This window comes from Clarias gariepinus, chromosome 25 (assembly GCF_024256425.1).
Source record: "Clarias gariepinus isolate MV-2021 ecotype Netherlands chromosome 25, CGAR_prim_01v2, whole genome shotgun sequence".
Classification (NCBI taxonomy): Eukaryota; Metazoa; Chordata; class Actinopteri; order Siluriformes; family Clariidae; genus Clarias; species Clarias gariepinus.
Window position 1 is genome coordinate 13,680,960 of NC_071124.1, and position 72,089 is coordinate 13,753,048.

Here is a 72,089-nt window from a genome sequence, read left to right on the forward strand (position 1 = left end):
AAGCAATCTTGTATAAATCAGTGTGCAGTAATAGCACACTGATTTATACAAGATTGCTTCCATAAGGGTAAGAGACAGCTTGATTGGGAGGTATTCGCATTCGCGTTTTAAGCAGAATTCTGCCAATGACCTTCCAGGTTCAGAGTTGTCAAGTAACAAAGTACAAATACTTCGTTACCTTACTTAAGTGGAAATTTTGTGTACTGTATCTATACTTTACTGGAGTAATTATTTTTCAGCCGACTTTTTACTTCTACTCCTTACATTTTTACGCAATTATCTGTACTTTCTACTCCTTACATTTTAAAAATAGCCTCGTTACTCCTATTTTATTTCAGCTTGTCATTTAAAAAACAAACAAACAAACAAACCAAAAACATCAGGATAAATCGTGCCATCTGGATGGAGCGAATTTAATTGTGGTTGGATAAGAAGTATAAACATACCATTCCGACACCCTATTGGTTGGTGATTCCACACCTGCACATGACGTCACGTCACACACTCCAGCAAGGACGTTTGAATAAAATATAATTTTCGGTTAATAAGGTTGTAATAAGTAGACGAAGATGTCCGTGATAGAGACTCAAGATTCGAGCGAAATGTCACAACCAAGTACCAGCGAGGAAGGTAACAGCACTTATATATATAATTTTTTTGGATTAATCACTTGGATTAATCATTCATTCTGACAGCACTAATGTTTATTGTAGACAACCATACAAGGGTAATTGTTACTATGCCTGGGTACACTAACTTTCTTGTATGTTGCCCTCACAGATTCCTGCAGCTAAGCTTGGATGTACATTTACATTCCAATAAAGGTTACTGATGACATGCCTCTGAAGTTTGACTTTTTGCAACACCATTAGAATACTTATAGGCAACTAGTTATCATATCTTCTTCTCCATAAAACAGTATCCCAAATCACTATGAGGTCACTTTTTTATGAGGTGTTAGTGCAGTATATAGGCCCGTGGCACAGCCTAAGCTTTGATCCTTAATACTTTTTTCCCCCTCATGTTACTTTTACTTTTATACTTTAAGTAGTTTTGAAACCAGTACATTTACACTTTTACTTGAGTAAAAAGCTTGAGTTGATACTTCAACTTCTAAAGAAGTCTTTTTAAACCCTAACATCTATACTTCTACTCAAGTAATAAATGTAAATACTTTTGACATCACTGTCCAGGTTTTACAACTACTAAAGTCATGCCTAATAAAAGAGACTTTCACTATTGTTCCTAATGTACACCGTCTTCAAAGGTCCAGATGTGGAGGGTGGCAGCTGTGCAATCTGTTAAATGAACACAACAATGTTAATAAATATTTTGTGTTCCTTACAATTTAACATAAAAAATTACGTTATACCAACACGTTATTTAAACCCTTACTCTTAGGGTTTCCGTAGTAAGGCATTTATGTGTATAAATTAGGAGAACATTTGGGTGTGTCTACCTGTTATGGCAATTTTTTTTTTCAGCATGTAATATTCATACAAATCTTTTGAAATGTTATCTTGCATATTACTTATATGCAAGTATGCAATATATTCAGAATGAATGTAGTATAGTGCTGCGCAATTATGGCTTTTTCTGGACGCTACTGTAAGTCACACTTTTCTTTTTTAAATTCACATATATTCAGTATGTGGGAATTTAATGTAATTTTGTCACTGGATGGCATGCTTGTTACTCGTGACTGTATCTATATAAATAAAAGTAAGGGTCTTTTAATATATATTTTTCGTTTTATTTTATGTTTTCAGTTTTAACATCTACCACAGAAAAGGTGTTTTTACATTCTGTAGAGTCTTTTTCACATATTCATATATTATACATCAGTGCAATCCTTACACCCTCATCTTCAAGAATATAAACATAAAAAAATTAAAGTAAATAGATTAAACTTTAAATTTTTAATAAACCAAAATATATATATATATATATATATATATATATATATATATATATATATTTATTATTATTTTTTTTCCTAAAACAAAATCTAAATCAATGCAAAAAAATGCTTTAAAAAGCCACTCAATTAATTTGGTTCACCTACATCAATAAGTTTGTAAGAGACACTAATTTTATTAGTGCATTATTATTTATATACATATATTTATTTCACCACTAAACAAACAAAGAACAAGCGAACACACAGCGAATGATAAAGCAGAAGTAAAAAAGTCCATGTCAGGATATTCTCAATGTACATTGTTCTCAATCTACATGCTTTCCTTGGGTAACATCATTAGAAAACATGGGATTAGTTTCCATTGTTATGCTGATGATACCCAATTATATATCTCAACAAAACCAGACGAAATACCTAAGTTGTCTAGATTAACCGAGTGTGTCCAGGACATAAAAGATTGGATGACTAATAACTTTCTTTTACTTAATTCAGACAAGACAGGGATATTACTCATCGGGCCATAAAGTAGCACACAACAGCTTTCACAATTTAGGCTGCGTTTAGAAGGATGTACTGTTACTACTAGCTCAACAGTAAAAGACCTGGGCGTAATATTAGACAGTAACTTGTCCTTTGAAAAGCATATTTCCAATATCACATAAACAGCCTTTTTACATCTTAGAAATATTGCCAAACTTAGGAGCATCTTATCCGTATCGCATGCAGAAAAGCTAGTTCATGCATTCATGACCTCCAGACTGGACTATTGTAATGCATTACTAGGTGGTTGTCCTGCATCCTTAATAAACAAGCTTCAGTTATTCCAAAATGCAGCCGCCAGGGTTCTCACTGGATCCAGAAAATATGATCATATAACCCCGATATTATCATTCCTGCACTGGCTACCTGTTCAGTTTAAAATTAATTACAAAATTGTCAGGACGATGATCACGGAAGGGCGTGATGTCCGTCGGTGCGTAGAGGCGGGTCCAGACGCAGGGATACGTGAAAAGTGGGGTGAATCCGTCGCATGGACGAGGGGAGAAGAAGTCGGACCGTGCATGGGTTGATTATCCTGGTTATCGTAAAAGGACCGACGAAACGGGGGGAGAGTTTGCGTGAGAGAGTCTTCAAGGGGATGTCCTTTGTGGCGAGCATGACTCGGTCTCCCACACGGTACTTGGGGGCTTTGATGCGGTGGCGGTCCGCCTGTTTCTTGTAAGAGGAGATGGCATGTAGTAAGGTTCGTCTACGCCGCGGTAGCCACGTTTGCCTGCAGCGGCGGACGAAGTGTTGGGCTTACGGGGTCTCCACCTCTATTTCTTGGACTGGGAAGAGTGGAGGTTGGTAGCCTAAGCAGCACTGGAACGGGGACAAGCCTGTCGAAGCGGAGGGCAGAGAGTTGTGGGCATATTCGACCCAAGGGAGAAACTTGCTCCAAGTGAGTCCCAGGTCGTCATGCAGCGGAGAGAGACCTCTAACACTTGGTTCATACGCTCAGTCTGTCCGTTGGACTGGGGATGGAAACCTGACGATAGGCTGGGAGTAGCTCCGACGAGCCTGCAGAACACACCTCTAAACCGCGAGGTGAACTGAGGGCCCCGGTCTGACACGATGTCTGTGGGGAGGCCATGAAGCTGAAATACATGGGGGACGAGTAGTTCTGCGGTCTCCTTGGCAGATGGCAACTTCGGAAGGGGCACGAGGTGCACCGATTTGGAGAAGCGGTCCACGATGGTCATGATACAGTTGTGCCCGTCGGAAGAGGGTAGGCTGGTGACAAAATCCACCGCAATGTGGGACCAAGGACGTCGGGGAGCTGGTAGAGTCGGCCGTTTGTCCTTCTTACAGCGGGCGCAGATGTCACAGGCTGCCACGAATCTGGGCACGTCCCTCAACGTGGACCACCAGAATCGTTGCTGGACGATGTAGAGAGTTCGAGCAGCGCTTGGATGACACGATAGCTTGGATCCGTGGGCCCACTCCAGAACTTGTGAGCGCAGGCAAGGGGGAACGAAGAGACGGTTGGGTGGGACATCACTAGGTCCAGGCTCCTGGGTCAGGGCCTGCCGAACCTTGCTCTCTATGTCCAGTTCCATGGCGTCGACGAGGCAGTGGGACGGGAGGATAGTATCCTCCGACGTGGGTTCCTGGGAGGGTGAAAACTGGCGTGAGAGGGCGTCTGGCTTGGAATTCCTTGAGCCTGGCCGGTAGGACAGGGTGAAATTAAACCTGGAGAAAAATAGTGACCATCTGGCTTGGCGAGCATTGAGTCTCTTGGCTGTGCGTAGATACTCTAGGTTTTTATGGTCGGTCCACACTAGTAATGGGAGCTCAGTCCCCTCTAGCCAGTGTCTCCACTCCTCCAGGGCTAGCTTGATGGCCAAGAGTTCTCGGTCTCCCACATCATAGTTTTTCTCAGCTGGGGTTAGCCGACGGGAGTAGAATGTGCATGGGTGCATCTTGTTATCTTGAGTGGACCTTTGGGAGTGGATCCTACCAACCCCAGTATTGGAGGCGTCAACCTCCACCACAAACTGAAGAGATGGGTCAGGGATAGTGAGGATGGGAGCAGAGGTGAATCTTTGCTTGAGCCTAGCAAAGGCTTGATCAGCTTCCTTATCCCAGCGGAACCGGGTCTTTGTGGAGGTTAGCGAGGTCAGGCGAGTGGCGATGGTGCTGAAACCTCGTATGAAGCGGCGGTAGAAGTTGGCAAACCTCAGGAACCGTAGGAGGTCTCGCCGTGAGGTTGGTGTGGGCCAGCTAGTGACAGCCTGGACCTTGGCTGGCTCCATCTCCAACATGGACGGGGAGATGACGAACCCCAGGAAGGTGGTGGAGGATGTGTGGAACTCACCCTTCTCCACTTTGACATAGAGGTTGTTCTCTAAGAGTCTCTGGAGGACCTGGCGAACGTGGTGACGATCCAGTCCTTGGGAGAAAATTAAAATGTCATCCAGGTAAACAAATACAAAGGAGTTGAGGAAGTCGCGAAGAACATCATTAATGAGAGATTGGAAGACGGCGGGAGCGTTAGTGAGGCCGAAGGGGACCACCAGATATTCATAATGTCCCGTAGGGGTGTTAAAGGCTGTCTTCCACTCGTCTCAATCACGGATACGGACAAGGTGGTAAGCATTTCGTAGGTCAAGTTTCGTAAACGTGTCGGCCCCCTGGAGCAGTTCGAAGGCGGTCGCCATGAGTGGAAGTGAATAGCGGTTCCTGACGGTAATTTCGTTGAGGCCCCTGTAATCTATGCATGGACAAAGGGACCCGTCTTTTTTTTTCACGAAGAAAAAGCCTGCCCCCGCAGGAGAGGAGGATGGGCGGATGATTCCGGCAGCGAGGGCCTCTGTGATGTAGGTGTTCATGGATTCTCTCTCTTGGCGAGACAAGGAGTACAGTCGGTCTTTGGGCGGAGAGGTGCCGGGGAGAAGGTCGATGGGGCAGTCGTACGGGTGATGAGGAGGAAGCGACATGGCTCGGGTCTTGCTGAAGACCTGCTGGAGGTCGTGATAATGAGCAGGGACGTTGGCGATATCTGTGGTGTACTCGTCCCTGGCGGTGGTAGGGAGTGTAGGGAGTGCAGAGTGAAGACATGACGTGGCGCAAGAGGGGCCCCAACCCGTGATCACATGTTTGATCCAGTCAATCTGGGGGCTGTGAAGAGCTAGCCACGGAAGACTGAGAACTAAGGCGGCGTGTGATTTGTTAATAACGAAGAAGGAGATCTTCTCAGAGTGGTTCCCAGATGTTCTTAGGGTGAGTGGAAGGGTTCTGTGAGTGATGGCTGGGAGGGAGCTTCCATCTAGAGCTTGGACGGACAGGGGATGATCCAGCGGCATGCAGGGGACCCGTAACGCCTTGGTCGTCGCAGAGCTGATCAAATTCCGATCAGAGCCGGAGTCGATGAGCGCCTGGATGGGATGAGTCTGGCCGCTGATGACTAGGGTTACCGAGAGCAGTGGGCGTGGTTCTGGGAGTTTATGGGGAGGAGCGCCCTCTAGGGCTCCCAGTCTGACTAGAGGGCGCCTCCTTTTAACGGACAGTCCCTCAGCATGTAACCTGAGCCCCTGCAGTAGAAGCAGGCTCTTTCTAGGCGGCGGCGACGTCTTTCCTCATCTGAGATGTGGGTTCTGCCCAGCTGCATAGGCTCCTCCTGATTAATCTACGCGCGAGGAGAGGAGGGACGGGGCGCCCTGGGGGGCGAAGGTCTTCTGGTGGGTGGCGACCTCCGGGTTGGCCGCCTTGAGCGAAGGCGCGAGTCAATCCTCCCAGCGAGATCCATGAGGTCGTGGAGGTCAGAAGGAAGTTGACGAGAAACTAACTCATCCGACAGACCATTCCCGGGCCCTACCTGTGAGAAGAGTGATCACGTAGGCAACCCTGGATCTCTCCGAAGAGAAGGTGGAGGACTGTAGTTCAAAAATCAGAGAACATTGTGACAGGAAGGACCTGCATGTACCTGGCTCTCCGCCATCCGGGGCGGAGCGGGGGCGTGGAAGTGACATGACAGCGTGGGAAAACAAGGGTGCGTGATGAGGGGCTTGACAGCGTGGGAAAGGAAATGTCAACTGACAGGAGCGGTCTTAGATCAGCGCGGAGCGCTAAGAGCATGACAAAAATAGTATTACTTACGAATAAGGCTTTAAATGGTTTAGCTCCCACATACCTAACCAGTCTTCTGATACGCTACCATCTACCATGTTCCTTAAGATCACAAAACTCTGGACTTCTAGTAGTTCCCAGAATTTCAAAATCTAGCGTTTTCAAATTTAGCTCCAAAGCTTTGGAATAGCCTTCCAGACAGTGTTCGGGGCTCAGACACAGTTTTCCAGTTTAAAAGTTGACTCAAGATGCATCTCTTTAATCTGGCATACAGTATGCGAAACTCATCCCATAAGTTCATACTCCAGTACATCTATCCTGAATGGCAACTACGCTAATTCTCTACGTCTCTTCTGTATTTTTCTACCCAAGCCGAGACATCTGGAGATTGTGCAAGCTTCAGTAGACAAGGGCCAACCCTGCGAGGATCCTGAGGCATCCAGAGAAGGACCAGCTCAAGCTGGATTCTGCTTCATGATGGTTGGAGCTATACATACTGCTCCTGTGCTTCCAGTGATACAGACCCCATCTGCCCTTTGCACCTGCTGACTCATCCCTATGCTGAACTGGACATGTTAATTTAAAGAATTTCTGTTATATTGAACTTTCAGCTGCATAACACACATGATGTTATATAATCTGTATCTGTTATCATCCAGATGAGGATGGGTTCTCTGTTAAGTCTGGTTCCTCTTAAGGTTTCTTCCTATTGCCATCTCAGGGAGTTTTTCCTTGCTACTGTCGCTGTCACCCTTGGCTTGCTCATCAGAGACATTTTATTCATCATTCATTCATTCATCTCATTATTATCTAGACACATTTTTCTCACACATACACAATTTATTTGTTTATTTATTTTTTCATTGAAATTGAAAAAAATTAATTTCTTTCATTTTTGTAAAGCTGCTTTGAGACAATGACCATTGTTAAAAGCGCTATATAAATAAAATTTAATTTAATTTAATATTCTCATAAATAATGTTTATTATAAGGATTTAGGACCACATCGAGGTTTAAAATTATTTTCCTAAACTGGTTCTGCTGGCCTTAAAACAGCACAAAGCTATAAATCTAATTGATATTTAACATAAGGTGCGGTGTGCAACTTCCTCACATAATTATACAGTGAGGTCCCAGAGCACAGAACCGCTGCTGATCAGGTGGGTCAGTGTAAGAGAAAAAAAAAAATAGGTACCATGAAGTGGATAACTGAACCAATATACCACTGTATCAGTCATACCACAAGTATAACTGATACAGGTTATTCTGAACTTATCTAATGTAGTCATGTTGCTGTTGTACCCTGTGTTATATTAATCTTGTGCAGAGACATGTTTCCTTCCTTGATAAAAAAAAAATTTAAATTGGAGAATTTCAGTTTAAAATCTCGAAAATTTTCTGTTTTTTATTTCCTCTTATTTTTTTGATTACTTTTTTTTTTGTAAATGTTCGACTTACAAATGGAAAATTCCATTTCGAGTTTTAAACTCGGAAATTCACCGCTCCACTTTTTTTTTAAGTAGGGATAACTGCAGGCTGGAGCAATAGGCATGCCGAAAGGTAGGGAGTGTGTCGAAAGGTAGGAGGCGTGTCAAAAGGTAGGGGGCGTGCCGAAAGGTAGGGGGGTGTTGAAAGGTTTCTCATCAGTGAATGGAGCTTCTGCATTGGCCAATCAGCTTGCCGAAAGGTAGGGGGCGTGATCCAATAGGTATAACAATTTATTTCATTGTTAGTTTCCAGTCTGGGCTATATATATATATATATATATATATATATATATATACTTTTTAGCCACGACCATGACTCAAACGCACGAGGATGAAGTCAGTAACCTGTGGCAACGCAGTAGAATGTTTAGAAAGGAATATTTGTAATATTGATATTTTACAGGAAAAGAATGGAATTTTAATATAGAGGATTATGTTGGCTGCATTACTTAAACGCATTAGAAAGAACAATAGCGTTTAATATTAGCCTTTAAACAGGCAATTTGCACAACCAATCATCAAGACTTTTCGGCACGCCCCCTACCTTTCGGCACGCCCCAACCTTTCGACACACCCATTACTCTGATCTGCAGCTACCCCTGTCTCCTTTTTAAATCTATATCGACCCTAATACGCATTTGTAAAAAACAACGCATTTGTAGATCACAAACTCAAGTAAAAATACAAAAATAAGAAATTTCTTTAATAGAATTTTAAAATAATTGTTTTATGTTTGTATTCATATAAAGCCGCACCGATCAATCAGAAGCAAGCAGAGGCAGGATCCTGAGGGTGGTCACTTGCTGACCAATCAGATTGCTTACCTGTGTTGCTGCACGTTACTTCAAGGCAACGAATTATTTAAAATTTTGAATATAAGCTGGTTATCGCTTCAGCTTGATTAAAACTGTCTTCTGAGAGTCACAAATCGGTTGTGTCGATTTACTGTCGCCCTGAGGCTTCAATAAAAGTTCCTGATTTTATTAATAAAGAAACCAACGAGATGTCCAGCGCTCAGTTTTCGGGCAGCGGTGTTGGAGCTGCATGGGGCAATTGCTCCCCTCAGCGTCCGCACAGGAGCGTGTGTAGGAGTCTTTTCGGACCTGTCGATCACGACAAGCTTTAATGGAGAAGCTGCACGAGGTCTCCGAAAGGAATGAGCACCAGTGGAATTTTATCCTCGCCTCCGGGACGCCGCTGGTCGCCGACTACAAGTGGGAGGGAGCGGCAGTGGAGGTGACGCCGGTGTTTTATCAAGAGGCGGTCCGAGGAGGGAAAAAGGGGTCTAATGCTCAGCAAGTTAAGCCGCACACAGAGGCTCCGAACCGGGAGAACTGCGCTCGGAGCGATGCTGCAAAACACGCGCACAGGAGGAAAGCCAGGCTGCCCGAGGATGAAGTAAGCAAGCGCACAGTTTACTACATCTCCATGCTGTGTTACAGGTGGGAGAGAAGTTAAGCAGTTTAGAAGTTTATAAAAATAATAACCTGTCGTGGCATGGTTAACATATCTAACCGTATTGTTTCCCTTTTGCAGGATTTTCTGTCAAACAAAGAAAGAAACTCAGACCTTAGAGCGTGTCTCAAAAACCCCTCAGCTCTCTCTTCTCCGAGCAAACGCCGCGGACACGACTCCGGTGAAAGTACACAAGCAGATCATAAAAATAACTTATTGTTTATTTTAATTACCTTTTAGAGACCAGCTCTTTGCCTCCTGCTGCCAATACCGCCTATAGTCACATGTCCAAATGTAGTTGTTTATTCGACCAAAATTACAAGGAAGATATACATATACAAGGTGTTGTTATTAAGCACACACTTATAGCGTCTATGGGAGTCACTTGTCAAAAGAATGAATGACTCGGGACTCGAAGACCTACCCACTAGCACAATCGTTCAATACTGTTTCCTGTGTACTGCACTGCATAGCGTCCATGGGAGTCATGTGTCAAAAGAACGAACGACTCGAGACTTGAAGACTTATTGCTGAGAATCGTTCAATACTGTTTCCTGTATATAACATACAGAGGTTTTGCAAGCAGGATTGGAGACCAGTACACTGCTTCCACCACTTGGCTATGGAAACATCCTGCTTCCTCTGCCTCCTGGGTCTGTGGACTTTCTGTTTGCTCAGTCTTTTGAGTTCACAGACTTATGACAGATCGTTTTTGCTCTGCCCATGTTTGAAGACTTTTGAGTTGTTGTTTTTTTTTGTTGTTGTTGTTGCATTTTTGTGTATTGGGTCATTGCTTGGATTTTTTTTAGTTCTTGGTTCTTTTGTTTGTTTATTACTAAGTAAATTCTTAGCATGTAAATTGATGCCGTATCTGCACTACTCTATCTATCTACAAAGGAATGTATCTGCATATGGACTGCACATTATACTGTGTCTCTGACATGTGTGTTAATATTGTTTACATTACAGCCTGGATATCTTTTCATGTCTTTGTGCTGTTTAGTTGCACCACTGACCTGGATATAATTTGGATAGTCTGTCCTGGACACCTTAGGCAGTTGGACATCATGAATTCTATTACCTTTATGCTGGCATTGTAGCCTGTAGCAAATCCATGACGGCTTGCTGCATTCATATTTAACAGCAGTGCATTATTTCTTATTTACAAGATGTTCCTTACTGTATGTGTAAGTGCACATTTCACTGATGTTTATTTAAACAGCTAGACCAGTGTACACTTTAAAACTGGTTTGATTTATTCATTTATTTATTTATTCATTTATTTATTTATTTTTGATGGTACATTAATTTTATTTAATAAATAAAAAAAATGTTATAGATGGAGATGAACTAGACTATTATTTACCAAATAATTGTGCTACATTTTAACTGAGGTAAATTCATACTGGACTATGTGTTAACAAAATGCTATACTTGGTTGGTTTAAACTATACCCTTTGCTGCAGGAGTATTTTAATTTAGGTCAATATGTTTAATTACATTAAATTATAACAAAGCAACAGTATACACATTTAACATTTTAATCAAATGTTTGTTTGGCAAATTTAACAAGACCGGAAGTCTAAACTCAATCTAGTAATAAATTACATACATTACAAGGTCATAAAAACAGTGAGCTGAATTCAACTTATTATTACTTATTAAACGGTTTCTCAAACAATAAATTTGCCAGAAACATTATACAGTTAATATGCGGAAAAAAGCAGTTTGTATTAGGATCTAGTAAGTTATAAATTTTACATCTGAAAGTTTGCACACCTTTCCTGCAAATTGTAGGATCTATGCAAATAAGCAATGACTAAGTCTAGTCCAAATGAAGAGAGGATATACATAACAAGTGGGCATCCATTTTTGCTTGGAACACAGTTACAAATGAATTGATTTAACGTTCACACCTGTGATTGTAGATACAGTAGCCTTGAATTGACAGCACTGATAAGACAGTGGGCTCTACAAAAGTTTTAATATAACCAGAGAGAAAATTATTTTTGACTCACTCTTGTATTATCATAGAAATTTAAATGCGCAGCGCCAGCCTCCGCCCCGAGATCCAGCGCCGGGATTTTCTGCTTCCCGCTCCGCGTTGGTTGACGTGGTGTGCTCGCGCTAGCTCCGCCAGGAAAGCGCTTCTTCTGCGCGAGTAGTCGCTCCGCTACTCGGCGGCCCGCTTGGATTTTTAGAAGGTCCTCCTTTGTGCGCTCGAACCCGTTATTCTCCATCCCACTTCTGACACCAATGTAGCGTTTTTACGCCGGAAAGGATGGTGGAGAGACGAGTGAGCTTATTTGCTACCCAATGCAATGGCTGGGAGTACTTTATTAAGCACACAGCATGTAAGGCATGAGCAGCACCTTCACTCAGGAGCCTACATCCAATTCAGCACTAGCTTGAACTGGAGCACATTTCACACGTCACACCCACCTCACACACAACAGGGCCTAAGCCACTAACCAGAACACCTTTCCCCAACATGGTGAACACACACCGACATCCCCGCAAGGCATGCTGGTCGTCAGCTGCCGCCCCGCCCACGCCACAATATGTTTCTGATTAATTGTAAGGGATCACCCAACTGAGTATGTGTGTTTTTGTAGTTTTATGTTTTTTTGACTCAGTTTCCCAGAATGCACCTCGGTCTGGTGACGAGCGCGCTCACCTGAACGGAGGCAGCTCATTACTGTAGTTTCTTTATACTGTAAATAGTTGTTTGTTCTGGAAAACTGGGTCGAGTAGTAGTAATGTTATATGGTGTGGGGACTTCAATGCACATAATACATTGTGGGGAAGTAAAAAAAAGTGGATATTAATGGGAAAGTCATAGAAGAGTTATTAGAGGAAAAAAATTAAGTATGTTTATATGATGGAACTAAAACAAGAATAGAGGTAGTACTGGAAGGGAGTCTGCTCTAAATCTTACGTTGATGTCTAACAGTGTGGCAGCAATGTGTAATTGGAAGATGTATAAGGAAGGAACAGTAGGAAGTGATCACTATCCAGTTTTGTGTAAAATCAATAAAAATGTGTCACAAGTTATTGAAGAAAGAGGAGGAAGACGGGTATTTGAAAAAGCTGACTGGGATAAATTTCAGAACGAAAGTGACAAATATTTAAATCAGATTAAATATGATGGTGATATAGAAATGCTTGAAAATAAAGTAAGGCAGGGCATGATAACAGCAGCGCTAGAATCTGTCCCAAATGCTAAAGTCTGAAATGCTGGTAAATACATTTGCTCAAGTTCACAGCTCAAATAATTTATCTGAAGAAGGGAAGAGGGGTAGAGAGAAAACTAGTACTAAAAATCTGGAGGCACTGAAGGCAATGTAAAGTGATAAAGGTGAACAAAATATAGAAGAGTTAAACAAAGCACTGGCAAAAATAATATATAATGATAAAGCATCTGAGTGATGAGGGGAAAAAGTTACTGGTATTATACAATAAAGTATGGGAAGAAGGAAGATTGCCAAAAAGTTGGAAGGAAGCCATTATTATACCAATGGGGCTTCAAATTCTCTGTTGAAAAAACTAAAGTGATGTTTTTTATTAGAAAGAAATTTCCTGAGGGGATTAACTTAAAATTATATGGAAATAGTTTGGAATAGGTTAATAAATTTTGCTTTTTGGGAGTACATTTTGACCCATGGTTAACCTGGGTAGAACATATAAGGAAGGTGGAGAATAAATGCAAAAAAGTAATAAACATAATGCAGTGTTTAACAGTACTGAAATGGGGTGCAAACTATCAATCACTAAAATACATATATGTAAGTTTAATAAGATTAAGAATTAATCATGGGAGTATGGTTACGGATCAGCAGCCAAATCTGTATTTACAAGGCTTGATAAAATACAGACTAGAGCTTTGAGGTTATGCTTAGGTGCAGTAAAAACATCTCCAGTATGTGCGCTTCAGGTGGAAGCGGGAGAAATGCAATTAAATATTTGACGTAAGCAACTGCTGGTATTATTGGATTAATTTGAAGGGACATATGGATGGATTATCCCAGCAAGGCAGAAGTGCTCACTATCACACATTTAGACTGATTTGTGAACAATGTTTGAGAGAAATGTTAATATTGTGTATCTGGAATGAATTTTAGATCTTTAAGTCCATCTCATGAAAAATCGGAGCAAAAACAAAGGTGTTGCGTTTATATTTTTGTTGAGTATGTGTGGAAATAAATCAGATATAAATCAGATATGTGCTGATGTGATTGTCGTGTAAACAGACAAATCGGATTTCCTGAGTCATTGTGTTCTGTACGTTATTAAAACTGCGACTTCTTCTAGGTTTAATGAAGTAATGTTATTCTCCAGTGGAAGCGCGTGTGGAATTATAACACCGCAGGTGACATGGAAAAGGAAAAGCACCCAGCCCTCCCTTTTTTAATGTTTATTAGGGCTAAATAACATTAAGAAATCAGTATTTGGTGAATGAAGCATATGCACCGGCTGCAATAATGCCGTTTTAAAATCATGGTGATGTTTCGCGAACTTTGCATATATCGCAGAGCGTCAAGCATTCACCTTCGTCTCTCTTGGCTAGTGTGTAGCGCAAGAACCTCCCTTTAAGTATGCGCGATGTTTCAGATGGCATTACAAGTGTCAACACGTGTATCGGATATGAGTCGTAGTTGAAAGTAAACAGACGGTCAAAAAAAAAAAATCAGATATAGGCAACAAATCAGAATTGGGCATCGAGACCTACAGTGTAAACGTAGCCTAAGATGTGAAAGAAATAATCTAAAAATAGTGTAAAGAAACCTCAAAGAAAAATCAACCAGAAGATGGCGGTAGTGCAACACTTATGGATGCAAGCCTCCGTAAAACTCCAAAATAATAATAAGAAACTGGGTTGAGCATTGGATGGTTGACCCTCTGTTTACACGTTCTTTCACACGCATACTTAAAGGGAGGTTCTTGCGCTAAACACTAGCCAAGATAGACGAAGGTGAAGTATGCTTAACGCTCTGCGATATAGTTTTAAAACGGAGGAGGAAAAAAAAAACTGCAAAATTGCAGCCTGCGCATATGCTTCATTCACCAAATACTGATTTCTTCATTTTTTTTTTAGCGCTAATAAGCATTAAAAAAGGGGGGGCGGCTGGGTGCTTTTCCTTTTTTGTGTCACCTGCGATGTTATAATTTCACACGCGCTTTCACCTGAGAATAACATTACGTCATTAAACTGCGAAGAAGTCGCAGTTTTAATGACGTACAGAATGCAATGACTCAGGAAATCTGTCTGTTTACACGACAATCACATTAGCACATATCTGATTTATATCTGATTTATTTCCACATATGAAGGAGGCCTGAAATCGATCTCGAAATATCAGAATGCATGCGTTTTTTTTCCTGTTTACACGGACATAGAACATATCGGAATTGGGTCACATTTACCTGACAGTGTAAACGTAGCCGTAAAGTGGGCATTTAATTTGTATTGTTTTGTTTTAGTTGGTATTTGTTTTGCTAAGTTTGTTTTGTTCAAGTTAGCACATGTATGGTTTAGTTTGCACTGTCTTGTTAAGTGTGTTAGCCCCCTAGTCTGTGTGTCTCTGTCTGCTTGTTTCCCTTGTTTAATTACTGTTGATGTCTGTGTTTCCATGCTTGTGTGTCTCCTAAAATAGGCTTAGCCAATGCAATCAGTCAAAATAAATGCTTGAACTGCTTATTTACTGAATTCATTGCACTTCCATTATGGTTTCTGGTTAGCACCTGCAACAGCCTTACAATTACAGACAGCATGTTACAAATTTCAGTGTTTACTACTAACAGTATTGCTGGCTAGCTCAAAAGAAACTAGCTAACAACTATTAATTAGCTTTACCAGAGCTGCCAACATTTCAGACATGTTCGGGGTGAGAATCTGAAAATAAAGGCATTGGTTCTGCACATACATGCACAGAACGCCCTGCTGCGTACATCCAGTCATTTTGTTTAACACTAACCATACACCTTACCATGCATGGTTCAAATTCTGCATATTTTTAGCACTATTGTAGTTTTATAGTTGCTATGACCCACTCTTCTAGCCATCACAATTTGTCCTTTGTCAAAGTCACTCAAATTTTTTCTGCTTCCAATACATTAACTTAAGGAAAAAAGGTTCACTTGCTGCCTAATATATCCCACCCACTTCCAGCCACCATCGTAAAGAGATTTTAAAAAAAACATAGTGTAGGAAATATTTAATTCTTAGTGTGTTTCATGATATTCTGTGTGCGTGAGAACAGATTGTGTTTCTTTTACCACGACACAAGCTGCACTTTCAATAAACAGATTCTATAGTAGTTTATGTTAAAGGTCGTAAAACTGTTGAACGCTCGTAAATGCAGAGCTACTCCTAAATTTATGTTCTTCCTTACCTTATCTTTTAAAAGCATTCCAGACTGGATGTAAACATTCCCACATCCACCTTTTCTTTGGTTCTTTGTGTGTGTGCGTATATATACTCCTGTCTCCCACAATAAACTTTGAACGTCTCACTGAACACTGACTTGTGTGCTTCATTGAGGGGTTCCCTGAGCTCAGGCGGGACAGCAGAATACAGGCGGAGCACTGAGTAGACCAAAGGGGGTCTATCAAAATTCAAGAAATCCTTACACATAGCTATTGTGAAAAGGGCCAAATTGTAATGGCTAGACAGACAGAAAAATATAGAACAAATATAGAAAATATTTTACCATACTGTTTAGTTGACATTATATGTGCCCAGTTCAAAATCTCGAGGTTGACTCAACTTGTAATTCAAATATTTGTCAACTCCAGTACAGATAGTATAGCTTGTGGGCCCAATTAATTATACTATACAGTATTACTCTAGGTTGACTTAGCCCAACTTTTCATCTACTCAAAAGGGTAAGCTGTCTTCTATTTTAGCCAACTGGCTAAAAAAAAGAATTTCTATAAAATTAAGTTAGCCTAACAATATCCCAACAATCAAAACACACAAACTGGTTTATGTTAAAACAGTGATTTGCATAAAACAAGAAAATACAGGTTCTATTTTGCTTAAATACCTGGATAACACCTGATGCATAACAGTATCTTACTGATTATTTAATATTACAATATCATAACCATTTAAAAAAAAAAAAAACTAGATAAACAGTTTTTTGTGTAAGACAAAAAAGACTTTGTTTCTCAGTAACTGAATCTGAGTCTGTCCAAGTCCAAAAGAAATAGGTAAGATGGCTTTAGAGGTGTTAGTGTTAGTGTGGAAATCCAAACGTGAGACAATAGTGAGGTCGAGAAAAACAAAGCGTGGTCTGTTGCAAAGAGTCAAGGCATGGAACAAACGCTGGAGAATTGTGCTTCAGAAATCATGGCAAAGCTGTGGCTTGGCGATTTGTGACAATAGGTGTCCATCCAGTCCCTTTCGAATTCAATCTTCAGAGCAGGGACCTGACAAACCATTATTCCTAAAGCTGCTGTATGTCATCAAGGACTACTGTCCCCTCCAACACCACAGCAACTTCATCAGCTTATTCATGCTCCTCCACTACTCCTTAATGTACTCTGTAAAGCTACTTCTAACTAACTCCTGTTAATTAATTGTTTTTTTCTCGAACTTTAGTTAGCTGAGAGCTCTCAATTTAAAGAACAATAAGCGAAAACACACCAGGCTCACATATATAACATTAACTGTCTAAAATACCTCTAAGCTGACTGAAAAATATTTTATAAAATATTTTTTAATAAAATAAAAATACTTGTCCACAAAATGGCCATTTTCACCTCTTTAGTGCAGTTTGATAGCGTCAGTCCGTTAGAGGGGAGGGGGTACCGGGGTCTTATGAATCACGTGACTGCATCTCAGTGAAGGTGAATTGCTGGATAAACTTTTTTTTTTTCATTTATTTATTCTGTCTGTGTCTCCAACGTTTTTAAGAAAACAACATTTGTGTCAACAAATACCACTGTAATACAATATTAACTCATTCAATATTTATCTAGTTGGGGTTTTTTTTACAGTGCAAATGTATATAATGCTAACTCTCTAAAATAACCTGTAACCTGACTGAAATATATTTTATAAAAAAAACACAAACACATGGACATACAAACACCCACTAGCTTGCAGACAAGGGGAAGAAGGCGGCTGCTGTGTAGGATGACTTTCACAAACACACACACACACACACACACACACACACACCAATTTACTAAATAGAGACTTTACTTTATATACAGTATCTGTTGGAACTTTGCAGAGCAGTGTGTTTAACTACCATTTTTACTAAACAAATTAATAATTGGAAATTAAGTCATTAAGAAAGTTATTAGATATTGATAAAGAGATTAAAAAAAAAATGTACCTGTGCATCTTTGTCTTAACTTTGGCCACTCAAAAAACTGCCAACCCCCAAGCAAACTGATAAAACAATAAGTTCTTTAACTGTTGTGTCATCAGTTTGATTGGAGGTTGGCAGTTTTTTGGTTGGTCTAAAGTACTTGGACTTGGACTTTTCTTGAACAGCAGAGCTGTCCCTTTTTACCCACATGTCTTGGAACTTGGCCAGGTTGTGTTTAGTATTAAGTGCATTTTCATCATCCTTTAATTGAGAAATTTAGAAATAAAATCTGCATAACTGAGGTACCTTTTTGGTGTCATGATGTAGTTCTTCATCAACTGAAACCATAGCTTGATAAGCAATTGGTTTCCCTGGTATTTAGTTTAACTAATGTGTCCTAGACATGGTATATTGGGATATATATATGAAGGAACATATCACTCTATGAAAAAATACCCATATACTGTATTCTCTGTTAAACTTAAATGATTCCGGGGCAGTGGTATGGATTTTTTGAAGTTGCGCAAAAAAAAAGGCATCGTATTCTGCTGTGTAAAACGACTTTCACACACACACACACACACCAATTTACCGTATGCTTGTGTTAGTCTCCTACACACACACCTACAAACACAAAATAAAAGATGCCTTACGTGGACACACAGGGTCACAGTGTTATGTCGCAAAGTGGGAGGTGTAGTCAAAAGGGCAAGCGTGAGTTCGGTAACTGGGAAATTAAATAGCGAGGCGTCAGATCAGACAAATGTGAGACGTAAACAAAATGTCAAAGCTTAAACCAGGAAATCAAATAAACGAGGCGAACAAATATGAGAGAATTGTGGCAACAATTCACAATAATTCAGTGCCAAAGCAACGTGCAGCACGTGCTTAAGTGCAGGAGTAATCAGCCTGGGATGGGAAACCGGTGTGCAGACAGGAGTCAAGAATTATGTTCAACAATGGTGCAAGTGCGTTGCTTATGATGTTGAATACGACGTTTGCATAGAGGAGGAGTTACTCTACCAACCTGTGCAATCTAAACAACATACTGTATATCAGTTTATAAAAATGTTATGCCTAATTCTGCATTACTTTCAGTACAGTTCAATTAGTATACTGTAAAGGTTTTAAAGGGTGTAGCTATCGAATATCGAGTATTTTACCAAAAATTTTGTCGATTAATCCAGTAATCGGATAAAATGTTATTTTGATTAATTAAACAGCAATGTAAAATATATAAGAGAAACAAATATTAATTGGTTTTCTTTTTAGAAAAATCAACTTTTATTTTTAAATGCATACAGAATTTTATTAAAAATAAACATTGTCATTATTTACAATACAGGAATAGTTTGTCATCAGTCATCAGCCCACAGCAAAACACTCTCTCAAATCAATACACAGCTAACTGTTTGCGTGCCATTCTGCTTGGTGGGTGACGTAAGCACTTTGTCTGTGTAAACTGCTGGATTTCACCCAGAGCCGCACTGTGTCACGCCAAACAAATAATTGCAGGGCACCATGGGGCAGTGGTGGCTCAGTGTGTTAAGGCTCTGAGTTACGGGTCAGAAGATTGGCTATTTGAGTTATTTTTGTGCATCAATACTTTTTATATTAATAAAAAAAAATAATAATAATAATAATAATAATAATAATAATTATTATTATTATTATTATTATTATTATTGTCGTAGCCAGTCAAGTTCACAAATGTAGAAGAATCTGTTAAAGATTGTGCCAATTAATCATTGACAAACCTTTATAATGCTACACAGAGTAGTTGCCACTAGAGCAAACTGTGTGTTTGGGGATGTATAATCTACATGAGGATGAGCAGTCCTGGCACCAATGAACCTTAGTTTCAGTATTCCTCACTAAGCAATAATAATATGACTGTTTCCTTGTAATTATTGTACAGGGTGTCCCAAATAATTTACATAATTTCATAGTCTAACAACATGGCCAATTCTAGCTTAAATTATCTCAAATTTTAATTAAATGTGTAAAGTTAAATGTTTTATCTTTTCTTACTTTTTGCTTTTGCAGTGATAATGACAATGTGCTGTTGAAATGGCCACAATGTTCACCTGACTTGACACCTCGTGATTTTTTTTCTTTGGGGCTATGTGAAAGAACTGGTCTTTATCTCCCCTCTTTTTTGAGACATAGAATCTCTGGAGAATGTACAGTAACGCAAGATATGCTACAATGTATTTGGTAGGAGCTGGACTACTGACTTTATGTGTGTCGTGTCACAGGTGGTGTGCATATTGAACATTTGTGAAGCTTTTTGAAATCAGTTATAAAATCTATACCCGTTTGAATAGATTGTTGGAATTTTGATAAATAAATCTTTTATTTTCCAACATAAAATTTAATACAATTGAATTACAATTTAAAATTATGTCAAATTTTTTGGGACACGCTGTATGTTTAAATTGTTGCTGGAACCGAAATAAGAGCCACTGTCTCTTCTCAGCTCCAGGACCCATTCAACTGCTGATGCAATGATGCGAACATCCAGGTTTATTGTAAATACTGCTAAAATACAAACTCACTTTTTTTGCTCATTCATTGCTGTCCATATTGCAAAAGTTTTATCAATGAGGCGACAAGTTACAAAATGTGTTATTGATTGTATCCTGATAAACTAATCAGATCTAAATAAGGCTTTGGGTGTGTTTACAATAAAAAACTAAATATAATAAGAAAAGATTACAGATCACAAGCTTTAGTAGATTTAAAAACAAAAATAAAATTTAACATACGGTACACAAAAAACACTACAAAATAATGAGCAAGCAAAGGCCACAACGACCAATCACCCGCTGACCAATCACATCGTTCGCCGGTGTAGCGGCATTTTGCTGCCAGGCAACAAGCTCTTTAAAATTTAAATGTAAGCACTGTATCGTTTCAGGTTGGTTTAAACTGGTTTATGAGAGTCACGAGTCGGCTGTGTTTCATTTACTGTCGCTCTGAGGCTCTTATACGAGTTCCTGACTTTTATTAGTAAAGAAACGAGAGAGATGTCCAGAGCTCAGTTTTCGGCCAGCGGTGTTGGAGCTGCGAGGGGAAATGTCTCCCCTCAGCGTTTACGCAAGAGCGTGCGTCGTAGTCTTTTCGGACCTGTCGATCACGACGAACTTCATCGGAACATCAAGGAGAAGCTGCGCAAGGTCTCCGGAAAGGATCATCACCGGTTGAATTTAACTTCACCTCCAGGACGCACCTGGGACTCCCCAGGTGTGAATCAGCTGTTCTCACCTATACATTCAGAGAAACTGAAATGCACCTCTCCCCACTTTAAAAACCTCTTGAATCTGAAACTTGTGTCATTTTAATCTTCTGGATTCTAGATTCTAAGGTTGACATTGTTACCGTTTTGCCATTGTTTTTAATCACTCTATACACAATAATATTCTTTGGTATTTTTATTTAAAAAATAAAAACGGGTATGGGGCTATCTTGGTTTATTAATCCTCGTGCCTGGCTTGGGTTTAGTATTCAGTGCGCACCGTTTGTACATCTGTTATTTTAACTATATCATAACACTCAGAAATACCTTTTATTTGGGGTTAAGTGACTGATGTGCCTGACATTTTTCAGCAGATCCTCTGTTTCACTAAATAATCCTTGACTTTTCATGAGTATGTAAGACCTCTTGACACCTCTTTCTCTCTCTCTCTCACACACACACACACACACACACACACACACACACACACACACACACACACACACACAGCAGACCAAATTGTCATTAGCATGTCCCTTACCCAAACAGCACAGCCATTTACTTTCTTTCCATTTACTTACATCTGAAGTCGTTTACATAAGTCACTGATCAATAGCTCATATCAATTTATTTATACGGATGTTCCTGTTTTACATGGAAATTTACAGGTTTGTTACAGGATAATTTACTCTGACCACCAGAACAGTGGCAGCTGGAACACCTAAAACACATGCAGGATAATTTTTTTATAATCTAAATAAAAATGCTTTTCTAAACGTGGGCTATTGTTATTTACTTACAATATTTGTTTATTTAATTTAAATGGGGTTTGGGCTCCGGGATGTTGAGCATCGTGAACCTCAACTTTACTTTCTGTGACGGCGTGCGCCTGTGATGGGTGTGCGCCCAAATCTACTATCGCTACTTGCTCACTCCGTAGGCTCCCTAAATATGGGGGCTATTCGTGCCGGCTGGCGATAATTAACGTTAATAAGATTGCGGGCTTATAGTGTTACTGCATTATGTTTCAAGACATCCTTAATTGAGATTTTTCTCCTAATTATATGTCCACAAATACTTTGACAACATACACTTATCAACTTATCCACATACACTTATCAACAGAAACTCTCCGTGTTATCATGAAATGCATTTTATATGAAAGTTACATATGAGACGCGCGCATAACCACATACTTATATAATATATTCACATACAAACACATACTGTATACACATAAAAACATAATATATTTAGTAAATTTGTGAATTACACTCAAAGTAATTATAAAGTCTAATTTGATTGGTACCATTAAACATTTAATTTCTATTTATTCTATGTTTTGCTGGCGAAATACATTTTAGGCAGAGACGTCTGCTCGGTCTTGTTAAGTAGTTTTAAACCCCTCAATTCTGCCAATTTCCCCTGCCAATATTTAACGTTTTAAATGTGTTGGCATATTCACGAATTAGGATATTCGCATAGTTAACACTATTAGATAGCGTACTAACAGGAAGTTTTCTGTGAAATTAATTTCAATACCATTTAAACCGAGGCATTGCCATGTCTTTCATTATTTTGTCCCTGTTAAGACATTACAAGACATTAGCCGCACGCTACATTTCGGCATCTCGCGGGAAAACACGCGCAGTCTTAATGGCGACATCTGTATATGTGCTGTACCACAGGATTGGAGACCTGTGCGCTGCTTCCAACACTGGCTGCGAAAACTTCCTACTTGCTCTGCCTCCTGAGTTCAATGACTTTGAAATTAACTCAGTCGTACGAGTTTAAGGACTGTTTGCTTTGCCTGGGTTTAAAGATTTTTTTTGTTTATTGTTGTGCGTTGTGTTTTGTATAATTGGCAGAATTATTGTGATTTTTGGTTCCTGTGTTAGTTTTTGTTTACTAAATTTGAGTAGTCTTAACATCTGCAATTATTATTATTGTTGCTATTCTTTGTTGTATAGATACAGTAAAACTCACACTGTTGTTTAAGTTTCACAGTTTAACTCTGTGTTTGCTCTGCCTTTGTTTAGAGCTTTGTGTAATTTTGGGTCTTGCATCATTGCCTAGATTTATTTTGTTCTTAGTTCTTGTTTGTTTTTATTAACTAAATTTAAGTAAAGTCTTTAACATCTGCAATTTTGCCATGCCTGCATTAATCCAATCCTGACAAACTGCATAAAAACTTATGTGGTCAGTAATACCACAACAACAGACATACTGCTAAATAGATCATATATTTGTTTTCAAAATATTGAATGATTGAGATAAATGACTTAAATGATGAATAATATAATATAGAGATATAATATGACTAATATAATTCCATAATGTAAAAATGGGCTCCCACTTATCAGAGCAGCTAAGAAACACCTCTCCTCATCTGTATTTTCTTCTTACCTGGTATGTAAACAGGTAGTAATGTACAATAAATAAACTTTCTTTTGGCTGCTCCCGTTAAGGGGTCATCAAAACAAACCACATGATTTACACACAACTAGGCACAGTTATTTATTTTTTTTTACACTGTATGCTCTTCCTGATACACAACACTGTATGCTCTTCCTGATACACAACACTCCCATTTTTTCCACCAGACTTGGGACCGCACTGCATGCAGTGACAAATAAACACCCTAGAGCCTAAGCTGCCTAAGTCATTAATCCCATTTTTGACATTTTTGTGTTTAAAACTTGAACATTAGTGTTTTTTTTTTCTATCAAGGAAGAAAACTGCATATACACTTTGCAAGGTTGGGCAGATTCCACTTGTTTTGCATTATGCCAGGAGTTGGGGATCTTATCAAACTTCCTATTTCCCTTGGATTTAGCAGTAAGGAAATTCTTGTTAGTTTTTTCCAGGACCACCGGATCATTATAAAAATCCAGACTGTATAGAGACATTGGTGTAATTGCCTATTTAGAAGAAAACACCATACTGACTTATCAGATATAACAAACAAATGGACAGATGCAAGGTTTTCACTGGTTACATCAATGTGCAATACAGATTGTATTTTGGTAGAAAAAATACACAACATGACAGATCATTAAATTAATAGATCCTCATGGATAAAACAATCAAGGGCATGTGAGAGAGCATAACTTATTTGTCAGGGAGTTTCCTAGCTGTAAAGCAGCACAGAAAAAAGATCTTCAGAGCATAAATAACTTGGCCCAGAAGATCATTGGGTGCACTCTCCCTTCGTTGGAGAAATTATATAATTCTCACTACTTTAATAAGGCCAGTCGTGTCCTTAAATATCCATCCCGCCCTGGTCAACCTATGTATGAGTTGTTACAGTCAGGCAGATGACGGTACTGCCTTTATCAGAGTAGTAGGTACTGCTTTCATCACAATGCATAGATATTTTTAGGGTGATCTGATATCCTTCCCTCTTGCAGAATGTTAAAAAAAACATTTGGCAAGAAATTATTGTACATCACTACCTGTTCACATCCCAGGGAAGAAAATGCAGATGAAGTGAGGTGTCCGTTAGCTGCTCTGATGAGTGGGAGAACATTTTTACATTATGTACTTATATTAGTCATATCATATCTCTATATTATATAATTCATCATTAAAATTGCTTTATCTGAATCATGCAATATTTTGAAAACAAATGTCTGTATGTTTTGTCATACTACAGTTTTTACAGGAGAGGGTGGAGTGAGGATGTGACCATGGTTCAGGTGGTGCAGGGCATGGCTCAGGCGGCGCACGCAGGGCGTGGCTTAGGAGGAAGTCTCACATGGTCCAGCTGTTTAAACAAGAAAGCCCTTGGGGGGCGCTCGAGAGCACCGAATGGAGTAGACGTAGTTTTGAGGAGCTCCTCCATTAACCTCGGAAAAACTAGTTTTATTTAATTATGATCAAAACGAAACAATATAATTTGAAGCCTGAAGTCAAGATGACGAAACCAAGAGCAAAGAAATGTGACCAATCGGTTAATGTAGACGAACAGTCGATGGAGAAGCAAACACTGGCTGAACACGCGGCCAGTGCTACTGTCAGCGACGAGGCCACGGCCTTAGCCCCAATCTTAGCGTCAATCCAAGCGTCTATCCAAACTATGGATAAGTCGATGAACGACAGATTTAACTCCATCGAAAACACCTTGTCACAAATGCAAGCATCGCTTAACGAAACTAACTCTCGTATATCCGATCTCGAGGGCGCGAGAGTCGAGCATGACGGTCGCATTTCCGAGTTAGAGGTTCTTTGCAAGGATATTGTTGCCGCCAATAAAGCCCTACGCGTCAAGCTTGATGACCTGGAGGGTCGCTCCCGTCGGCAAAATATTAAAATTGCGGGGCTACAAGAGAAAGTTGAAAATGGTCGCCCAACGGAATTTGTGGAGAAGCTGATACCGGCCATCCTGGGAGACCAAAATTTCCCATCTGGAGTAAAAGTGGATCGCGCATATCGCATTGGACCCCTGCCAGCCAAAGGAGGGCGCCCCCGGATGCTAATAGCAAGAATCCACCATTACCCAGTGAAAGAATTAATCCTGAGGTTGTCCAGACAACAGTCACCCCTGCAGTTTGAGGGCACGCGGATCTCTATATATCCTGATCTGACAGCGGAGGTTCTGTCGCAGCGCCGAAAATTTGACGGAGTTAAGAATAAATTGAAGGAGGCTGGTGTCAGGTATGGACTACTTTTCCCCGCGCGTCTGATTGTCACTCAGGGATCGGAAAAGAGAATTTTCAATTCAGTCGAGGACGCCGAAGCATTCGCCAATGCAATTATCACAGCTTCTTGACTCCTTCCTACACACGTACACTTGACAATTTTCTCAGTTGTGCTAAGTATATCAAGCCTGTGAGTGTGGTCTGGTTTATGCGCCGCTATACTAAGCGGTGACCCGGGCTCTCGGACGTAGGACATGCGCCCGTCCGCGCCCACTAGTATAACCAGTGTTATACCACTAGTATGACTTTTGACTACATTGAAAGTATCCTTTTGCGTGATTATGGTTCCGGTATTTTGGTATACTAATGTTTGGTAATGCTTTTGGCTTCATGCTAATGCTCAAAATCACTAGTTTTGTTAATTTTATGCGTCGAGGCTGGAGGAGGAGCCGTTTGTTTGTTTGTTTGTTTCATTTTTTTTTTTTCTCGACAGTTAAGTTTACTGCCGCGGATAAGTATCCTTATTGCTCCTTAGGAAGCCTTGTAGCTCCACGGTTCATATGGGGTTTGTATTTTGTATTCCACTTCGTTTGGGGAAGCGGAAGGTAGAGAGGGAGGGGGGGAGGGCGCTGGGGGTTCTCTTTTTTCATGAGTGTGTGTTAAGTGTAATATTTTTTGTCCTGTTTACTGTAATAACTCCAGTTCCATACAGTTATCATAAAATTGAAGCTCAATTGTACTGCCATATAATATGCAATCCTCAAATTGTAATGTCACCTTAGCCAGCTGGAATGTACGAGGCATTAATAACCGGGTTAAAAGGTTTAAAGTCTTTTCTTATTTGAAGTCAATATCTGCTGATATCATATTCTTGCAAGAGACACATATCAAGCATAATGAACAAAGACTACTTAGGTGTAGCTGGGTTTCGCAGGTGTTTCAGTCTACCTTTTCATGCAGGGCTAGAGGAGTTGCCATTCTGATCCGCAGAACAATACCTTTTAGGCATATATCTACCATTAGTGATCCAAATGGTCGATATGTGATAGTCTCGGGTTTAATTTTTTCTGTACATATTACACTATTGAATCTATATGGACCAAATCATGACGACCCATCCTTTTTCCGTAAAGTTTTTAATCTCCTCCCCAATTTGTCTAACACACATTTAATAATTGGTGGTGACTTTAACCTGGTTCTAGATCCCACTCTGGACAGGACTCCTGCCCGTTCTGTGGGTCACTTGCCTAACTCCACTTCCACCTTAAACGAATTAATTAAATCATATGATTTAGTTGATATTTGGGGGCTGAACCACCCAACTGACACACAATATACGTTTTTTTCTAACGTTCATAGCTCATATTCCAGAATAGATTTTTTCCTGGCCGATTTCAAGGTTGCCTCATGTGTAACTGCAATTAAGCATCACAACAGAATAATCTCAGACCACTCTGCAGTGACCATTTCTCTTGACCTTTTTGAAATTAAGCCCAGCTATAACTGGCGATTCAATCCTACATTACTCTTTGATTCTCATTTTTCCCAACGTGTAACCGAATGGTTAGATGAGTATCTTATGTTCAACGACACAGGCGAAGTATCTGATTCAACACTGTGGGAGTCACTTAAGGCGGTATTAAGAGGATACATAATTTCATATGAATCCAGGCTAAAAAAACAAAGGAAAAAATCCCTGTTAGCAATTGAAGCACGTCTTAATCAACTTGAACATCTACATGTAGACTCAGCAAACCCTGAGGTTCTCAAAGAGATTGCAGCATTAAAATTAGAATATAATAAAATTTTTTCAGACCAAATTAGTAGTATGCTATTAAAAATAAAACAAAAGCAATTTGAGCTAGGAGACAAACCAGATAGGCTGCTCGCGCGTCAATTAAGAAGTGTTCAAGCTAATAGAGCTATACACCAAATTAGGAAAAAGGATGGAACCCTTACGACAAACCCCAGTGACATCAACAAATGTTTTAAGGAATTTTACGAGGCTTTGTATGAATCTCGATCTCCCACTGTCCCTACAACCCTTTCCCACTTTCTTCAATCACTACACCTCCCTAAATTGGATGAAGCAGATCGAGACGCCCTTAATGCAAAGATAACATTAAATGAAATACTCAAAGCCATTGCATCTTTTCCCAATGGTAAGGCCGCCGGACCTGACGGCTTCGGAATTGAATTTTATAAGAAATATTCTCAAAAACTTGCTCCTCTGATGCTCAGATTATTTAATCATTCTATTGATAAGCAGGAATTTCCTCAGTCAATGTACGACGCAAACATTTCTCTAATTCTTAAAAAAGGAAAAGATGAAACAGATCCGGCATCATATCGTCCCATAGCCCTTCTAAATTCAGATCTGAAAATCTTTACTAAGATTCTTGCAAACAGATTAAATAAATGTATAGCAAAAATTATTCATCCTGATCAGACCGGTTTCATCCCTGGGCGCTTTTCCTTCTTTAATGTGAGACGCTTAATGAACATTTTATACTCAAAACAAGATTCTGTTTCAAATGTCGCCATCTTATCTCTGGATGCCGAAAAGGCGTTCGACCAAATTGAGTGGAGTTATATTATCGCAGTGCTCCAGGAATTCGATCTAGGAGAATCGTTCTCCTGCTGGGTGAAAATGCTTTATGCCAAACCTAAGGCTTCGGTGCTCACCAATTTTGACAAGTCTTCACAATTCGCATTGCATAGGGGCACTAGACAGGGGTGCCCACTCTCACCCATGCTTTTTGCCATAGCTATAGAACCACTTGCGACTGCTATTAGAAATAACCCACTTATTTTTTCACCTAAGATAGGCCAATTAGACCACCACATATCTCTCTACGCCGACGATATTATTCTCCACCTACTCGATCCAGAACGATCCATCCCACCCCTATTAGATTTACTGAAGACTTTTGGAAAGCTCTCTGGTTACTGTGTAAATTGGCAAAAGAGTGAACTCATGCTTGTGACTAATAAGACTGACCCAAGCTTTATACAAAACCTACCTTTTAAAATTGCAACAGATAGTTTAAAATATTTGGGGGTTACCATTCCAAAAAATACAAAGGATATTTATAAATTAAATTATTTAGCTATGTTAGAGAGCTTAAAGCTTAATATAGAAATTTGGAGGACCTTTCCGCTGTCTATGGTAGGGCGCGTGAATGCAATCAAGATGGTGACACTGCCAAGATTTCTATATCTTTTTCAAAACCTGCCAATCTTTTTGCCCAAAATTTTTTTTCAAACTCTGGATTCAATCGTGTTACCATTTGTGTGGGGCTTTAAAGCGCACCGTATCTCTAAACTACATGTGTGTAAACCAAGGTCGCAGGGTGGACTTGGCCTGCCAAACTTCCAGTATTATTATTGGGCTGCAAACTGCAGAGCCTTATCATATTGGAAAAAATCTTATTCAGCGGGGTCTTCAGGTGACATCCCTTCTTGGCTCGCCATCGAACAGAGTGCTACAAATTACTCTCTTTCCTCTCTGCTTTTTGCGGCGCCTGTATCATCCATAAAAGTGGTCAACACAAACTTTATAGTAAGCAGCTCTCTCAAAATATGGTGTCAGGTCCGGAAGGTATTTAAGTTGCCATCAACCTCATTGTCCACCCCCATTGCCTATAACCACGCCTTTAAGCCATCACTCATTGACTCCACGTTTTCGATTTGGTCTAGCAAAGGAATGGTCACTGTAAGAGACTTGTACATGGATGGTAAATTTGCTACATTCTCTCAGCTGAAACAGAAGTTTGATCTTTCACCATCACATTTTTTTAGATATCTACAGCTGAGAAACTATGTCCGTACATCTATCCCCCACTTTGAACAATTAGCAGACAAACATGATATATATAAATTACTTTCTGCCTCCCCTGATGCCTCTAATTTGATTTCTCATCTTATGGATGTTTTTACTGGTCAGTTAGACATATCTACCCTGTATTTGAAAGATTCCTGGGAAAAGGATTTAGGCATTCAAATTACTAATGAGGATTGGAAAAAGTCTATTAAGGTCATAAATAAATGCTCTATTAACTCAAGACACCAACTTATCCAATATAAAGTAGTACATCGGCTTCATTATTCTCGGGTTAAGCTTAACAAATTCTACCCCTCCATCTCCTCTAACTGTAACAAATGTGAATCTGCAGAGGGATCCTTGGGACATCTTTTTTGGTCATGCCCAAAACTTTATGAGTTTTGGAGCGAAATTTTCAGATTCTACTCTAAGGCTTATTCTTGTACTCTTGCCCCTGATCCAGCAATTGCTGTTTTTGGTTGGTCTGACTCACTTTGTGGGTTCAGTCATCAAATTAAAAAAGCTGTCCAATATGGAATGGTGGTAGCTAAAAAAATTATTCTTTGTTTATGGAAAAAGGCATCAAAACCACTTTTTAAATCCTGACTTTCTGAACTCTCTAGCACTTTGCATTTAGAGAGACTTAGACACAATCTTTCTGATAGCATTGCTGACTTCGAATCCACCTGGGAACCCTTTTTCAGTTACCTGTCAAGTGTCAAGGATAGTAGTTTGAAGTAATGACCTTTTCATGGTATGTAAGATCATTTAATTGCCCGTGCCCACTGGCCCAGAAATATATGCATAACATTGTTAACCTATGTATAAAGCTGGAGGAACTGATGTAACAATGGTTTTAAAATCCCCTTTTTTTTTTTTTTTTTGTCTTTCCTTCTTTGTCTTTATAGTTGTTGTTGCTTTTTTGTATTGTTCTGTGTTGGTTAAAAAATAAAAATATAATATTCAAAAAAAAAAAAAAACAAGAAAGCCCTTGCTGAAGAAGGCCTATCTTCTACCACCGATTCTCACAGCTTTCTATAGAGGGACTATCAAGAGCATCCTGAACAGCTGCATCACTGTCTGGTTTTGGAACTGTGCCATCTCGGACCCTACAGCAGACATTAAGGACAGCTGAAAAGATCATCTCTCTCTTCCCTCTCTCATGGATATCTACACCACATGCTGCATCCATAAAGCCACCAGCATTGTAGCTGATTATACACACCCCTACTGTTTGCACAAGTGCACCTTATGATGTATTTTTGTCCAGTTCTTATATAGTTTTGTTAATTTATGTTGTTAATAATTTATTTATATATTTGAAATATATTTATAATATATTTATATATTTGATCAGTTTGATACATTTCTGCATATTTCCATTAACATCTGCGTCAGTGTTAATTGCAAGCTTATTTTAATTTAGTTTTATTCTTAGTTTTTTTTAAATAAAATTTACATTTTAGTCTAGTTTTAACTGACAACAACATAACTCACTTACTCTCACTCATCATATCATCACTATACCACTTTATCCTGTATTCAGGGTCACAAATACAGTGTGAGGAAGGGAACAGCCTGGACAGGGTGCCAATCCATCGCAGGGCACACACACATACACACACTTACATATTTATTGCGGACAATTTGAAAACACCAATTAGCCCAATTTGAAGGTCTTTGGACTGTAGGAAGAAACCAGAGTACCCAGAGGAAACCCACCAAGCAGGGGGAGAACATGCAAACTCCATGCACACCATGCATGAGACGGGAATCGAACCTGGTGCAAAATGACAGTGCTAACCACTTTACCACCTTGCCGCCAAACATAAATTAAAAATATTGTATTTAATATGTATTATTATTTTATTATAATATTTTAATAGAATTTTGGTCATGCATACCAACTTATCAACTTTTTGGTTCACTGTGTACTGAACTGTATATGGTTGAAATGACAATAAAAGCCTACATGTCTTGACTTGACTGTATATCCTGGGGCTGGATGTGAAATTGAAAGTGAAAGTACACACACACACACACACACACACACACACTACAGTGTCCTCTTTACTTAATGTTACACCGATAAAAATATGCTGTTTACATTTAAGGGGAATGATTAAAATACACGTGAAAGAAAATTAAGAAAAGCGAGTATTATTAAACGACTCAAGAAAGACGGTTAATTCGGCAGGTTTTTTTTAATGAGGTCGCTGTGAACAAAGGCTGCTGTTTTGTTAGGTGGGGAGGGTTTGTTGTGTGCAGCTACACCGTGGATGACTTGCACGCTATGATTTCCCGGAAAGTCCCCTCTTTCAACTCACAAACGTGATCTCATGCCAATGCTTAGGCGTGAGCATAGTCTATAAAACTGTCTGACTGCTTCTCTCCAACAGTTTCATTTGCAGCTCGGGAGCAAGAAACGTCTGGCTTATAAGGTACTGTATCGTCTTTTATTACTTTATCAACACCCTGCATTACTGTGGCTTTAAAATACATCACGCGTCCGTTTGCTGCATGTACAGCGCTTCAACTGATATATAACAAAAGACCGCTATTACAAGCAATAGGTACTAGTTACGGTCCGACAAAAATAACAACATTTAAGTCTAATTTTAGTCAGGCATACCAACTTTCAAAAACAACACAATTTAATTACATTAAACAATGCAATGACATTAAAATCACAGACTAAGTTTAACCATTTGTTCAAGTTTTGTATATTCAAATATATTTAAAATTTTCCACTGAAAGGACTTTTAATTTGTCTACTAAACAGTTACAGAGCAGTGAGTAAAACGATGTGCTTTCATTATTATGACATTATTAAAACTGGTCACAAAAACGACCAGACCGTTAAAAAGAGATTGTAATTATTTCCTTTTATCTTAAACTCAGTGGTAAAGTGATAACTGGATTTATGCTAATATTATATATTATATATATATTATATATATATATATATATATATATATATATATATATATAACAGTAGCCAAGAGTTTTGTTTGTTGCAATCAATAACTTTGAAAAACATTTAGCCAAGTAATGATTATCTGAATTATTTAAATCCCTAACAGGTGGTTAGCACTGTCGCCTTGCACCTCTATAGTCTGGGTTCGATTCAAATGTAAATTTACATTAAACTAATGTTACCAATTTAAAAGTGGCTAACATCTTAATGAGCACATAAGCTAATGGTAATAAGCTAACATCATGTGTCTGCATTTGATAAAATTACAATGTAAGATTAAGGTAAATTTATTCTGCACACTTAAAAAATAAAGTTAGCTCTCTTTATGCAAACTTGTATAAAACTTAAAGTACTTTTTAAACTGAAAAAATTAATAAGGTCTGCTACTGCAGTTTGTAAAGCAAATTTGTGACACTTGATTAAAAAATCATGCATCTGTTTATCAGTTATTCACATTATCATTTAGGTGTTTTTTTTATAAAAAAAATTAACATTTTATCATGTTGTTAAAGGATTATTTTTGTTTAGTTTTAGTCTTTGTCATAAAAAGTAGATACAGTAATCTATGAACATTTTCTTAAGTGTGCATTCTGTGCCCCGACTATTCTTACTGCAGGATCGCTTGATTAGTATTTCACTCATCAGCATTACCTAGCCCTAACCCCAGCCAATCCATCCAGAGGATTATTGAATTGTTAGGTGGGGAAAAACTGCCGCTTCCTATTATTGTTTTTTCTCCTGCATTAAATGGTGGAGGAAACTAGTGGTTATTTGTGCATATCATCTTCATAAACCTTATCATTTATACATTTCTCAATGTCCAGCATGGAATCATGCTTAAATGGACTGAGGTTTGATTACCTCTTGAGACCACCAATGCTTGACATGTACCACTTTGCATACTCAGCCGGGCAGTGAGACCCTAGCAGGAAAATATGGGCTGTCATTGTGGCTCAGGTCATGGTCCTCCCATGGCGCACACAAACAGTTTAATGTAGGCCTCAGAGTCTCCATTCTTAGCCAGTATAATGTTGGCGGTCACCCACTGTGGCTCTCCTGGTCGGCAGCGGGTTCCAAAGCGGCTGGTAAATCTTTGGCCTAGGCCTGGAGCAGGGTCTGGAAGTATTATCCCTGTTCGGCACAGTGGAGGAACACCTGGCATTGAGTCTTTTGAATAAAACCTTATTATTTATACATTTACAGTATGTAGTATGTGGGGACTTGACAGTTTGATAGTTCATGACTGGAACTTCTTACAAGTCTACCTGGGTCTTCAATATCTACCTGGACTCCATATTAACATCAATTAACATCAGCTATTATAGCTGAACTGCCTTCCACCCTACACACTGTATAAATGCAGATCATTTACTGCTTTCTGTTTCACCCAAATGAGGATGGGTTCCCTGTTGAGCCTGGTTCCTCTCAAGGTTTCTTCCTATTATCATCTCAGGGAGTTTTTCCTTGCCACTGTCGCCCTCGGCTTGCTCACCAGGGACAAACTGACCATTTTGATTCATACAAATTCACATTTCATACAAACTTAAATAATTCTTTTGACTGTGTAAAGCTGCTTTGCGGCAATGAAAATTGCTAAAAGCGCTATACAAATAAAATTGAATTGAAAATTGAATAGGTCCATGCTTTTGGTTTATTTAGGTTTATAGTGATGTGAACCAGGTCTGCCTCAGTTGTTTAAATTCTTTAAATGTCACAATTAATTTGCTTTGTTGAGTTATGGTAATTAATTGACTCATTATACACCAATTATTCATGTATTAGTTATAGCTGTGTTAGTTATCATATCATTGTTGAGCTGTCATGTTGTTACCCTTCTACCTTGTACCTTTCTGATGACATAAAATTATGACTTTAAGTTCTTGGGGACGTTAAGTGGCCACTGGGACTGGGACCTAAGCAGGTGCATAGCAACTGGGAAGGGCTCATTGTTGAGGAACTATGTTAATGAATGAGCTGATGATGATATACAAAATCTGATATTTATTAATTATAAGCAAGGTAACGTGAGATCTGGCCAAATGTTTAGAGTTTAAAATACATGACCAAGACAACAGTTCTTTATAAAGAAACAAGAAATTATTGAACTAATCTACGATACATGAACCTACTTAAACACACGCACAGTCGGTCCGTCCCATGGGTGTTTGTTCCAATCAGATGTACTGTAGTTCCCTGCATGGTTCCTTTTTTTCGTGCATACATTAACCTAATGTTTTGTCTGTCACGTAGAACATTCTCTTGGAGTTTCAGTACTTTAGATAAAGTGTATCAACATGAGCTGTGTTCATACTACCAACTTTTTACATCAATGTTCTTTGAAAAAAACAAGCTTTCATTCAATACGAAACATACGTACCATACCTTGTATACTCATTAATAAAGTTAGTAGAGGAGGGTTGTACATGCTGATTACTCTTCCTAAGTTTAAGATAAACACGTTGGACCTAACATAAAGACATCAAACTTCATGTGTCCTATTGGCACCTTTTAAATGATTGTCTTTGGAAATATAAGTATAGTCTCGTTGTTCCTGAGAAAAGGCATGTGCAATGGAGGTCAGCAAGAGTGCCAAAAAAGGTTGTAAACTCTCTTCTTTATTCAACAGAGTTGTGAAATTGACTCTCCTACTGTATGTTCAGCGGCTTGCTGATTTTCTGTTGTTTTTGAAGTTGATCCTAGCCATCTGGACTTTCCTCTTTTGACCAGGTTACTCTTCCAGTTGCTCTGTGTCACAGAGGGAAATAACGTTGTCAATATGGCGCTGTTTCGCTGGAAGGTGACAGATTCATAGCTCACTTTGGGGTGGTCTGTTCATCCCAACAACAGGATAAGATCTTTAGAAAATTAATGATTACTGCATGCTGGACCATCCACAAGTAGGAGGTGCATAGCCCAAAAATTATGTAAATGTTGTGTTTATTTTACCTAACAAACATAAAACAGACATAAGCATTTTAAATCTTTCATTTATATATGTAGAAAACTCCCATTTAAACCTTGAAGCAAGTTGCCCTAATCCAACTTAAGTGACTTCATCCTTTCCTATTGCTTTCTGAAACTTTTCTGTTATTATAGATGGTGGACAAAATTCACACTTGGAGTAATCACATTGAGAAAATACTTAATTCATTCACTTTGGTCAAATTTTTTTCTGCCTATTTAAATATTTAACCGTCCTGCAGGTTCTGAGACAAGTGCAGTCCTTTTACAAATATCACTGTGTTCTCTGTTAATTCATGAATTGTGCCATATACTGTAGAACGTAGTGATCAGCAGAAGCAGTTAAGGGATTATCTTAAAAATTTTCCTTAAGTCAGGAAACATGTATGTTACTTATAAATTTTATAGCATCTCGTGGTGTGGCTTTCTATGTAATCATATTTATAAGAGCCCTTACACAGGGCTTCTGATGGGGTCAACAAAATAGGAGTTTGTGAGAGTGCTTATGACACACTCAAAGGAAGAACTTCCCATTTGGAAATAGAGTGGGCTTATTATTTAGTGAACTGCTGTAAAAAGGAAACCAAAGAAAACTAAAAACAAAAATTAACAGGCCTCTGCTGACTTCTCAGGACCGGACAGGGCTCTGGAAACAAAAAATAATGCCTTGATCCTTTCAGGGCGAGTCCACCTTTCAGGGCTAGTCTAAACAGTACATGTTTCACATTGTCCACAGCCCAAGATTTTCACTGCTGAAACTTTTGAAAAAAAGATTGGCATTGTCACGAGTGACCAAAGGTTTGCCTATAGCAGCCTGGCCATGTACTGTACATTGACCCTGTGGAGCTCCTGACGAACAGTTTTGGTGGAAACAGGAGAGTTGAGGTGCACATTTAATTATACGGTGAGTTAAGCAGCTGTGGTTTTATGTTTTTCGAATACAATCCAGGTTAGCACCCCAACATCCCTTTCAGACAGCTTCCTCTTGCGCCAGAGTTACTTCTGTTGTCCTACTTGGTGGTATGCTGACATTACCCTGGATACTGTGGCTCTTGATACAACACAAAGACTTGCTGTCTTGGTCACAAATGCGCCAGCGAGACGTGCACCAACAATTTGTCCTCTGATGTGTCACCCATAATGTTGTGTGCATTGCAATATTTTAAGCAAAACTGTGCTATTACTCTGCCAATTAAACCGTCACACTCTTGTCTTATTGGTGGAATGTGCAATCAATGAAGATTGGCCACCAGGCTGGTCAAATGTAGCCATGAAACCTTCAACGCTAAATTGGCCAGTGTTTCAGTTCCAACCCCTGTATGTGTGTATATATTTGTTTGTGTGTCTGTGAGAAAGAGAGAGAGAGTTTGTCTGTACATTGGTCGGAACTTGCTCTTTGTCCAGCCATTTTTATTACAGCATCATGAAAAACTGCCTTAGCAGGGTCTCAGCAGCATAAATTTAATCAAAATGTTGAGAAGAAAAGAAGTTCTAAGCAGTTTTGTGCTAGATTTTCTTATAGCAGCCGTTGCTTTTTTGAAAAGTACAGTATAGTGATTTTGCCCTGTGCCCAAGTGGGAGGGGCTGTATGCGTCACTCAACAGAGCCAGCCAATGCTTTACCGTTTACTGTAAATACACAGAGTATGCAAAAGACACAGAAACAACTGTAATGCCCCTACAAAGTGCCCAAATCCTCACAAAAAAGGTATGCAACTTTCAAAAACTGAATCTTTAAAGATGTATGGACAGATCATTGTATGTTTATTTTTTTCTGCCGGAAGCTTGTCCATATATATATATATATATATATATATATATATATATATATATATATATATATATATTTTTTTTTTTTTAATTAAAGCAGTAATGTAAAGCGTCACTATGAGGTAAAAAACAGGTCATTAGAGCAAACATATCCGCAGCAGTTCGAAATAAGGGCATGTAAAATACCCGAACTGAGCCCAGTGTTAAGTAAAATGTTAAGTAAAAGTAATATTATGATCAGTCATGTGCCGGATGTAATAACCCACTTTAAACAGGGAGTGCATTTGGCTGATGATAAAAGAAACAACTTGGTGTAAATAAGGTGTAAGGTATTGTTTGTGGAGAAAAACTGTTATACATTTTATAAATCAAACTGGAAATTTTCAAGTGAACTGTTGTAACCATAAGCATTAAAAAAATATGATTATAAAAAAGTACAAAACATGAGGTTATTTAATCAAAACCCTAACAAAAGCTAATCACTGATTCATTTGAGATAGAAAATCTGTATTAATTGTGGTGTATTAATTAACACTAACGCTCAGCTGGCATAGAGACAGCTGGGAGGCTTTACATGTAGAACATTGGTCCACCTTAACTGTTACAGTAATGCAAGTATTTCTGAGAAATCACAAGGCAGTACTGCAGCCTGCAAGACCAAAAGGAAAACATTAATCACATCCTGTTCTGTTATTGAAGAGTGGTCAGAAAAAGATGACCAAATTGGTTGGAACTGAGAATATTTTCTCTCTGACTGCATGTTGTTAGTAGTAAACATTATCTTTTTTAAGGCCTTACACATGCCCATGCTCATAAAATAGTGTCTCCATTGTTTTCCTGTTTTCTAGTGTAATGCTGCCTACTCCTAACCAAGTGTAAAAATGCACAATATAGTTCATATCAAATGGCTGTTCATGAGCTTGAAACCTGGTTGATAGATATCAACATATTAGGGTTCAATTTGGAATGCATGCATTTCGACATTACTGTATATTTTTAAAATCTGTGTGACCTCTTTGGCTTTCCATATTTCTTGCTTTCCCCTTTCCTTGAGACAGGGGTAGCTGCAGTTTGAAGTAATGGGCGTGTCGAAAGGTTGGGGCATACCGAAAGGTGTTTATAATTGGTTGCGCAAGTTGCCTGTTTCACAGAAAGGCTAATATTAAATGCTATTGTCAAATAAATCCTCTATATTAAAATTCCATTCTTTTCCTGTAAAATATCGATATTACAAAAATTCTACTGCGTTGCCACAAGTTACTGACGTCATCCTCGCGCGTTTGAGTCATGGTCGTGGCTAGAAAGGATATATAGCTCCGACCGGAAACTAACAATGAAATACAAAACGTTTTATTGTTGTACAGTAAGAGATAAATAACGTTAGATTGATTTGCGCATGCCCAATAGCTCGAGCTGTATTTCTTCTAGCCTTAAACATATTAAACCCATAATCAAAATCAAATTACAATTATTTAAAAGAATATAGTACCACAAGCAGTTCATCAAATTTTTTATGCAATTTTAATATTTTTGGAATACTATTAATTTTGTATTGGTTAAACGAGATCAAAGAAAGTTACAAAATTAGTCATTTAGAATGTCTTGAACTGACTGTTTTTTTTCTGTAGTTTTACTAAAAGTGCATGAAAACTTAAAACACATAGCCTGATAAGGACAAATATGGTTCATAAAACACCAGAATAAGGAGGAGGATGGGTACAGTTTAGTAACCTTTGAAGTGGCACTAATTTAGTAAACAGATACAATTTTAGCCAATAAAACATTTATTTAGTTCCAAATGTGGAGGCAGAGCTGCTTCGTTTAAGAGCTTGTCTTCACAAGCTTCAAGTAAAAAAATAAATAAAAAATTACCCCTCCACCCAACCTGTACACTTAATCTGCTCATTCATTCATGCTGTAGTAGCAGTCCATAGAACACAATCTGTCAAACTCTCAGACAGAATAAAATGCTGTGAACACTCCTTTCCATCCGATGCCACAGTATCAAACTGGGTTTTTGTAGATGCATCCACACCCATCACACCTGGTGAGCTTAAACTCCACTCTGTATTTTTTCCTTACTTCAGGACAGACAGACTTCCAGTCAACGATATCTATACAAGAGAGAGAAACAAAAAAGAGAAAAAAATAATAATTAAACAGCAACAAAATATATATATATATAGAAACAAAAATAACCTTTAAAGAAGTGCAATAAATGTTCTAAATATTTAAAAAATATTATTTCATAAAAGTAATAAATATGCATACTATCCAGCCAGGCAAGGTAAGCTTTTCTCCGAAAAGCCTGCTGGTTTACAATGTCATAAAACTTTCTGCACACTAGTGATAGTGAGAGAAAGGCTCCATCTCCTTCTTCATAGACAATATCTAGAAAAACCTGTAATATGCGACTGTCGACAACAATTAAACGAACAATTAAATGATGAAAATAAAGAAAAAAAATTTTATATTGACTAACCACACCAGGCCTTATCACCGCCATGTTTACGCTAAACTGAAGGTACTTACATATAAATAGGATTACCGCTGATTGCCAACGCAGAAGCTCCTTTCACCAATGAGAAGCCTTATCAGTTAACAGTACACTTTCAGTTTCACTTTAAGTATTTTAATGACATATTTACAATCCTGTTGGTTTTAGATATTTTTTTCAACGCGAACTCATTTGTTCTTTCACTTTCAAAGAAGATAAAAGACGCTGCGTTGTAGTCACATCAAACCATAAATCTGGTGATCTTTGTGGGAGGACAAACAGCCAAGGTAGGTACTAAATCTAAATTAATCTAGTCCTAAATCTAACTTTGGTATGGGAATCTTTTTTCGAGGACAGATCTCCTCAAGCTCTTTTTTTTCACGTCCCAGTGAGGCGCCATACCAAAAAAAAAGTGCTGTTTATATGGAACATAATGATGATTGCTTCTACTACCTATTTGGCTGCCACAGTTTTGCTTATTCAGGTTTATAGTGATGTGAACCAGGTCTGCCTTAGTTGTTTTAATTCTTTAAATGTCAAAATTCATTTGCTTTGTTGAGTCATGGTAATTAATTTCCTCATTATACACCATGTTGATAAAGCGTGAAGATATAATTTTATTTGATTACAAAACAAGTTCTGTTTGAAATTTTACATTTTACTGTAAAATCAATTGGTCTTTTTAAATGTATAGAGTAGGTGACTTCAAACTGATATATGTGGGTTTGATAACATCAGTCACAAATGACCATCTTTATAATGAATTAAAATATCCTCCTTGCTTAATAATATTGACATATCCAGTGCCATCGAGAAGCTCTGAGCCAGTGTTTAGCAATGTTAATTTATAGAGCCAATATAAGCCTTTTATGGCATGATAAGTAGAATTTGATGTAGGGACACCACCTTCTCTGCACCACCAGTACTTTTGACTATTGTCAATACACACTTATTATTCATTGTATTAATTGTAGCTGTGTTGGTTAGATCATACCATTGTTAAGCTGTCTACCTTTCTGATGACATAAAATGAAATGACTCAAAGTTCTTAGGGACGTTTACTGGCTACTGGAACCCCAAGCAGGTGCATAGCAACTGGGAAGGGCTCATTGTTGAGAAACTACAGTATTTCAATGAGTGAGCTGATGATGATGAGACAAAATATGATATTTATTAATTATGAACAAGGTAACGTAAGATCTGGGCAAATGTTTAGACTTTAAAATACATGACCAAGACAACCGTTCTTTCAGGGCGAATCCACCTATACTGAGAATTTATGTGATTTTATGTGCTTCTCACTGTTCACTTAACCTGATTCTGCACGCTTAACTGATGGTGTGCCACTCTCTCTCTCACAATAACGCTGGCTTCTAAAGAAGAGTCTTATTCCTATGCCTTTGTCTCTTCCAAGCACCCTTTGTATTTGTCGTGTCTTATCTTTGCCTTTGCCCTGTGCTTTTATCGTTGCTACCTTATCAGGTATAAAAGGCCTTAAATAGGCACACTGCCAGGTGCAGTGTATCTGCACTAATTGTGCTTACGGCTTTGTCGCCTGGCAACCACGCATTTGGTTCTGCCACTCACGAGACCCATGTAATTTCAATGTACTTTGATTTTTTCCTCTTTTGCAAGCAGATTCTTTTTATTTACCTAATAGCAAATACTGTCACATTAAGCATGTACTTTTATGTGTTTTCATTAGAGAAGCTGAGAGAACCATGTGTAGCCCAATGTCAGAACCTATTTGTTTGGTGGAAAATGTGGATGGTTCACTGTGTGTAAATGCTGGTGCAGTAGAACACCTGTCCAAGTATAACCAGCCAGTGGTGGTGGTGTCTGTGGTGGGACTCTATCGCACAGGAAAGTCCTACATCTTGAACCGTTTGGCAGGCAAACAAACAGGTGGGTTTGCTTTTAAGGCATTTTTCTTTATTTTAAACATTTCAATTTGGGGGTAAAACAGCTGATTAGACTGTTAATCCTCATCCTTATAGCCTGTAGAATTTTTACTTTGCTTAACCACTAGAAATTTGTGCACTAGTGTTGCTTTATGAGCATCATGTGAACATTTCTCTCAGCCCAAATGCATAGAATACCTGAATTGTTGCAGGCTTTGCTCTGGGCAGCACCATTGAGTCGAAGACTAAAGGTATTTGGATGTGGTGTGTCCCGCACCCCTATAATGTTGGACAAACTCTTGTGCTGCTGGACACTGAGGGACTGGGGGATGTTGACAAGGTGAGGACAGCATCTTCACAGTACATGCAGCATTCATTACTGTAAATATGCAAGTGGTAAAAAGACATTTACTTGAGCCACAGAAAAAGCAGTCACAAAAGCATTAAAAAAAACCTTATCTTTGTAATAAAGGTTTGGAAAAAGATTTAATAAATTAATAATTGCATATCATACCATTCCCATGGCTTTATACTTTTGAGTACATGTTACTGTAGTATATATTTCAGGGATGGGACAAAGTCAAGAGCAGGAAGTTTCATGTGAAAAATAACAATTTGGTAGTCAAATCACATGGCCCAAATATTGGATAGTAGATGAATATGATTGTTTTTTTTTTTTTATTTAGCAGTTAACTAGTTTAACTAGTCATTTATTCAGATTCAGAGTCATTCAAATTTAGTTACACACACTCTGTGAACAACCTCATCAGATTAGTGACTTTAGTCTAACTTGAGCTCACACCTCTTAATTATTATGTTGTTTTAGGGAGACTCGAAAAACAATGCCTGGATCTTCTGCCTAGCTGTTCTTCTGAGCAGCACTCTAGTCTACAACAGCCGTGGAACCATCGACAACACAGCAGTGGAAAAACTACAGTATCCTTCATTACAAAGGTCGTTTCATTGTAATACCATAACATACATAAAAACTTTAATCAGTGCTAATAGTATTAATAACACAGACATTTACCATCCAGTCATGGTTCCTTAACATGCTGCAGTTATGTCACTGAGCTTGCAGAGCAGATTAAGATCAAATCACCTGTATCCAGAGCAGCTGAGGAAGAGGAGGAAGAAGACTTTACATTTGTCAAGTATTTTCCTAACTTTATCTGGGCAGTGCGTGATTTTTCTTTGGAGCTAGAGCTTGAGAAAAGGGGGCGAGTGACTGAAGATGAGTACCTGGATTTTGCTCTGCAGCTGAAGAAAGGTACAGTATAAGTAGCATCTCTTTACAGATGAACTGGTACAAAAATTAGGCTGGAAGTTTCAGACACACACCTGCCAGCCCATACATACACAATAACTAACCACTTACTGTAGGGTTTACAAATCCATGAGATAGAAATTTTCATCCAGGAGAAATTACACTGCAAGTCCCGGTTTGACTTGAACACACACACACACACACACACACACACACACACACACATATATATATATATATATATATATATATATATATATATATATATATATATATATATATATATATTTTTTTTTTTTTTTCTATAGCATATGTATAGTATATGAGCTGTTTGGTTTTTAAAAAATGTTAGTTAAAGTTGTACATAGCATGTTTATATTATAAATAAAATATTTAATATAATTTGCTCAGTTGATTTATTAGTAAAAAATAATCCGAAAAAAAAAAAAAAAACTTGCCATAACTTTGCGTTATGACATAAAACACTGGATATGATGGTTTACAAACATGGTATGCTTGCCTATTTTACAAAGTGCATAATATTATAAAGGAATAACATAAAATATGATAATAATAATAATAATAATAGCCAGGTTTTTTTTGTTGTTTGTTTTTTTGGCAGAGCATTAGTATATTACACGCCCCCAAGAATCAAGTGTAAACCATTTCCCCTTGGTGGTGGTGTGTAGACTGGATATACACACACACACAAAATGTGTGTGTGTGTGTGTGTGTGTGTATATCCAGTCACCAATCTGATGAGGTTGTTCACAGAGTGTGTGTAAATAAATTTGAATGACTCTGAATCTGAATAAATGACTAGTTAAACTAGTTAACTGCTAGATTAAAAAAACAATCATATTCATCTACTATCCAATATTTGGGCCATGTGATTTGACTACCAAATTGTGAAACGACCTTTATAATGAAGGATACTGTAGTTTTTCCACTGCTGTGTTGTCGATGGTTCCACGGCTGTTGTAGACTAGAGTGCTGCTCAGAAGAACAGCTAGACAGAAGATCCAGGCATCGTTTTTCGAGTCTCCCTAAAACAACATAATAATTAAGAGGTGTGAGCTCAAGTTAGACTAAAGTCACTAATCTGATGAGGTTGTTCACAGAGTGTGTGTAAATAAATTTGAATGACTTTGAATCTGAATAAATGACTAGTTAAACTAGTTAACTGCTAGATTAAAAAAACAATCATATTCATCCACTATCCAATACTTGGGCCATGTGATTTGACTACCAACTTGTTATTTTTCACATGAAACTTCCTGCTCTTGACTTTGTCCCATCCCTGAAATATATACTACAGTAACATGTACTCAAAAGTATAAAGCCATGGAATCTTTTTTCCAAACCTTTATTACAAAGATAAGGTTTTTTTTTAATGCTTTTGTGACTTAGCTTTTTTACCACTTGCGTATTTACAGTAATAAATGCTGCACATACTGTGAAGATATATACTGTATATATATATAAATATATATATATATATATATACAATTTTTTAGAAAAACTATGCTATTACTCTGCTAATTAAAACTTCACACTCTGCTCTTACTGGTGGAACATATCAACGTATACCTTTATATTTACTAAATATTCATTCATTTAAAATACAAGGCAAAAATAAAGCTTTTTACATTTAGGCATTTGGCAGACGCTCTTATCTAGAGCAACTTACATTTTTATCTCACTATACATCTGAGCAGTTGAGGATTAAGGGCCTTGCTCAAGGGCCCAACAGTGGCAACTTGGTGGTTGTGGGGTTTGAACCTGGAATCTTCAGAACCATAGTCCAATGCCTTAACCACTGAGCTACCCCTGGCCCCTTTTAAATAAAGGCAAATGTATGAGCTGGCATTAGATGCAAGGCAACATGCTGGGTTTTCTCCTGAATCTTTTGATTGGTCCCCACTGATAGGAAACACTGTTTGGGTTGTATATATAACCCTTAAGTCTTCCCCAGAGGGAAAAATCAAAACGCCTTTAAGGGTATTGGATTTGGGATTGTTTATTTTCTTCCCATCCCTTAAAATTATTCTTTAAATTATATATTTGCTAAATTGTACATGAGTGTGAAAGTTTGTGATTGGTGCTGATGTTACCTAATTTTTTCATGCAATGCAGGTCTTGGTATGAAGAACACCAATTACAATCTTCCAAGGCAATGCATTCGAAACTATTTTCCAACCAGGAAGTGCTTTGTTTTCCCGTTTCCTGCCTCCCAGGAAAAAATGGTTTGTTTAGAGAGCCTGGATGAGAGTGAAATTGTTCCCAAATTTTTGGTTGTCACAAAGCAATTTTGTGACTACGTCTTTGCTGCAAGCAAAGTTAAAACACTTAAAGGAGGATACAGAGTTACAGGAAGAAGTGAGTACTATATTATTTCTCCCTTAATATTATTGATCTGTATAAATATTTTCAGTAGTTTGTCCAGTATTTAATTCAACATGTAGACTACTTTTTCTGCTGTGACGTGTGTGTGTGTGTGTGTGTGTGTGTGTGTGTGTGTGTGTGTGTGTGTGTGTGTGTGCGTGTGTGTGTGGAAAGTCTTTGGTCACCTCGTGCAGTCATATGTGGAGACAATTTCTAGTGGGAAAGTCCCTTGTCTGGAGAACGCTGTGGTTGTAATGGCACAGATTGAAAACCAGGCAGCTTTGCAGGAGGCGCTTAAGGTCTATCAGAGTGGAATGGAACAGGTAATACCTTACACACCAGAACACACACACACACACACGCACACACACACACACACACACACAGAGACAAGGGATGTAATCAGTAATGCATACAGATATAAAAGGGACCCACGTTAACAAGAACACTAAGAAAAAACATTTAGTGGAGGAATATTTTAAAAATGTAAAAATAAACAGGTGTATAGTAGTTAAAATGAATTACAATTTGAGGCAGCTGTAGCAGCTGAGGGAGTCAAGAATTCATGCACTACATGGACAGTGCTGGCATTGTGTTTTCTGTAGGGTTCTATTATTATTTATTTATTAATCCACTTACTTACTTTTGAATGAATGGGAAGCTTCTGGTTCAGCCCAGGAAACACTTTTGGTTTAAATCTGGATTTAGATAAGGATGTAAATAGTGTCATTGCATTGCACCTTTACCATATACACATTAAATGCATTCAATTTAATTTTATTTGTATAGCGCATTTAACAACAGTCATTGTCACAAAGCAGCTTTACTAAATCAAAAAAATTTTAGAAATGTGTATGAAATTTGTGAGAAATTGTATATAAATCAAAATGGTCAGATTAAAATAGAGACGTGAGATTTTAGATAGAAATTAATCTATAAATTCAAAATCACCTGTGGCTACACCTATTTTAATTTTGATTCTGAAAACAAAAGTTATGCATATGCAGTATTTTGACAGCCAATTATGTATCAGAGGCACAATTCTTAAAACAATGGAGACATAGGTAGGTAATTTTTTGATGTGAACATTGACTAGAGGCAAAACATTTTATCTCAACCAGGGTGTTTGTACCAAATGATTTGGTTTGAGTACGTAAGAAGCCGCTGATCCAAGATTTTTATGTACAGTGCCTGGCAAAAGTATTTAATCCTCTCAAAAGTCTGAATTACAAATGATATTCATAGAGGTTTCTTAACCGATTTCCTACTGTATACTTACACCAGGATTCTTTTCTTCTTCATTAAACACTTGCTGAAAATTTACTTATATTTACAATGAAAATGTGTATTTATTATTTGTTATTTAGATAAATATGATAAACTCTAGGGGGTTTGGATACGTTTACAGTTTGTAAAAAGAGCAACTTTTTTTATAAAAAAAAAAAAACGAATGATATGAATGAAATGTCAAAATTTTTTCTCATCATTTAAATTAATACAGGTAAAGACTTTGTTCCCAGTCAATTTGAACACATTATCTGCTGAACACCAGAAGATGAGCAATGTGGCCAGCACTGAGTTTTTGAAGCGCTCTTTTAAGGATGAAGGCCAGGAATACTTCAACAAACTGACGGTGGGTTTTGAACACACAAGCTCAGCTTGAGGAACTCCAGTTTCTATTAGCCCAGTTGAACTTAAATCCAATGAAAGTGTCACTTTAAGTAATTACAGTGTTTTCTATAGACTGTATATTTAAGCAGTAGCCCATAAGCAAAAGTTTGTTTTTTTCTGAATATCAGCCCAGCCATGACTAAGCTGTAGGCAGAGGGCCTATAGGCTAGAGTGCCATAAGCTCTCACAAACGTGCTTATACAGTATAACTTCAGGATTGTGGGTGCAATATACCTTCTTCAGTATACATAAATTCTATAAAAACAAATATATATGGAGTAACTGAAATTATGGTCCCCAATATGACCAAATGTTAGGTTTTTTTATGTTTTTAGTTTATAGGCTAGCTACAGTATCTAGACATGTATTCTATTGTGTATGTGTGTGTATATATATATATATATGTATGTATATGCGTGTGTGTTTTGGGTAATCTAAATGTTGTATACACTGTATTTTCAGGAGGCAGTAGATAAGCACTATGCTGAGCTAATTACTCAGAACATGGACGCATCAGATAAGAAGTGCCAGCAGATTCTGTCTGATCTATATGAGAAGATGAATGAGCGTGTGCAGCGGGGGGAGTATGCAAAGCCTGGAGGATATAAGCTCTATTGCACACACAGAGACAATGTCATTACCCAGTACAACAGCCATTCTGACAAGGGTAACCAGGTAAAAAAAATAAATAAATAAATAAATAAAAAACAGTCTTAAACTTATATATAGACCATTTTAAACTAATGTCCAAGACAACACAAAAATACTTTGTGTTAGGACTGGGCAAAAAGCAATCAAAACCAACATTTATAACCTTTAATTTTGTAAATTCACCAAGTGCTACTTTGTATGTATCTTTTTATGTCACTGATAGGTTGATTTAATGATGGAATATTAAAAATAAAATTGGCGCCATCCTGTAAAATTTCTGGATGTTTCTACCTACAGTGTGTTTATCAAAGAAACAATTGGATTACTGCAGTGAAATGAATATTACTTTATCATAAGCAGCATTACCGCAATATTGCATCAAGTGTATATAAGCTGCATGTATTATGAACAGGTAAACAGTCAGTTGTTTACTGTTCAGTTGTTATTCAGGGTCTCAGAGACCTGGAGCCTATCCCAGGAGACTTGGGGCACAAGGCAGGGTACACCCTGGACAATCCATCGCAGGGCACATACTCACACACCCATTCACACACTACGGGCAATTTGGGATCCCCAGTTAGCCTAATCTGTATATCTTTGGACTGTGGGATAAAACCGGAGGAAACCCACCAAGCACGGAGAGAACATGCAAACTCCAGGCACACAGAGACGGGAATCGAGCCTGGCCTGGAATTAAACCTGGACCCTGGAGGTGCAAGGCGACAATGCTATGCACTAAATAATTGCTAAATAATTGTGGTAACAAGAAAGCTAGTTAACTCACCCATATATATTCATAACATTGAAAACACTGTGGTAGATTGTTTAGGCACCCCTTTTTGTTGCAATAAGAACATGCCAAAACATGTCAAAGCGTGGATCCCATAAAACATTTTATGGTTTTCTGTGGTATCTGTCAAGAAGGTGTTAGCAGCAGATCCTTTAAGATGCCAGGCCTGTAAGTTGTGAAGTGGGGCCTGCATGGATCAGACCGGTTTTCCAGCCTGGTTGGATTGAGGCCTCTGGAATTTGGAGACAAAGTCATTTCTTTAAACTGACGGTGTACATTTGCCTGTTACCTGTTACCATGAATGGATGTACCGTAAGTTACTGGTGAACATTCAAGTAACGAATTTTTCGCAGATACGAACCAACAACGGATTTACAAACATTCATAGATGCAAAATGCAACAAATCACAGAAGATGCAACAAATCACAGAAGTAGCTCAACGTGTATTGTACAAACAATAGACACTGCAGTGTACCAGATACCAATATTTACAATTACAGTGGTCATAAACATATTTTTAAGTTTCTAAGTTCTGGTCGTAACCCGATTTGGTCATAGACCGATTGGGCAGTGGTAGCTCAGACAGCTAGGGCACTGTTACAAATCGGAAGAATAGCGCTTCGATTTAGTGATGGTGAGATGAAGCCTCATTTAGGTGTCGAGGCTTCTATTTGAAAGTTTTACCAAAAGGTTTATTTCATGAAACCTCATTTAAGAGCTCATTGTCTTATTTTCATTTAGTGGCCAAATTTTATGTAACAAATAGACTCGAACAACTACTGAATTATGGACATGTAGCTGCAGTTAATATTAATAAAACATGAATGAAAACTAAAAGTTATTTAGACATATATTTATGTTCACACACATTTTATATATATACAGTGGTTAATCAATCGGAATGTAGGTCCTACCGTCGCCGCGCTCGGCGGTACCGTTTGGCTTTGTGCGTTTGCTGGCTTTTACCGTTGAGTGGCGCTATATAACTACAGGCTGACGCCTCGTGCCTTAGTTCATTCTCTGCTGGATTAATGAGACACGGAGTTTTAGAACTGCACGTAGTAGCGGATAAAATCAAGTAAAACATTGTAGTAAAACAAATTTATAATCACAGAACTAAAATGACGATACAAATGTAGAAATTAAATTAAATCTTATTAGGATCAAATTTAAACAAAATAAATGTTAACACAGTGAGCCTTTAAATTTTATCACGTGTAATTAGAAAAGACGCGTGTAGGGTTTTGTGTCGTCTTATATCTTGTGTTCTTTAAATTTATAGTAGATTTATTAACTAAAATAAATGACCATAAAAATTATAACATTGTCAGGACGTTCTACTGCGTCAGCTGATGTCGGTCATTCAGCCCCGCTTGTGTTTTTGCGTTTATTATAAGAATGAAATGCAGTAGGCTGTTATGATCTGTAACGGATTCGACCCATGTTGCACGGGCGGCACCATAAAGCACGGACACGAGGCGAGGTCTTACGGGAAAAGGGTAATTTATTTAGGTAAAATGGGGAAGGAAAGTGTTGAAGGAGGGAGAAAGGAAAGAAAGGGATAAAGATTGTGCATGTGCAGTTTCGGGGGCTGTGCCACACTGGCATGCGGGCACACAGCTGACAATAAGTGTTGGTGCGCGGAGTGGCAGAACTGAGCACGCGGAGGCAGCGCTTCTCCCGCTGTCGATGGCCGGCGCGAGTCCTCGCTGACGTAAAAACTTAACACAAACGTCCTCACAGCCTTTTTCTCTTCGGCAGCTGGGCTGCGAGGGCGGGCACGGTGCGGGAGTGAAGGTGCCGCGGGAGCTCGCGCAGCTCTTTCTCGCGCTGTCCTCAGCGCGGAGATCAAAGGGCGGAATTCTAGTGTCCTTGTTTAAAGTGCCTGGCCGCGTCACATCTCCCCACTGACATGCTTTTTTTTTTTTTTCTTTTTTTTATTCTCCATTACATCACGTACTTCCCAGACCTCAGACAAACCTCCGCGCCTTGCTTTTATAATGCGGAGCAAGCCCGAGATCATATTAACTATAACTATCAGTAGTTATAGTAGATTTGGGCGTACACCCATCACACGCGCACGCCGTGGCAGATTATCATAATTGTCCTAAACTTGTATTTCATAAGGTTTTCCGAGCGGTGGTACAGCGCAACGAGGTCATTATTTACTATTAAACATTAAACGAATTTACAAAACTTTATACGTGCGATTAAGCGCTGATTCTACATAGGAAAGTAAAGAAGAGGATCCTGATGCTCAACATTCTGGAGACCAAACCCCATTTAAATTAAATTAACAAATATTGCATTTAAATAACAATAGCCCACGTTTAAAAAAGCATTTTTATTTAGATTATAAAAAAATAATCCTGCATCTGTTTTAGGTGTTCCAGCTGCCACTGTTTTAAAATTCAAATTAAATCAAATCTTATTAGGATCAAATTTAAGCACAATAAATGTGTGAGGCAGTGAGCCTTTTGATTTTATCACTTGTAATTAGAAAAAAAGCGTGTATGGATTTGTGTCATCTTATTTCTTGTGTTCTTTAAATTTATATTAGATTTATTAACTGAAATAAATAACCATAAAATTAAAACAGTGTTAGGACATTCTACTGCGTTATTATAAGAATGAAATGCAGTAGACTGCTATGATTTGTAACGGGTTCGACCCATGTTACTCAAACAACTCAGTTCAGGTGTAAGTAAATGGATAGAAAGTAAATGTCTGTGCTGTTTGGGGGAGGGACGTGCTAATGATTTGGTCGGCTCTGTGTGTGTGTGTGTGAGAGAGAGAGGGGTGTCGCGGTCGTTTTCAGTGAAACAAAGGCTCAGCTGAAAAATGTTAGGCACATCAGTCACTTAACCCCCAATAAAAGGTATTTGAGTGTTATGATAGTTGTAATATAACAGATGCGCACTGAATACTAAACCTAAACCAGGCACGGAGATTAATAAACCAAGATAGCCCCCATACCCGTTTAAAAAAAAAATACCAAAGAATATTATTGTGTATAGACTGATTAAAAACAATGCAATTTATGCTATCATAAGGAAAATAACAAGTTCTTCCATTCCAATGATTAAAAAAGGTAACAATGTCAACTTTAGAATCTAGAATCCAGGAGATTAAAATTACACAAATTGAAATCACTGAAAGTCTCCAGAAGAGCCTCAGATTCAAGAGGTTTTTAAAGTGGGGAGAAGTGCATTTCAGTTCCTCTGAATGTATAGGTGAGAACAGCCAATTCACACCTGGGGAGGGTGAATCATTTGTATTTGAATGTTGTCTGGCATTGTAAAGCACTATAGTGACACTAAAAGAACAACCCAGGATTAATAGGAATTCTTATACTGCATAAACATTATTTAGCACAAAAAAATTCCTCGCGCTCGGGAAAACTATGCGTGCGGTTGAGCGCTTTTTAGACTATAGGAAATTAAATCGGAGGGTTTTTATTTAGACTATTAACAAAATAAGGCGTGCCAGCTGCCACTTTTTAGTTAGAAGTTTTTAATACAAATCTTATAATGCCCACATGACATGACGGAATAAGGCACGGCTGGTGATGATTGGGGTTTGTTGGGTTACAGTGGATTTTACTACGCGGTGTGAGTGCAATGGCCATCCGTCTGCTCGCGCTGACTCTGCTCTCCGCGGATGGCCGTACCGCCCCCCTCCCACCTCTCGCTCCTTTGAAGTTACTGGGGCGCGTTCCATTTGCCCTGCTTGCATGCCGCACTTCCGCGTTGTTGCACGCGCGCTGCATACACAGCGCGTAGTAAAATCCACTGTAGCCCAACAAACCCCGAGTATTTTATAGCGCGGGGTGCAAGCCCGGGCAACGATAGCAACGATAGCTCACCAGTCGTGTGTAATTCTGCGGTCCCGCTGCTTCGCATGTCTGAAGGGGAGGCCGCCTAACTAGTGAGCGAGGAGCGATATTGATTTGGGCGCACGCCATGACAGGCTGAAAAAACTGTGTCAGATTAATGTGCAAAAACTATATAATAAAACTATATAAGACTACATGCCTTTATAAGAATCAACTTTTATTTAAGTGCACTCACAATAACGAAAAAACGTTGTGATTTTGTAAGTGTTGTGATTTTGTTAGTGTTGTAAGCTGCGCTGCTCTGTATTGTTTTTGGTGAACTTGAGCGCGTCAGAAAATGAACGCAAACATTTTTTTAAATGGTCAGAGTCAGTCTGCTTGCTGTTTTCCCGACGCGTTCATAATCATTAGTCTACTTCTGCCGGTGCGCTCTGGAAAACTCCATGCATGCGGCTGAGCGCTGATTAAAACTGTGGAGTAAATTAAAGAGGAGAATCACGATGCCGAGTCGAAGTCCTGAGCCCAAACCTCATTTAAATTAAATTAACAAATATTATAAGTAAAAAAACAATAGCCCATGTTTAGAAACCGTTTATAAATTCTTTCCGACATGAGTTGGCCCGGTGTTATGCGCAGAGCGCCGGGAGATTTCCTGAAGCTCAGAAATCACTGGGCATGTTTTCTAAATAGCCGCTATCTTTAATAACTGATGGAGGTTTTGAGCTGTATACACACGCATTCCTGCCTAAACAACTCTTAAAACTACACCTGTAACACAATAAACAGTAATATTTCAAACATTCTGCAGGCTGATATTTGGAGAAAGGAAAGAATAATGAATAAACCAGTTGTTAGGTCAAAATAACCCAACCAGGTGTTCATTTGTAAACTACATCCCATATGAGCCAACATGAGCAACCCAACAATGTGTTTAAAGTACCTGAAATAATTCAGAACTTAAATAACAATAAACAGATACAGAGATACGCTGTATAACGGTCACTGTTGTATTTACGGCAACGAGCGAAAATGTCACTTTGCGCCACCTGGCGGCCATTTTACGAATAACTTTGAAATGCAACTGATTTATTTTGGCCGCTGACGTTTTTACGCGGCGGTGAGCGCGACAGTAATAACCATTCCAATTGATCAACTACTGTGTATATATATATATATATATATATATATATATATATATATATATATACTGTATAACGTGTGTGTTGGGATGTGTATACAGTGGAACCTCGGATTACGAGGATAATTCGTTCCGGAAGCGGGCTTGTCTTCCAAAACACTCGTAAACCAAATTTAATTTTTCCATAGGAAATAATAGAAACTTAAATTATTCATTCTACAGCCCAAAAAAATAAATACATAAAAATAATTAATACCAAATATAAAGTAAAAAAAAAACAAGTTAACCTGTAATTTACCTTAAAAACAACAACAACAAAAAACAAATTAAACAGCTCCTCACCTTTGAAAACAATCGCAACAGAGAGGAGTTTGTGTGATTGTTTGGCAACCTGAGAAAAGCGGGGCTGAAGGGGGGCTTGCTCGCGTTTACGGACCTCAGGTTTACCTTCTCTCAGGTTGCCAAACAAACACACAAACTTCCTGCCTTACACAGACACAAACACACACTCACGCACACTCAAAAACACTGCAAGCACTGAGACCCAGCAGGGGAGACGACGTTTGCCAAACAAACACACAAACTCTTCTCTGTCGCGACTGTTTTCAATGGTGAGGAGCTGTTTAATTTGTTGTTGTTGTTGTTTTACTTTACAGTAGTGATCCCATTAGTATGCGCTCTCGCGAGTGTGACTAACGATGTTCCTTACTAATTTTTAAACGGTTTTAAAAATGGTCTCTCCTTTAATGTGAGACACACACACACACACACACAGCGTGTGTGTGTGTGTGTGTGTGTTCACCCAGCAGGAGAGACGATTACCTACAATTCCCAAGAGAGAGAAAAACCGTTGGCTCACTTGTAATGACCTGATGCTCGGTGTCAAAACAAGAAGCGCATGCGTGAAACATGGTTTACGAGCACCGAGTATCAAGACAATGCTCATTTTTTAAGTCAAAAATGATTAAAAATCGTTGCTCGTCTTGTGGAACACTCATAAACTGCATTACTCGTAATCCGAGGTTCCACTGTACAGTACATTCATATATGCTGTGTGTGATGACAGACAAAGTACTATGGGTAGTAGAAAGGCGTAAGTGACAGTGATTGTGTAGTTTTCTACGGATGAGGGGACCGGTTACTGATTTTAATTGAGAAATAATAGTGTTTACAGTTTTGGGACACAGTTTCTCCTTTTGAGGCAGCCTCTCTTGCCTTTGAAAACACCCTTTCACAAGAAAATGAAGAGGCTGGATAATGATGCATGAGTCATGTTTTTAGAGTTTTAACTAATAACTATTCAATTATATTTATTCTTAATTCTGCCTTACTGCAACTGCAATCATATTAGTTTTATTTATTTTAAATAATCTCTAAAAATAAAGAAAAATAACTGAATAAATTCTAGCAATTTATTAAAGTATCTTATTTGGTGAAATTTATTCAAAATGTTCCCAAAAAGGAGAAGTCTTCCTCTTTTTTGGAGGCTCCATTTAAAACTGATTAAATAGTGGTTTATTTTCTACATTCTACAACAATACTGGGGATTTCAAAACTATAAAATAACACATATGGAATTAGGTAATTACGTTACAACAACAAAAACAACAGTTAGTTGTTATTTTAAGACAACTTTTTTGTAATAGTTCTTGCAAGAACAGTATTGTCAAGTGCATTTGTAAAATCTGTCAAGCACCATAATGGAACCTTAAGGCCATCCCAGGAGGGCGAGACCAAAACCTATCTCTGCCGCAGACGAGAAGTTCATTTAGAGTTATCAGCCTGAAAAATGACCAATTAACAGGACCTCAGATTAGAGGCGTTATGAAGTCTTTACAGAGCATAAGTAGCAGACACATCTCACAATTACCTGTTCAAAGGAGATTAATGCATTTTTTGGATGCCTTCAGCATTCCTTACAATGTAGAAAGAAATAAAAATTAGGAACGATCATGGAGTTAGAAAGTGACCCCAAACTTTTGAATGCTAGTGTATATGTGACTAATAAAGGCTTAACTTAATTTTTTTCCCATAGGAATACATATAAATACTAATTGAAATTTCCAAATTGCCCATAGTGTGTGAATAACTGTGTGAGTGAGTGTGTGTGTGCCCTGCGATGGATTGGCACTCTGTCCAAGGTGTACCTCACCTCAAGCCCTAAGCCTCCTGGGATATGCTCTAAGCCCTCCAGGAGCGTCCCTGAATACAGGATAAAGCGTTATAGACGATGAATAAGTGAGTACATATAAATAGAATTAATCCATTTTTTGTCACTAAAGAGAGCACAAACTTTTTTTCACAAACCATTTTGTACAAAACATTTTTACATATATTGCTTTACTGTTCAGTATGTGTGTTTTCTGTTTGAAGGCAGATGAGGTATTGGAGAGGTTCATGAGTGAGAAAAGTGTGGAGGCAAAAATTATTCTCCAGACTGATGAACAACTGACTGAGAGTGAGAAAAAGGTTCAGGGTAAGACGACCATAACTATATAATTTATAGCTAGATATGTTAAAATGTAGTGTGAATATTATTTTTTTAGCGAGAAAATTAGCAAGTAATATTGTTCCTTCATATAAAGGGCACTTTGGTCAAAATATGATTTCCTATCAATATATGTCTGTTGGAAACATGCTTATTTTCATCTTACAGCAGTAATACAGTAAGCCCTATGGCATGGTTACCCAGTTTGAATAATGGGGAAACTCCATCTACTGTAGATTACATATCTAGGAGGTGAATATGAAATTGGGATGACTATGTTTTATTATTTTAAATAGTTTATGGACAACCACTAAATAGTCAGGGTCTCACCCTGACTCATCTTATGTTGTATTGTACATACTGACTGACTGTTTCCCCATAAATGATGATAATATAATGATAAATAGTACAATTCATAAAACAAACATTAATAAGCTCAAGTAAATGAATAATCCAGATAAATTACCAAAAATAATATCTCGTTTTTTTTCTCCTTCTACACGACACATGTAAATTAATCTTTACTCATTATTAATCAATATGTTTTCTCCTAACAATTTTTAGATCAAAATAATTGCAGAGAGGGTTAACTAGGGCAGCTCAAGTCATCTAACTAGTTAGACTGACTTAACTAAGGCTGCATATAACCCTAAACACCATAACAGTTTAGTTATTCATATTTGCATTTAGCTATTCATATAAGCATTCATGCTCACGTGATCACAACTGACCCAATGATTTTTCTCTCTCTTGCGCTGCGGAATTTGGGTAATCGTCTGCTCGGTCTTACGTGTCTCTCACTGGTATAAATAACATCCGTGCGCATGTGTACTGTTTATTATAACACGGTGGTTACGTGTGTGCGTGTAAAGCATCTTTTATTTTGTGTTTGTATGCGTGTGTGTACAGCGCACATGAACTGTTTATTATAACACACGTGTGTGCACATCTTGTAAGGCAAAAGCCAGTCTCATTACAGAGGTTAAAGATCCATTTTCTCTCTCCCTGTTTCAGCCTGCACTTTGTGTGTGCACGCACGTTATTAGACAAACAAAACAGTGGTTCCTTTAGTGTGTGTGTGAAACTCAAATAAGAGAGGAGGCTGTGGAATGAATATTTTGATTCCATTATTTCTTCTGGGAAAAGAAATTCACTTTGGTTTACAAGCGTTTTGATATACGATTATGCTCATAATCCAAGGTTCCACTGTACATTTGAAACTAAAACAGTTAAATATAACATTGTCTTACATCGACTTTTGCAATACTTAAGATGAACCCTTTAGGTCAAGAAAATATCCTTTCCTATAGTTTCCTTTCATCATCCTTTCTTTTCCATCTTTAATGATAATTTACAGAAGAGAGAGAGCAAGCAGCAGTGTTTGAACAGCAGTGTAAAGCAGAACAGAAAAGAAATCTGGAGATGGGACAGCTCATGGATGAGGAAAAAAAGCACCATAAGGAAAGGATGCAACAGCTGGAGATGAAGTTTGAGGAGGAGAAGCTTCAGCAGCAGCAGGAGCTAGACAGAGCTGTGGAGAGCAAAATGGCTGAACAAAAAGATCTACTAACAAAGGGGTTTCAGGAGAAGGCTCAGGTGCTAGAGCTTGAAATTGAGCATCTTAAAAAAGAAAAGGATAAACAGTCTGACAATGTTTTTAAAAATTACATCATGCCTATCGTAGACGTTGCCAAAGATGTGTTTTCCACAGTGCTTCAGTACAAACTTATGAAAAAAAGCCTCAAAAGGCCATTCATATAGTTATTTGCAACTTATAGTGAAGCTTCCATAACAGAGTAAGAAGCAATCATAAGAGTAAAGAAATATTTACACAAAAAATTATACACAGTGGGTATGGACAAATTAAACTAGCACAAAATACTTAATGTTAACATGATATTCCATTGTCAGTTATGAAAATCTTGATTGTTTTATAATTCATTATTAAAAAAGGAACAACTACTAAGTGTGTACTTTTATGTTCATAGTACAGTAGCATGTATGGAAAATGACACTTTGAGGAATTTGTCATTTGTTGTCTTTCCTTCAAGTACTCTATAATAATAACCTATGGCTGTGACAATGATTACATTTTAAAAGTAAAATGAAGTATAAGTACAATGTGACATTACATATTTACAATGTTACTGCTCTACCATAATATTCTATAACAACACTATAACAACAAAAATAATTCCTTACTTATGGACTGAGGATCACTGCTAAAATTCAATGAATAAAAGAGAGTATCAAAACTATTGCCTGGTGGTCACAATTGCTTTTTAACTGTACTTAATTATGTACAAGTGTCATGTTGCTAGTAGTAATCAGAGGACACAAACGCAGGGTTGTTAGTGTCAGCACTGAGTCAGTCTTTATTTTTTATTCTTATTCCCTTCAAGGGACTTTCTGCACAGTAAACTTTAACCAAAAAAGGCATAAACAATAACGGCATAAGGCATAAACAAGAAGGTGCATTCTGAAAAAAAGTTTTAAAGTAACAAATAACATACACACTGTACATACACATTGTATCAGTCAGCCACAAAAGAGTCCACAAACAATACATACAATTAATTATCAGTAGCAAAACATTTAACACATTTAGAGGAATAGAAAATGAATATTCACTGCTTTCCCCCAAAAAAGTTGCAATTTGGGTTTAAATAATTAAATATGTAAAAGCATATAGCATGGACTTTTGGGAAAAACGCATTTGGCAAATGCGCAAATATATGTATATATGTTTGTATATATATGTATACACACACACACACACACACACACCAATCAGCCTTACTTTTTAAACCGTTTTTAAAAAGTGGTACGTATAGACGTTAACACCACATTAAAAACCATTAGACATTAAAACCACTATCAATATCAAGACCCTGTCATAGCCAGCCCAGTCTCCAGATATGAACCCCACGGAAAACCTCTGGAATGTAATCAAGAGGAAGATGGATGGTCACAAGCCAAATAAATATATCAAAGCAAAAGGCAGTCCTGTCAGGGTTTTAACCCCTAGAGGGCGCCTGGCGCCCAGAGACTTCTGTGGGTTTTTTTTATATTAGAACTACATGTCCCAGAATGCACCTCGGTCAGGTGATGTCCGTAAACTTGAACCTGGGGGGTATTCCAGAAAGCTTGGTTAACTTACCATTTGGTTAATCTTAACCTCTGGGTTGATTAACCACAACCCGCATAATGCGAGTATGTCGGTTCCAAAACACCTGATAAGAGTAAGTTTAATCAACCCTCTACTGGTTACCCAGAGTTAGTGCGCGTGCACGGTGCATTCATAAAGACATTTTCAATAGTTTACCGATTTCACGAGTCAAAATGGAAAAGAAAAGTGAAAAAAAGAGAGCGGCGTATTTCACAGAGGTTTTAATGCACGCATATGAGGATTTCAGGCCAATAATAATGATAAAAGCAATATGGCTGGATCGGCTAAAAAAAGAGAGCTGGCTTGGCAAAAAATTAAAGACAGAGTGAATGCGTGAGTGTATTGCAAATTTAACATCGCCTCCCCTTTTATTATAATACAAAAAATTTAAACATCCCTTCTGCATCCTTTTGGCTGGTAAATGAAAGCATTTACTTTTCCTGCCATTCATTTCTTTAGGTTAAAATACCAATGTATTGTAGCGTTTTTACGCCGGAAAGAATGCTGGGGAGACGAGTGAGCTTATTTGCCGCCCAATGCAATGGCTGGGAGTACTTTAATTAGCACACACGCAGTCAAACAAACAGCATGAGCAGCACCTTCACTCAGGAGCCCACATCCAATTCAGCGTCAGCCTGAACTGGAGCACATTTTGGAGAAAAATCTTTCATTTTTTTTCTTGTGAAGCTGCTTTGGGACAATGACCATTGTTAAAAGCGCTATATAAATAAAATTGAAAAAATTAAATTTTACACGTCACACCCCAACTCACACACAAACAGGGTTGAAGCCACTAACCCAAACACCTTTCCCCATCATGGTGAATACACCGACATCCCCGCAAGGCATGCTGGTCGTCAGCTGCCGCCCCGCCCACGCCACACTGCCCCCAGCCGAGCTGTGACCGTCCCTGATCACCATGACAACCTTTGTTTCATCGGCGTGCAGCTGGTAAGGCGCAAGACGGTCCCGGTGGAGCAAAACTCGTGCCCGCCCGGCCAACCGCACCCGGTAGATGACATCGGAGAGCCGAGCAATTACCGTACAGGGGCCCACCCCGTGGGACATAAACTTGGCCGAAGGCCCCCTCTTCCTTCTGGAGGAACACACCCATACCTGCTCTCCAGCAGCAAAATCTCGCCCCTGGCTGTGAGTGTCCATGCCCATCCGCCCCATAGGTGCCCCCACCCGAAAGTCTTGCAGCGGTGCCCGCAAGCGCTGGGTGGGGCCCTTTTGCTTGGCCATGAGCGGATCACGGTTCAGCTGTGACACCAGCGAAACGACTGCGGGTGACGCAGTAACTCGGCTGCACGCTGGCTCGGACGGCTGATCACCGCTGGAGAGCCTGGAGGACTGCACGGGGGAAATGTTCGGCGTTGAGGGTTCTACGTCGTCACGGCGCTCCACTCGCTCGCAGCACCGAGGGTTTCCCGCTCGGTCTGCTACAGGAAGTTTCGCCCCTCGGGTGTGTGCTGCTAACCTGTCCGGCTGTGGCTTGGGTCCGAGCAACCTGGCTACCCCGAAGTTACCACGCAGAGTTCCGCCAGACAAGTTCAGCACCGCACCCCATCTCTCCAAAATGTCCAACCCCAAAACGCAGTCCTCCTCGACATTCCCCACTAAGAACTCGTGTGTAAAAGTTCGACCACCCACCTGGACTCGCGCTGTGCGTCACGCCCGTACCTTCACGTAGCCCCCAACAATGGTGCGGATGTTGAAGGCAGGATCAGGCCGTCGGCAAACACGCTTGCTTTGCCCCAGTACTCCAGAGCGCAGCAGCGAAACAGTGGAGCCGGTGTCCACGAGCGCCCGCAGTAAGACGCCGTCCAGCACACAGTCGATGTAAAGCCCAGCGCGGCTTACCAAGCGTCCTCCCGGCGCTAGTTTAGCGGCTGCTGGTGTACGCTGTCCCTCAGGCCTGAGAACGTTGCAGCGGTAGTCCGGCGGTCCCTGGCCTCGGCGTCGTCGCGGAATCTCGGAAGCGGTGTCGAGGCCTAGCCGCGACGGGTAGCCCTGTCCCCGGCTAGGTTCACCTACCGAGCGCCACTGAGCTGCGGGCGCGCTCGGCCTGGCGCAGCGCCTCCTTACGGTCACCCGCGCCGTCGCTTCGTCGGCTGACAGCGCACGGAGCTGTAGCTGGCGCTTGCGCAACGTCAGCCTCCGCCCCGAGATCCAGCGCCGGGATTTTCACCTCGCCGCTCCGCGTTGGTTGCCGTGGTGTGCTCGCTTTAGCGCCATCGGGAAAACGCTTTTTTCGGAGTAGTCGCTCCGCTACTTGCCGGCCCGCTTGGATTTTCAGAAGGTCCTCCGGAGTGCGCTCCAACCCGTTACTCTCCATCCCACTTCTGACACCAATGTAGCGTTTTTACGCCGGAAAGAATGCTGGAGAGACGAGTGAGCTTATTTGCTGCCCAATGCAATGGCTGGGAGTACTTTAATTAGCACACACGCAGTCAAACAAACATGAGCAGCACCTTCACTCAGGAGCCTACATCCAATTCAGCGTCAGCCTGAACTGGAGCACATTTCACACGTCACACCCCAACACACACACAAACAGGGTTGAAGCCACTAACCCAAACACCTTTCCCCATCATGGTGAATACACCGGCATCCCCGCAAGGCATGCTGGTCGTCAGCCGCCGCCCCGCCCACGCCACAGTATATTGACTAGGAATTTATGGTTTCGTATTTAATAAGGTGTAATCCTTCTGGCAGTGGCGGACTGGGACAATAATTCAGCCCGGGAATTTGACTCCACTCCCGGGCCACCTCTGCTGCTGCAGTCACCACCACCCTATTCATGTAATCTACTGGACTGATAAACTTGTAGGCTAACCCTATTATTGTAACAGGTAGACTACCAGATGCAATATAAATGAATAAAAAAATAGCCCTTAACAACTCACTAGGAATACACCATTTATACTACCAAACCAATGACAAATAGAAAATTGGCTTTTTAAAAGAGATAATAAGAGACACATTCACATGTTGAAATATTTACATTTTATGTATTTTCAGTGCTCAACTCTAGTATATCAAATGCATCAGAAACACAAACACAAATAAACTTAACAAAACCTATGACAGCGTAAGTAACAGATAACAATGTTTACTCAATTATGGCATTATGTGGAACAGACCAGTAAGAGTAAACAGTAAGTAATTAGCACTACTAGTACACCAGTAGGCGTTTGAATTGGGTGATACTTAAAAAAAAATCTAAATCCTTAGACTGTGGACAGGCAAAATAATCAAAAGAGATATAAAGGCTTTCACTGTCTCCTTAATCTTTCCCTGAATCCTTCTCTCTCTCACTCTGCACATCTAGTTGCTCTGCAATATGAAATAGGCGTGTTCAATAATCTGTACTTATAATTGTGCAGCCATCAGTTGTATGTCCCCAAAATCACAGTCCTACTACTGATCTTACAAATCATAAAAAAGCACATGTTGTTTAAAAAGTATAGCCTGCTGCCTGCATGTTTAGTTTTGCTTATCTTTAACTTTACCTGAAGGTCCCTGTTCTGACTCACACGCTGAACTGTCCACCACCTCTAGCTCAACAGCAGGAGCATTTACAGCACTAGTGCTACTGCTGCTGCTTCCTTCGTCACCTTTTCAGACGAAACGAGACTTGACACAGCACAGCAACACTTACATATTGTTGCTCGTTTGTTGGTTTAGTTTTATTGATTGTGATGATCTAAGTGATTTGGATGAAAGTGTTTGTCTGCCAAATTATTATAAATATAATGTAGATGTAATCTTGACCGACCTGTTCCCTTACTGGCGAACATGGCTGGGATTTTGCAGCAGCTTGCTGCGTCTGCGGCCAGGGCTTTTTTCCTTTCTTTTTATATACGCTGACTCTCTGCTCCTCCTTTGCGTTTACGCTCCATTTTTTGAACGATTTAGTCAGATATACCCTGTCTCTGGATATAGCCAGATATTAGGCAGTGCGTCGCTGACGTTGGGTCATGTGATGTGGGAGTGTAATTTTCCCTCCTGATCTTCCAATCTTCCCCTCCCTTTCCATTGCCTGATTCGTAGATTGAGAGATCCGTCAATTAATTCGTAGTTATACACCAGCCTATCACATGCCAGGCTGATCGTCTGCACAGCGGCAGCCGGCAGGCCAGAAGGACCGTCAGGCCACCGGGAAATGTCCCGGTGCTCCCGATGGCCAGTCCGCCCCTGCCTTCTGGAGCCAGAAGCCAAGTGAAAATGAAACACAAAAACGTTCTGCAAAAAGGTAAAATTTGATTACACGATCACTGAACTATTTATTTAACATGATTTAGTATAGGCCTATTCTTTCTGTCATGGAGCTAATAGAAAGGAGGCTGAAACCCGTCTAACCGTTTTACATTAGAGTAACAAACTGTCATTGTGCTTTCACAGTACATACCTGGGGATTTACCCACGGATGAAGGTTCTTTAACCTCAATACACAATCTAATCAATGTAAGAATTTGTGTGCAGTTGTCCATATTTTAATTTTATTGTCATGTAGTATTTTATTTATTTAGGTTAAAGCATGTCTGTGGTCCAGGATCAGGTTCAGTGTAGGGTGTCATTAAATAGGACAGACAAGGGTATCCTCTGTCCCCCAGCAAGTAACCGTTGTACTGTCCTGTAATGATTCAAGTGTACAATACTAATATATATATATATAAAAAAAAAAAAAAAACATTGAATAGAGCAAAACATATCCTGCTGAAATGTCTGGCATGTTGATGACTTGTGGAGAATTCTGGCATCATGCACAGATCCTGGCCATTTTGCATCATCATTAGTAATGATGTGAGTTGCCTCACATACTGTATTAAAAAAGTAATGAGTGTAATGATTTTAACAAGGCAAAAAATTAAGCACACAAAATTAAGTTGTTACCTGTACATTGCTACTATGAATAAATTTCCTATTAACATAGTCTCCCTCATTTATTGAAGAAGCTTTAATAGGAATGTAGGTGCCATCAATGCACCCAATTACATTTGGAAACCCTGAAATAGAAAGTCATATATGGAAGGATTAAGTGTGTGTGTGTGTACAGGATGAATACATGTATACAGTAGATATAAATAGTATGACTACATATTAAATATGCGTCATTGATTTTACTATAAAGGACAAACCTGGCATTCTGTGGAATTCCTCTAATAACATGCAGAGGTTTATGTCCAGGGAACTGTACACGTGTAGAGAAAAGAAGTGTTTAGGTGCCAGACATACAGTTGCCTTTCCCACATGCTCTGCATCACATGCAACACATTGTACAAAAAAATGCCCTGACGCAAAAAAAACGTGCTATGTACAGAATGTTTTCTAAGCGCAGACCCGCCGTTTGTGACATGTGCAATATGCGGTTTCAAGAGATGTGTTAGGTAAATTAAAGATTCCAATGAAAACCAATTGAAAAAACGTTCTTTCAAATAGTCATTAGGAAATTAAAAAACATCTATACGCGGTCTTATAACTCTCTCCCGGCGAAAAAACCTTGTATAATTTGTGCCTCCACGTCCACGGGATCATCATCAAAAGTGCGCGCCGTGCTGAATAACCTTCTGAAACAAACTTACTCTGGAACATAACCTGCTAGCGAGCAGGTTATCTTTAGAGAGTAAGTTGCTATGGTTACATACAGTACATACCCAGAAAGTTACCTCCGTTTTTGGAACCGAAAGTTGAGGTTATCCACTAACTTATCCGGGTATGTCACATAACCTGCTTTCTGGAATACCCCCCTGGTCGTAAGTGACAGCGTTGGGGGAAATCTGTTGATTGTTGAATCGTCGATTATAAAGTAAACACAGCGATGGAGAGAAAAAGGCCAAAGCTGTCAGGTGCCCAATTTAGGAAAAAAAAGAAAAAAAGATGAGGAGAAACGGGCAAAAGATAAAGCTATGCAACAATGTTCTCTCTGTATGACTTAGATGTTCATTGTCATTATGTTAATTAGTGGTATAACATTAACTCTTAGGTTTGTTAGCCTTCTTGCTTATGATGCTTGCTATGCTTACCTTGCTAGAAAAAAAACACAATAAAAGCCTAATATACAAACCATCATAGAAATTCTAATGGTTTCTATTATGAACCATTAACATTTTCCAGTGAAACTATTACAAAATTCCTTATTGTAGTGTGTTTTGGGCACTTTTCCAATAGGATTCCACACACCAATATATCCATCCCACACACCAATATATCATATTTATGATCAATCCATCATATACCAGCAGACATTGTTATACTTACCATTAAAACCAATTCCCATTATAACCATTAAATCCATTACATTTTCTATTATTTTTGAGCAGGGTTGTATTGTTTTTTCAGCAGTGTATACAACATGAGATGTAATTAAATTTAACCACAATATTATGCTTTGCAACAAAACTGTTGCAAGTAGAGTTATTTATTTCCATTGTTTATGTTAATGTTGGCTATAGCCAATATATTTACAATATATTTACAGTATACTGTAAATAGCCAGTGTAATTTACATATAGTGTAGATGGTTTAAAAGACATTTTCCATTTGCTATAACTCTGTTACATGACAAAGCATAGCCTATAATTTGGTAAAATTTAAATAAAATTAAAATTCGTCTGTTACGGAACGACATGTAGTCTTACTACCACAAAACATGTGTTGTGTACAAAATGTGAAGTTTTGTCATGTTTTTTTTTATTTTTTGGGCTTGGGGCGCCGGGAGAAAGTCTCGCCCAGGGAGCAATTCAGTGTAGAACCGCCACTGGTTTACAGAAATATTCAACCTCTCCTTATCCCAGTCAGTAATCCCCACATGCTTTAAAGAGTCCATTATTGGTCTAGTCCCAAAAAAACTCCATCTTCACTCAACAACTACCAACCTATAGCCCTGACCTCAGTAGTGATGAAGTGCTTTTAAATGGCTGGTCGGAGACTTCATCACCTCCTCACTACCCAACTCACAAGATCCACTATAGTTTGCATACCATCCAAACCGCTTAACTGATGATGTCATTTCTTACCTTCTTCATACATCACTCAGTCACCTGGACACTAGAAAGGGGAATTATGTTAAAAAGCTCTTTGTGGACTACAGCTCAGCGTTTACCACTATAATTCACCCCACACCCATGATGGGCAGACATGTCTCTGCCTCCCTCACCCTCTGCATTGGAGCCACCCAGGGCTTTTTTCTGATCTCCCTGCTGTACTCATTGTACATATACAACTGCAGGGTCACTACCAACTCCACCACCATCATCAAGTTTGTTGAGGACAAACGTGGTGGGCCTGATATTTGAAAACATTGGGACGGCCTACCTGGAGGAGATTGGGAATCTGGAGAACTGGTACTAGAGGAACAACCTCCTCCTGAACATCAGTAGGCGAAGGAGCTGATAGTGGACTTTAGTACAAAGCAGGAGAGGAACTACCAAACCCCCGTGATCAGTGAGAGCCCAGTGTTCACATCACACAGGATGCATGGTCCTGTCACATCAACACTGTGGTGAAATAGCCCAGGCAGTGACTCTACCATCTCAAACGCTTGGGAGACTTTGGACTGACCGCTAAGGTGCTTTTGCTCCTGCACCACAGAGAGCATCCTTTTGGAAAACATCACAACCTGGTTTGGGAACTGCACCATGCAGGACAGACTAGCTCTTTAGAGGGTGGTGGGATCAGCTGAGCACTTTATCTGCACCAAGCTCCATGACCTGCACTCAATCTACAACAAGCAGAAGCTCCTTCCTGCAGGCTATACGAACTCTCAACCAGAACTCCACATAGGACTCAACTGATTGGACTTGCTATGTTTCCTTTACACATGTGTTGCAACACACCAAAACCAACCACACTGAACATTTGCACATTTGTACATTGCACAGGACTGAAAGACTTAAAACATATATGTTGCATATTCTGATTAATGTTTAAATACAAAACTATTGAACTACTGCACTAGATGGACAATATCACTGCTGCTGATCATTCCATTTTACACACCATGACTACTGCTACTGTCTGCACATTGCACAATCCACATACATAATACAATTTATACAGTTCTTACTTTTTTATAAACTTGACATATTTCTACTTTATTTTATTTCATTGTAACACAATTGTTGATTTTGTATTTTATATTCTATATGTTGATTTTATGTTTTTATACTTTTATATTCTCTCCTATTTTGCATCCTTACTTTCTTTTTCCTTTTCAAGGTCACAAACAGTCGTATAACCATTTCACTGCATATCATAATGTGCATGGTTGTGTATGTGACGAATAAATAAACTTGAATTTAAATTTGTATTTATTTTCTGCCCACCTGGCTTACTTTTTTGGTAAAATTATTACATATTGAAATCTGTTGTCTTTTTGTTGTTATTGGTATCACTTGAGGTTGAATTGGAAGATTAGTGTTTACTGATTTTTAAATATTTTTTAGCTATGACTTTCTCACATTTATACTGAATAGGAGCACAAGATTATATATATTTTTTATAATACTACAATAGCACACATTCGAATTGCTTTATATGTAGAAGTATTCTGACAATTTTATTAGAAGGTGAAGGTCAAACACAAGGTGTTATACACTATAGACTAGACTGCATGTACCTTACCTGTTTGTTGTCCTGCTAGACGGTTCATGAAGTAAGACTTCCCTGTGTGGTAGAGACCCACTATAGATACCACAACAACTGGCTGAGAAATCCTCTACAGTATTTTCTTAGCTTCCTCCACAACATACAGATGTCCTTCAGAATCAGTGCTTATCAGACATTCTGGCTTCTCCATTGCTTTGAATATCTGATTATTACCACAACACAGCAACACACATACATGTTGTTCAGTTACAGTTCAACACAAATGCAAACATAAAATATTTCACATATGATTCAGGATTTTTTTTTTTTTATGATTTTATTTGGAGCAGCGACTTTATTTTTTTTTTAGCTTTCTTTGAGGTTATGTTAATATCTGTCTTGTTTTATTGTGGATAATAGATAATTTTGTACCTGCTTCCTCCAGTGTTTATGATAGATAGATAGATAGATAGATAGATAGATAGATAGATAGATAGATAGATAGATAGATAGATAGATAGATAGATAGATAGATATTGATTGATTTTTAGATAAATGTTTTTGGGCTGTGGAATGAATCATCAGAGTTTTCCATTATTTCTTATGGGGAAATTCCCTCTAAGACAAAATGGCATCTGGAATTCCCCTTGCGATTTAAAAGCACAGAGGCAACTGTATAAAGTTGTGTAAAGTTGCAGTGTGTGTGATTCATTTTCTTAGGCGTGTTTTAAGCGTGTTTTTTTGGATTGGGGATTGGTATGCATCACATTGTATATTTGTGTCAAAGACATTTAAGGCTTAAAAACCGGAATAGAAGTAGGGACTACCTGTACATTATTTTCTCATTAGATAACTTTAGCTGTTTATTATAGAGATGGATGGACAAAATGCAGATTATGACTGCAAGCAAGCCTTACATGTATAACTACATATTTTATTTTACAGCTATAAAATTAAACTTTGTGTAAACAAATGTGCACTGCTACCATTCCAATAAAATGTAACATCTATTAGTACTACACAACATCCTAACATCAGATACAAATACATTCTTCAAAATATTAAAGTCACCATGGAGAATAGAAAAATGCCGCGAACAAAACTGCCATAAAATTCACCAAAGTTAAATATAAAGCCCACTCACTAAGAAAAGGGATTGGTTCACTTTGAACAAAATCATTCATACAACAAGAAGTGATAGGGGCTTTTAGGAAAAGAAATTATGAATAAGTATGTTCTCTCTCTCTCTCTGCGGAAACCAACTTCCAGGATATTGCAGGGATCTGCTATTAATGTGTGGGATGTCAGTATTGCTCACTTTCACTCATCATTTATATCGCTTAATCCTGTATACAAGATTGCAGGGGGCCTGGAGCCTATTCCAGGAGACATAGGCCACAAAGTGGAGTACACCCTGGAAAGAGGTGCCAATTCATTACAGAGCGCGCACACACTTTTTCACCCACTATGGACACTATAGACTGAAAAAGAAAACTGAATTACCTGGAGGAATCCCACCAAGCACTGGAAGAACATGTAAACGCCAAGTGCACGGAGGCAGGAATCGCACCTAGCCGGGAATTGAACCCAGATTCTGGAGGTGCATGGCAACAATGCTAACCATTAAGCCACCATGCCACCTAAGGATCTCAGTATTTGCGGTATAAAAACCTAAAAGAACAGTCTTTGTTGATCATATTTATCACCATGCATGTTAATAAAGCTCATGTTCACATTTTTCAATTTAAACTGAACAATTCAGATTACCTTTCAACAAAAAAAAAAAAATGAATATTTCCGATTAACTGGGCTCTTTTAGTGTGTTCATGCACTACACTATAGAAGATCTGTCAAGAGGAATGGGCTAAAATTCCAGCAACTTATTTTAAGAAGGGAACGTAATAAAAGCAAGACAATGTGCAAAATAATGTGCAAAGTTTAAAGTTCCATGATGTGCAAAATATGCAAATGTACATTAATATGTAATGTGCAACGTGAAAAATAGTAAAATATATAAATTCCAATAATTTGAATAAAATATAACATGTATCTGACTGAACTTCAGCACTACACAACATCCTGTCATCAGACGTATAAAAATGGACTGTGCAGGATATTACGGGATAGCTGATAAGGTTGTGTGCTTGTTGTGGAAGGGGAATTTACAGTACAGTAGTTTTTGTCTAAAATGCCATCAAATTCTTATGCAAATAATTAGTGGTAACGTTATACCACTAATTAACATAATGACATAAATACCTTAATCATACAGAGAGAACATTGTTGTTCTCATTGTTTTGCCCGTTTCTTTTTTTCCTAAATTGGGCACCTGACAGCTTAGGCCTTTTTCTCTGCATTGTTGTGTTGACTTTGTAATTGACGGTTTGACAATTAACAGATTTCCCCCAACGCTGTCACTCACAACCAGAAGTCAAGACTAAACCAATTCACATCCACATTATAATCGGTTTATTACCTATTTTTATTAGCCATTTCACACAATTAAATAAATGAAAAAAGTGCAAATTATTGGTCTCTGTTTATAATATGGGAATTGGGAATGAAATGCGCGTTATTTGTAAGAAAGTCAGGTGTCACTGACATAATTTATCCCCCTTGCTTGTCCGCTTCATTTGGGAGAGGTGAACTGTACTCTGCGCCCTCCCATCCCCTCTCCTCTCCGCTCGCTCAGCTTCTGTGGGGATCCTTTAGCAGTAGGGGCGGCACAGGTATCATAGATAATAGAAAACCGCTTAGCATCACAGTTTATTATTTTTTCCTTCATGTCCGTGTGCCGCCCCCTTACGTGTCATGAAAAAATGCGGCCCTGGGCGACTGTCCAGTTCGCCCATGCCTAAAACCGCCACTGAATAATCCCTTGCTATCTCCAAACAGAAAGGTCTTCCAGTGTCTGTCATAAGCATTCTCATAACTCCTATTTCACTCACCCCCTCTAAAGCCCTGCGTCAGGGCTCTTATAATCAGTAAAACATCTCGTAGTGTGTCTCTCCACACTGCACCCCGTAATAATATAATTAGGAGAAAAATGTAAATTAAGAATGTCTTGTAAAAAATTGCAGTAACTCTTTATTTATTTGAACACGGTAAAGGTGTTAATGTTTCGTACATTCCTCTATTTTCCTTTCTGTTTGTGCTTAGGTTTCACTGTTTTCAATATACATAAAATGTATGGACAACAATGTTCCGGAAGCGATATTAAATAAGGAAAATACACAATTTTGTTTCAATACAGTTTAATTAAATATAGAATATAGCAGACAGTATATGGCAAATGGCCACTGGAATAGCTGACACGTGATTGTGAATTTACGACTGAAATAAAGCTGCTCATCGGCGTGCGTGAACCCGTGGCTCGTACTTTACAAAAGGCAGCCTTTTTATCAAAAGGGTGATAAACGCGTGCGATTTATCGATAAAACGCAGACATATTCCACCAGACAGTCATCGCCTCTCGCAATAATGCTGATCTATGAATTACACTTAAAGTATTAAATCCAATAAGTCTGGTTTAATTGGTACCATTAAACATTTTATTTTTATTTATGTTTTGCTGGCAAAATACATTTTAGGCAGAGACGTCTGCTCGGTATTGTTAAATCATTTTAAAGCCCTTAATTCTGCAAATCCCCCCATCAGCGAAAACGGTTGGATAACTTCACACCTATCGTGAAGGAAAGGTGAGAAGAGGGATTGCAGTAACTGGGGGTTCTGTGGGTGTTCACCTCAGAGCACACTGTCGCGTTGTATCTAGCGTATAGACTAAAACAAAATCATGTTTGCTCCAGCAATGGAAACAATATTGGATTAGGCTAACTTTATTAAAGATTATACACTTTTGTATTCTTTGTTGTACTTCGTCTTTTTGCACACACGCGTGGCTGGTAGGCACGTCATTTTTCATATAACTTAAATGGCTGAATGAAGTTAAATATACACAAGAACTGAATAAATGCATTTGCTTTACATTTGAGCACTTATGTATAAATAGCTTTTTCATTTTATATATTACACTCTTATATAGTATATACTATACTCTTGAGCAGTAGAGGACTGGCCATTTGGTGCACCCTAAAACATTAATTAAAATGCAATTCTTATACAGAGAAAAAATATGTTATATTATGACTTGAACAAATCGGCTCGCATCGGAGCACGTTGGCCAGTATGGAAAAGCCAGCGTTTATCTAGCAAGTAGCCTATATACTGGATTTGTGTTTGTTGTATTTTTGGAGCGGGGGGGCATTTTATCGATAAATCGCACGCACATCCTTTTGATTAAAACGCTACCTTTTGTTAAGGCTGCGGGTTTATAAACGCTGATGTATTAATTTAAAAAAATTTTAAAGCATCTTTTTAGGTGTAACGGTTAACCCCTAGAGGGCGCCAAAGCGCCTGGGTTTGTTTTGTTTTATGTTGAAGTTTGTGTTTTAGTTGGACTGCATGTCCCAGACTGCACCTCGGTCAGGTGACGTGGGAATTCACC

The 72,089-nt window shown here is 38.8% G+C and overlaps 1 protein-coding gene and 1 pseudogene across 5 annotated transcripts; both read left to right on the forward strand.

Moving 5' to 3' along the window:
* Window positions 1-9,019: 9,019 nt before the first annotated feature.
* Window positions 9,020-9,474, forward strand: LOC128513447 (cyclin-dependent kinase inhibitor 1B-like; annotated as a pseudogene).
* Window positions 9,475-31,614: 22,140 nt separating this feature from the next.
* Window positions 31,615-58,082, forward strand: LOC128512855 (guanylate-binding protein 1-like). 5 transcript variants are annotated; one of them, XM_053486323.1, is made up of 12 exons: window positions 31,615-31,934; window positions 39,866-39,984; window positions 41,403-41,602; window positions 41,811-41,938; window positions 42,425-42,534; window positions 42,660-42,868; window positions 45,002-45,244; window positions 45,425-45,573; window positions 46,752-46,883; window positions 47,384-47,596; window positions 55,710-55,812; window positions 57,182-58,082. In XM_053486323.1, the coding sequence occupies exons 3-12, from the start codon at window positions 41,419-41,421 to the stop codon at window positions 57,583-57,585; spliced, it is 1,875 nt and encodes a 624-aa protein (XP_053342298.1). In that variant the 5' UTR covers window positions 31,615-31,934; window positions 39,866-39,984; window positions 41,403-41,418; the 3' UTR covers window positions 57,586-58,082. The 5 variants fall into 5 exon arrangements, with proteins under 5 accessions (XP_053342298.1, XP_053342299.1, XP_053342300.1 ...); XM_053486324.1 differs by having other exon boundaries at window positions 39,910-39,984; XM_053486325.1 differs by having other exon boundaries at window positions 39,913-39,984.
* Window positions 58,083-72,089: the final 14,007 nt, after the last annotated feature.

Bases quoted from the DNA above. Each gene is read 5' to 3' on its own strand.
- LOC128512855 (XM_053486323.1), top strand. From the start codon at position 41,419: ATGTGTAGCCCAATGTCAGAACCTATTTGTTTGGTGGAAAATGTGGAT. The intron at 41,939-42,424 runs GTGAGGACAGCA...ATGTTGTTTTAG, and splicing joins GACTGGGGGATGTTGACAAG to GGAGACTCGAAAAACAATGC. The intron at 42,535-42,659 runs GTATCCTTCATT...AACATGCTGCAG, and splicing joins ACAGCAGTGGAAAAACTACA to TTATGTCACTGAGCTTGCAG.